The sequence below is a fragment of a genome, unplaced genomic scaffold, assembly GCF_019419815.1.
Source record: "Pyrus x bretschneideri cultivar Hongxiangsu unplaced genomic scaffold, Pyrus_bretschneideri_v1 Contig100, whole genome shotgun sequence".
Taxonomy (NCBI): Eukaryota; Viridiplantae; Streptophyta; class Magnoliopsida; order Rosales; family Rosaceae; genus Pyrus; species Pyrus x bretschneideri.
In genome coordinates, this window is record NW_025999392.1 from 594045 (window position 1) to 663813 (window position 69769).

Here is a 69769-nt window from a genome sequence, read left to right on the forward strand (position 1 = left end):
AAACGAACGTAAACACATAAACAGCAACTAAACATACTAAACATAGCAGAATGTATCTAACAAAGAGAAGAGTTTAGAGACGCAAATCTGGTTATAGAGTGTAAATTCCATCTTCTCCTTGGTAATTGCATTGAGGCTTGGATCTTTGTGATTCCACAGGCTTACTCTTGAACTGCGCTGCTCCATCGTTGATTTTCCTTTGTGCTACTCTTGAACTGGGCAGCAGGCTTCTTTTGGTCTCCCCCGAAGGTCTGAGCTTCATTCTCTTATCTGTTTCTTTGTTCAATCTCTCCAATTCGTATTGAAGAGGGTTAGAGGATAGCTCAGCAAAGCTAGGTAAGCAACCAGGGAATAGAGTCTAGATAGACTCCAAGTGCCGGCTGATTGCTTCTTTCACTTTGCCATGCAAGTAATAACAAAGACAAAGGAAAAGACAGGGAAAGAGCATGATATGAGATACCTTTGCTTTTGACCTTGATGATATGAGATACCTTTGCTTTTGAAGAAGCGGTGAATGAATCAGCACATGTATTTGTTGTGCTGCTTCCTCCTGGGTCATCTGTACTCCAGGCATCTGGTATCATCTTTGGGGAAGAAGAAAGAATTGAGTGTTTCGAAAGGCTTTGCTGGGAGTGCGCCCTCAGAGGTGAGGAAGAGTCGGGCATTTTCTTCAGGTTTGCCTTGCCATAAAAGATGAAAGTCGACAAATATAGGGATTTCCCAATAGCAAGTGGTGGTACTGTTCTTTTACCCTTGTCGACAAACGTTTTGATCCCGCAAATCCAGCTTTTTGAAATAGTGACGACTCTTCGATCTTTGAAGACGCCTCTTCGATTTCTGAGCAGGCGCTTTCTGAAAAGCAGAGAAAGCGTCGCCGAACTTTGCACTTGTCGGCTAAAGACGTGTAGTTGTGATGGTGGCCTCCACGTGTCGAACGCGTTTTCTGAAAAAGCCGAGGGAGCGTCGCCGAACTTTACGCCTCAAATTCCGGCTTTTGAATCGGTGGACGCGTTGCCTTGGCTTTTTATAGAGCTATCGATCACTGCCAACTTACACACTCTGAAGATTTCCCATTCTTGATACTCGTCTCCGGCCCTTTTGAAAATTTACTCCGTCCACCCCTTCTCTTTGAACACTTTTGAAAAATGGCAAACCCATCGAACCTTAGCTTAGAATTGAGTCTCCGCAGTGATACGGGCGTGCCGCGTCAAGGTAACGTATGGCGCCCTTCTTTCTTATCTTCTAACGGTCCTCTTACAGGTGAAGACTCCGTGATGCAGGACGCCACAACAGCTACGATAGTAGCTCGGAACCTCCTCACTCCCAGAGATAGTCAGCTGCTTTCAGGACGGTCCGATGAGTTGGCCGTTCAAGAGTCCCTGGCTCTCAGTGTTCAGTGCGCAGGCTCTGTGTCCAACATGGGCCAACGCCTCCTTGCTCGCTCCCGTCAGGTTGAATCTTTGATGGCGGAGGTGGAGAACCTGAAACAAGAGATCAAACAACTTAAGTACGAGAATAGAACTTTGCATGTGCTTGCCAATAACTATTCGTCGGGCATGAAGAGGAAGCTTGATGAGATGCAAGAATCTCAAGGTCGGATGCAAAGTGACCGTCAACGGCTTGCGTCTTTCTTCCAGGGGCACCTTTTTCCTGGGTCATCCAGCGTTCCGCCAAGTATTGGGGCCTGGAATGCTCTATATCCGATGCCTCCCGCTCCTATGCCTCTCGCTCCGATGCCTCTTGCTCCGATGCCTCTTGCTCCGATGCCTCCTACTTCGATGCCTCCTGCTTCGATGACTTCCGCTTCTAGAGTTTTGCCTCGTGGTGGGTCTTCACGCAAACAAAAACAAAAACAACCTTTGTGAAGCTCCATTTGTTAGATACATTTGTAATTTCTCGAAAATTAATGAAAAAGCTTTGTTTTATTCACTGTATTGGGTTGCCTCCCAAGTAGCGCTTTCTTTAACGTCTTGCAGCCGGACGAAGAACACAATCATGCCTTAATGGAACCCACGGCATGGAGTTGATCATTGAATGGATGATGATACTTGAAATGTTCCGGCAATGGTTGAATTTCAAGAGTGGGTGCCCTAATCATTGACATCAACAACATATTAGTCAAAAACGACTTTGGATTTTGAGTTGGTGGCTTACCTACATGCTCCAATAAGAACTTAAGTACATCCTCCACGAAATGCTTCTCAAAACATTCAAGAATTGGATCTTTGTATGGAGTGGAATAGAGATCTGTCCTAAGATCCATGTAAACTCTTTCACCAAATTGGATTTGAGTAGGTGCCTGCAATGAAGAATGTAACACACGATTAATTGAAGTGGGAATTGGAATTTGAGTTGGTGGCTTACCTATGGGCTGCAATATTGGCTCTAAAGTCGCAGCACATTCAACAAATGCACAAGGGATGTTTTCATTCAGATTAGACATTCTGAAGGTTGTGGCTGTGTGATCCACTCCAATTTCCTCCTTGATGAATTCAAGATGCTCCTCAACCACTTTTTCCTCGTGAATTGTTGGAAAGGTGTCCAAGATGTCTTTCTTCCCCTCATCTTTCATGGATTGCATGAACCTGCCAGGGAAGGGTGCATTTGGGGGAACAAAGTTAGAAATAATTAAATTTGGAACAACCTTACTTGAATGGGGTGGTGTAGGAATATTGGGAGGTTGCGGCAAGGGTTGTTCTTCCCTTGCCGTGCCTTGTGCATCCTCCTCCTCTTCGAGCAGTAGCAATTCATCCATGGGCTCAGCTTCAACCATTTGTTCTTGAATTTGTTCCATGCATTCTGCATTCTGCCTAAATTGACTGTTCCACTCAGCCAACTTTTTTGCTTGATAGAAATCCTCAATTGGTCGCCAAAATGCGTCTTGTTGAAATGGTTGAGCTTCCCTGCCCTGCTCCACAGAATTCAGTTGTTGAATAACTTCCTTATAATAATTTGATATACCTGAATTTGGATGTGAAGATTGAGGGGAAGGCTGTGGTGGTGCATATGAATCCTCATATGGTTGCCAATATGTTTCTTGGTGAGTCTCCTTAGCTTGATTTTGTGAACCCTGCACCAAAGAGTTTAATTCATTAAGAATTTGATTATAATCTATTGACGAATTTGAGTTTGGTTGGGCATATTGAATATGAGGTGGCTCCCAATATCTTTCTTGTTGAACATTTTGAGGTTCCCACCACATAGAAGTTGAATGATCACTCCAATCCGAATTGTAAGTATTGGAAAACACGTTATTCCTTGATTGAAGATCAACTATATCAACGTTTTGCATTTGAGACCTTTCCATGAGCTGTGACAAAAGATAAGCATTATCAAGTGCCATGTTGTGCTTCTAAAATCAACAAAATAAAACTAAAAATATATACACACAAACGAAAATAAAACAATCCAAGAGATTAGCAAAGTTGCTAATCCCCGGCAACGGCGCCAAAATTTGATGCGAGAATTATACGCGCACAAATTAAACCCTCTTTTTGTCAATTGTAGTGAAGTGTGTAAGTAGGGATCGTTCTGGACCGGGGATTAGGAGGGATTGTTAATCACTTGGATTTTGACTCAAAAACGTAAAAACAATATAAAACACTAAACTAGACTCAAAGAATGTGAAACTAAACGTTAAAACATTAAGACAAACCAAAAGACTCAAAATTCTTTAAAAACACAAACTAAATTGATTTCTAACTAATTTGACAATAAAGTAAAGGGGGGATTGTGTTTGGACGAGATTAAATTAAATGGACAAATTGTAATTAAAGGCAAAACGTAAATATGAATGAGATGAAAATATGGATGATGGAATAGCCAAGGGGTTCATCTCCACACATGTTATACTTGCATACAAAATTGATTCCCAGTTGGTCTTTCGATAAATTATGAAACTCAACACCCCGGGTTAATTAGGTCCGCTTAAATTAACCGTCAAGTTTTCCTAATGTTATTGAATTGGATGACATCATTCGACAACCCAAAGCATTCCTCACAAGTTCCCTACATGAATTGCATAATAGAGATACAAGCAAGAATCATTAAGCATCATGAAAACTATAAGTGTTGACGAGGCATTCGTTACTATGATTGCATGAAACTTATGCCAAGAATTTGTTTAACGCGATTGTTTATAAGCAACCTCCACTACTTGTGAATATAAGTTCATAACGATTAGGTGAAATTCACTTATATTCTAGCGTCAAATTCATGCATGAAAATTAAGCGCGCATTCTTAATAAACATACATAAATAAGTTATCAATCAAACAGTTAAACAAATTGAATCCACAACTTATGAAATTCCAACGAAAGTTAATCAATTCATATTGCAAATATAAACATAGTTTCGAATCACCCCCTAGCTAAAGGGGGTTTAGTTCTTCATAACCTTGAAATCAAAGAAACACCTAAACATTCCAACAACTCAAACTTGAATTGTATGAACGTTTAGGCACTCTTCTCTTCCATTCCTCATACGTACAAAACAAAGAGAATTGAATTTAAACTTTGAAATCAAAGAAACACCTAAACATTCCAACAACTCAAACTTGAATTGTATGAACGTTTAGGCCCTCTTATCTTCCTCTTTATTGTAGCATAAGGTCTAGGGATAGTTGGTTGGGGGGATGGAAGTGTGGAATGGAGTGGGGAGTGATGGAAATGGAAGATGGTTTTTGGATTCTAAGGGAGAGAAACTCACGGCTAGGGAGAAAGAATGGATGTGTTTGTGTATGAAAATGAGATGTGGAGTGAATGAATGGAAGTGTGGGATGAATTGAATGCAATGATGAAAGAATAAGTGCATGTGTGTGTTTTGTGTTGGAATGAATGTGGATGCATGATGAAGAGTTAATAAATAATGCATGTAGGGTTAGGAAATAAAATCATAACTTAAAGGGGGGATGATTAAAGGGTGTGTGAATGCATGTGTTGAATTGGTGGTTCAATGATGAAAGAATAAGTGCATGTGTGTGTGAATGGTGGTAGCTAGGGTGAATTATGATAAATGCATGTGGAATAAAGATGGAGAAGGTGGTGAAATGATGAAGTAGGAAGGTGGAAATGCATGTGAGATGTTCTTTGGAGAAAGGTGGATGAATGTGCATGTGAATTAAGTTGTGAAAGCATGTGGAATGTTTTAAATGGTTGAAATGTGTAGATGATTATGAGTATGATAAGTGATAAGTGTATGGTTATGATAAGTGATAAATGAATGATATGTGGTGATAAATGAATGATATGATAAATGAATGATATGTTAAGTAATAAATGAATGATATGTGGTGAGTGATAAGTGAATGGTTTGATAATTGATAAATGAATGATATGCTAAGTGATAAATGAATGATATGTTAAGTGATAAATGAATGATATGTTAAGTGATGATAAGTAATGATAGGTGGTTATGATAGTTTGGTCTTTAATTTCGTCCATTCCTTTTGCTCCAAATATAAGCTATCCAATCCAAGTCCGATTTTTGCTCCAAAATGCTCCAAAAGGCATCATTTTGCATACCTTGCCCTTAGAACCTGAAAACACACAAAAGAAGCATAAAGGACTAAAATAACTAGAGAAACATAACGTAAATGCACGAGAACAAGCCTTTTAAGTCGCATGAATATGCTCCTATCAATTCCCTTGAAGAATCAACAAGCACTTGTGCCGATTCCTTCAAGACTTTGTTGCAAGCTTAAAACTTATAACGACTTTCCATTCAAGATCAAGTCGTCAAGACCCTTAAATCAACAAAATCTCACATCAACATCACCTTTGTAGCAAGTCATACGCAAACCTAAAGGTGAAGACTATCCACGTATCGTTTCAAGCTCAAAACTTGAAGCAATCATTCAATTGTTAGTCCGAGATCAAGTCATCACAATCCTTGAATCAACAACCTACGCATCTACATCAAATTTGAAGGATGAATCAAAGGAAAATTGTAAACAGAGATTGTAACCCTACAAATTCATCAATACAAATCTACTTTGTACAAGTGTTCTCATTTCATTTGTTACAAAATTTTCGTGTTTACAACTATCTAGGAGGAAATCTAGAATAAGATACCCAATCTTTCTAGAATATTAATTATGTTGCCTAATACCTAACATAACCTAATTTGACTTTAATTAGGGCTTCCTTGCTTAGGAGACAAGTAATATCTTCGATAAACTTAGGCCTAGTCTGTCTGCCTACGGTTGTCTGACTTTACTTGGTATTCTGACTTCGTTTAACTAAGGTTGGTTGAAGTCTAACTAAGGGTACTCCAAATTTGACTAGGCCTACTTCGAATCTAACTAGAGTGACTCCGAATTTAACTAGGGCTACTCCAATTAGACTAAGGCTACTCCGAGTTTCACTAAGGCTAGTCCTCTCTAACTATAAAAGTAACTTGTTCCGATCCACATCAATCCTCTCAAATTATTCACCTAAATATCACGTGGTATGGGCATTTCATTCTTTCTTGCCATCTAAGATAATACATGTCTTGGGTCTAGACAATCATGGTCCCACAATTTCCCCCTAACTATGCTTCTGAGAATGTGTTCTACTTCGAAGATGGATAGCTACCAACGGACCATGAGTGGATTATCTCAAAATAACTTTTTTGGGTTGGTCTTTGAACTGTTTACGTGATTCAGAGCTAACAAAATTTGGCTAGTCTAGATTGTTGTGTCTTTAAAGATTTAATCTTCTTAGGATAGAATCCTCGTTCTAGTCTGGGAGAATCTTAGAAGATATCAAAAAATATATATTGTACCCTCTTAGGAGTTTCGATTACTTGCGGCGCACGCCAATTCCTAGATTGTAAGAACTACAAGACTTAAAGGATCTGATTGTGTCCATATCCAGATCAAACTGCGCATCTTACAAAACAAGCATGGTCATTCTAGCGAAACTGCTCAAACTTCGCTTATTGCCCCATAATAGGGTGACGGTGGCACCTCTGCTCTGTTTGATCCAGCTCTACCCGGAGCGATTGAGTCCATGATTGGACTTTTAAGGTAAGTGTATTCAAATCACCCTTATTCCAGCCCTAGAAAATCATGGTCTCATAATCGCCCTTACTTATGTATCTAAAAGGCAACCTATTCTCTTTGAGGATGAATAGTTATCCAAAGACCATGCCTTTTGGAGTAGGCTGGAATACGTACTATTTAGTCTTCTTTCTTCTTGTGGTGATCTGATGCTTGCAGAGTATGTAATGATGAAACTTTGTGTTTGTTGGGTGTGTGCATGAAAAACAAGAAATTACCTTTGATTCTCTTCACTGATGTTTAACCATTAGATTTGTTGATCCCAAAAGAAATTAGTTCGTGTTTAGCTAGAATATATTACTAAGCATATTTTACGTCATTAAGCCTATTAGAGTAAAACACTTCGAAATTTGCATCCTTGGCCTTCTAATCCGTCTATCTTTCTGAAGTAAGATAATTTAGAAATAAGAAATATTGAGGCAAAACGTGACTAAACTTGTAAGCCCGGGATAAAGCTCAAAAGCCCTCCTCGGTGACGTTGATTCAGAAAAATGTCACCTCCCAAACTTAGTATTTATAAAGATTCCCATCACAATATTCGAAGTACCACCTTACTTCGGTACCAGGTATTAAATATTAAACCCATGAAAAACCTTTTGCCCCAGACTTACGATAATGGATTAACAGGATTAAGGATGGGAAAGTGTCAGATCGTATCCAAAATGGCCTCCAAATTTAAATGTCAGTCTAACATGTTTGAGCTATCTTTACTTGTTTCCTTTTGTTCTTTCACCTTTCTGCCATTCTAGGTCAAAGGATTTCAATGGTGCCACATATAACCAAGAAGAGAACTCATTCTTAGTCTGAATTGGTTTAATACGAATTGTTTTAATAATCCATGTGGAGAACGACCTTACTAAAGTCATCTATACTACAATAACCTTGTTACTCTTGCAAGTATTATAGGTGTTTTAACCTTTTTTTGTGTGTGGTAAAAATCCTATCACCCTTTCGCAAAACGATAACAAATAGTCAGATTGTGTTCTTTGTTTTATGGTTAAGTGATTTAAACTTTTCAAAGCAATAAGATACTAGAACATAATACATAAAGGTATTAGAACCCCCCCCCCCCTTTTTGGTGTTCTTCCGGGAAAATCTGGGCCTTGCTATAAGACTCTTCCTCACATCATATAGAGTTAGGGTTCGTGATTCTTCAATCCATCATGAAGTAATTGTGAGTCTGTGACCGTCGTCCTTGTTTTTGTTGTCGCTTACGGATAGGATTTTTACCATCAAATCAACTTTGATTTGGTCCAAAAAAAAAAAACAGGTCTCTTTTTAAAGCTTAAGACGTCCTCAACAAATCTTTAGAAGGAACCTTCCTTGAAATATGTCATCTTGATCTTCAAATTACCCAAAACGTTTAGAAATGTCAATCTGAAAAAGCTGTGTGATGGCCTTCTTTTCTTCGCCATGATCAAATGACTTGAAATTAAATTATAAAATTTTGACTCAATTATCGTGTAAGACTCACAATTCCACTCTAACTAAAATTACTCCAAAAGTCCTCCTTGGATGCCTTTTTGCCCAAGGTAGATTCACATGTCGATAGAGTGATTTGGACGAGGGAATATAAATTCACTCTCAATGAAAGCACCAATTGTTGAAACCAAATTCACACACATCTGCAGACGGAGGCAAGAACCAAGTTGAAATTACCTATGATCACCGGCGAGGAGAATGAGGTTGATTGGGGGTATGGTTGAATCCAGAAAGGACTGCCTACATATCTTTGGGAGGGAGAATCAAACCACGGGTGTAGCTCTATGAAAGAATGGAGTAAACCATCCTTGGCGAATAGCCTATGGTGAGGCATTGAGAGATGAGTTCTCCATGGACGTGTCTATGAGTAGAAGGCGGCATAAGGGCTTACATTAGGCATGGATACAATAAGTGTGTATGTATCTGAGAAAAAGATAAGTAAGGGGAGATGTATTTGTCTATGGTAGTCTTGTAGAGAATAAAGTGATCATACCTCGATAAATACGTAGGCTAGTGTGTTTATATGGATCGAGTCCTTGTAGGGAAAGTAATCTCCATCAAATTGAGAGACTATCTAGGAGGAATAGGATAAGATACCTAATCTTTCTAGAATCTTAATTATGTTGCCTAATCCCCTAACATATCTTAATTTGACTTTAATTAGGGTTTCCTTACTTGGAAGACAAGTAATATCTTCAATGAGCTTAGGCCTAGTCTATCTAGCTACGACTGACTGACTTCACTTGTTATTCTGACTTCATCTTACTAAGGCTAGTCTGAGTCTAACTAGGGTTACTCTAAATCTGACTAAGGCTACTCCGAATTTGACTAGGGCTACTCTAAATATGACGAGGGTTACTTCGAGTCTGACTAAGGTTAGTCCTCTTTGACTATAAAAGTAACCTATTTTTATCCACATCAAGCCTCTCAGCTTATTCACCTAAATATCACGTGCTATGGGCATTTAGGTCTTTCTTGCCACCTAAGATACCACATGTCTTAGGTCCAAATAATCATGATCCCACACCTCATCTCCATTACCATCTCAACCTCATTATCTCCGTCACAATCTCATAATATTCATCAACACATGTAACACCGTCCCCACTCGTTTTTGGTGTTTCTCTTTGAGTTTGTTGATGGATTCTTGTGGGGAAGATGAGTTTTAAGCTTAAGCTTGGAATGATCATGGGACAAGCTCAAAACGTGAATTAAATGCGCTCAACCCTAAACCAAACTAACTCGATTCTCTTATTCAATTCAGATTTTAGTATTGGTTACATTCCTTGCAAAGGCTTGTAACTGGACTGGTTTAGAGCTTACACCTTCACATTGTAGTCAAATTCGATTCTCTAATCTAACAAATCTATCGTTTAACCAAAAAAAAAATAGAAATTAATCAGATGATATAATAGAGCTTGTTGTGGTAAATCACTTAAGAATTAACAACACCCAAATTGGGTACAATTCATATTATTGGGCCGAATTCTGGGCCCAATTAGTTGCTGTGTAAAATTTCCAAAGTCGGTGAAAAATAACGGTCGTATTCGTATGTCGCCGAGGTCTCTCGCTCCATCTTCCTCCTCTGTTCTTCATCTTCTTCCCCACTTTCCCTACAAAATCGACTGCAAAAGCTTCAAACTTTCCCTCCGAGGAAAATCCCACTCCCATTCTCATGGCTTCAGGTGTCGTATTAATCTCTCGAAGCTTCAATTTTGTCACTTTCTATTGGATTCTTCAGCCTTCGAATTTTCGCGCCGTTTTCTGCAAATGATATGCTTCTTTGTAGGCGGGAAAGATGATTTATATGTTGAATATTTTAACTGAAGTGTAGAAATTTTGAGGTTTCGCGTTCTGGGTAGTGATTAATTTCGAATATGCATTGTGTTATGCGTTCTTCGAAATCGAATTGGAGGTGGAATTCGTTTGCCACTTATTTGGTTGTTGAGGAATTGGGAAATTGAAGGACTTTACGAGTGTTTAGGAGTTTAATTTTGCTTAAATTTTGCAGAATATTGAATTTGACATGTAAACAAAGTTTGATTTGACCAAGTAATATTTGAGCTGATTTAGCTGATGTCAATGAATGGTTATCTCTTGCAGATTTTGCTCTTAAAGTTCCAGCTGAACTTGAGTCGGCTTTGCAGTTGAACACGGCTCAGAACTATATAACCAAGAGGCCGTGGCTTGGTAATTACTGGCGTCCATTACTTTCACCCCGGTTTTGGTATAAATTTAGTTATGTATATGGATTTTCTATGATATCTTATTATTCTCTGGTTTTCTGTTTCAGATCGTTATGGAATCAATGTGAGATCCGTTGCACCAATTGGAAGTTCGAGTAGAAAAGTACAAGATGATTCATCTATTTTACACCGTTGCTTGCCGGATGAGCTGCTCTTTGAGGTATCATCCGTGGATGAATAGCTAGTCAAAATTTTGATCAAGTCTTTAATATAAAAACATTGGTAGCAATGATGAAATTCCAGTATTTGTTTACATTCTTCATCCATTATCTTCAGTTTGGTTTTGAGAAATTTTTTTGATGGAATGATAAAAGATGTAGGAATTTTTACATCCTTGAGGTAACTGAAGAATCTCTGATTTGAACTAACTATTCTGAGCATGACTGAGCGATGTTTCAAATTATCTTTTCCCTATAGATATTGAATATATATATATAACCTGGATCTGGTACCAAATTGGTACAATCGTTCTAAGAAAATTAAGCAAGAAGTAAATGCAATTAAGAAATCAAAGATAAAAGTGCTTTCATACTTCCCATAGCTTTCAAAGAGGCTCAACTTACAGATATAAATTAGAATGAAATGGAATCCCTAATGAGGTGCTCCGCACCCTACTGTAACGATTGGGAAAAGAAAAGAAAAACAATATGCCAGCTCGATAATAGGTATCATATAAGGGTCTAAATGTAATTGTGCGATATATATATATATATATATATAATTGTTTTACGTTGAAGTATAAATTCTTGGTACTGATGCGTGCTTATTTAAAGAGTATTTTATATGTTTTGTGGATTCTGAATCGTTGTGGGTATAACTGGAATTGGAGATTGAGCATGCGTGGTAACATGTTGACATTCCTTATTTTGGTTATAAAGTGAGAATATTTACATGCAGGTTTTTGCATGAATGACTCCATATGACTTGGGAAGGGCAGCTTGTGTTTGTTGAAAATGGAGATAAACTATCCGTAACCCTGTGTTTTGGCGTAATGCATGCTTAAGGCTTGGCAGGTATAATGCTGTTGGTTTTAAAGTTTGTCCAGTTTAAATGTTGCACCATGTATCTATTGGATTCTAAACTGGGACATTTTTTTCTTAAGCTCTCTGGAGTGGTGGAAAACCATGAGTACGACACTTCAAGGAGTAAAATATGGCTTCTAAGACCAAGGGTTCGCACTGATGGTAAGATGCACTTGTTTCCTGCCTCCCTTTCTTCTTTGCTTAAAATTTCATCATAATCTGTATTTAGATCTAGACCATGTACCCAATGATGCTATTTCTTCAACGTGAGATTCCTCTCAATAGGATTTATCTGTTTTTCACATCTCAGGTCTGTATGTTAGCAGGAATACCTATATCCGTACCGGAATCGCAGAATGGGAGTTCACTTGGTATGCATAGTTTGTTTTTAGGTTTACCATTTATCAGAGGCCTATTAGTATTAGACCTGTGGCTTACAATGCTACAAAGTTAAATTGGGAGTTTTCACTTTCTCATTCCAAATACCCCAACTCCACTCACTGGTAAAGGCATGACTTTGATCCTAGCCTAGGTCCTTGAAAATGATTCCCATTGGGGATGCGTATATGTCATTCTAGTACTTGAAGCCTAGTTGAGACTACGGAAGTGTAACTGCCTTAATGTTATCATGCGTCGATAGGGAAATCGTATAGTCAAACAAAAAGTAGTTGCAAAGTAGTCTTTTTGTGTAATTATTTCCAGCAGTTTTGAATCATTGTTTTGCTTTTGCAGGTGTGCTATTACTGTTACATGAGATTGTTTCCTTCTGGCCGATTTCTCTACAAGGTTGGAATATCTGAAGATTTTCTTAACTGATTTTTTAAATAACGATAATTATATGGATCTGATTGGCCCTAATTTGTTCTCTTCTCTGCACTATCAGAATTCATCTCAAAAACTCAAGGATGTAGCGAAGTACATGAACTTCCGTGGAGCCAGGGCAGACTATGTTTTCAGTGCCCATTACACTTTGTCAGATGATAAGGTCAGGTTATGTTTCTTCAGATCAGTTAAAGTATTTTTTAAGTTTTGGATTTAATTCAATTCGATCGGTTATTGATTTAGTGGAGTGTTTACTGAGCACAAATATTCGACTACTCTACCTTGTTTAGTTTGCATCTTAAATTTTTTTTCTTCTCTCTTTCGTTGTAGGTTGAAGCTGCAGTTCTGTATCCAGGAATGCATCCTACACTCCTACTGTGTTGAGAATCCGACTGAGGCATTGCAACAGCTTGCATGGTCGCAATATCCTTTGTGAAGATTCTAAGCTAATATTATGAACACGGAGGACTGTCTATTACGCCACTTATGATTTACGTGATAGGAAAATGCAAGCTGGTAGTTCAGTGCTGAGTGATCAAATATTCTGACGCGGACATCCAACAATTATTTGCTCAAGTTAGAATGTGATTTAAAGTCAGTTACACCTCTAATCTGAGTTGTGAAGAAGAGAAATTAAGCTAACGAAGGCATGTTTTTCGTATTAAATAACGTCTGCAAGATTCTGTTTTTGCAGTCCTTGTGGGAAGATAAGACTTTGAAATGGGGCGGAGAGGGAGTCATTTGTTTTAGGCGTAGTTTCTAATTGGAATGTCATTGGTGCTTCTCTGCTTCTCGTATAGGTTAAGAGGAACAATAACAGGGGCAAACAATAGGATGGATTTGCTTTCACTTGTTACAAGTGCTGTAAACAATAATGAGGTTAGCGGCCCTGATGAGGATATCCTTGGGGTGGTTGAAGGGTGGCAGGATGATGAGATTCACAACCCAGATGTGCCGGCTGTCTCGCACAAGAGGGGTCTAACACCTTTTTTCTTTGCCCACTTTGAGGAGGTACATGTATTTCTTCCTTTCCCTTTACTTTCACCAACCGAGTCCCTCTTCATGTAAAGGCTTCTGTGAATAATTGTTGCAGTTCAACGTTTGGTGTTTCCTTACGATAGTTGAGTCTATTTTCTTCTTGTCCGATCAAGAAAAGTTTATATGATTCACCTGCTGAAACCGAGGAAAGGTCAACAAGATATGTTGTGATTTCTCACTTGTTCTGCCAAATGTTTCGTGTTTGCTTTCTTTGTGGTGTAGGTAGAAGCATCGTTTCTGAATCTGCCGGCGGAGAAGATGGATTATTTTGTACCAGGCTGATACCGTAACAAGAGAGTCTCCGCTATGTAAATACATTGTATAGTCATAAGCTTAAATGTTGAATTGAAGCCACGACGGCATCAAACATGTTCCCAGTGCGTGCTCTTGTTTTTGCTTCTGGATTTCACTGTCTTGCTGGAATTTTATGTACCAAAATATAAAGTTACGTGGAATGTGAGTTGTAATCTTGATTTCACTTCTGGCGTTCACTTGTGAGTTTTAAAATCTGGAAGCACTTACAGTTAATTGAATGTTGAACATTTGGTATGTGCTTTTGTGATGGTTAATTGAACCACAGCATGAAGAGTATAGGGTGTCAATTTGAGAAACTAAGAGGTAGTAAAATAACTCTGCAATACCAATCAAACCGCATTCACAATCACCTGAACACCCACCAATCACAATCCTCACAAAAATCCCTTAATCCTCTCCGCCGTGTACCTGAAAACGAGCACCAAGGCATTCCCAACCCTCCACTTAAGCAGCTTATGCTCTTCTTCAAGGCAGTGAACCACATGGCCCAAGTGTCATTTTAATTCTATATGGTTTTTAAGTTTTGGTTATTTTTCCAAATTTCTCAAGACTCTACACACGGTTGGCACGTGATTGACGCCTTTTTATTAATTTTGGTAACTGGCACATGAGTAACACTTGTTGAAAAGAAAATAACTTCTTTGGCCTACGTTGTATACAATGATATAAATGATATTTACCAAGTGTGGCTTTAATGCTACTTATCATTAAATGTTACGAGTGTTTTAATTGTTAATTTTGATTTCCACAATTGTTTAGTTCTTCTATTTGTAGTCTCAGTCATTCATTTTTTGGATCATTCAATGCTACGTAGTATTGATAAAAATCGATATTTATACTAACAAGTGGGGATTTGAACTAACCTACCCATGCAATAGTAATGTTATATTAAAATTTCCATCTACGAAAGCTGAACCTTAAAACAATGTTATAAAAATCCCCGCCTAGTGGAGCCTTGGCCCCATCTAGGTACTAGGCGGCTAGTCACTGCCCCGATTAATGCCTAAGTGTTTGAAAATTAAAAAAATGCCTTATACTCGCTTGGGCATTTGCCTAGCCTGACTAAACCCGCCTAGGTTGCAACTCTCACTTAGACAGAAAATCAGAAAACTTTCATTTTGCATTTTAATTATTCAACAAAATGTAAAAGACTTGTTGAATACACTCATTATATCTGCTTGTTTCCCATGTTTTCAATGTCCTAATACTTTATAATTTAAATGTTATTTTATTTTGTAATTTATGTATCCCAAAATAATTATTTGTGTTTATTAAGTATAGACAGAGACTTATTTATACAATATATAATAACTTTATTTAAATCCACCTAGACCGCACCTAGGAGTTAGGCCCTAACCTGTTACCCGGTTAGTGTCTAGCGTCTTTTAAAACCTTGTTTAAAAACGTCCTACTTATAAGTGAAAGACAAATATTTTCTTTTTGTTAACGGCAATGAATAGGAACTTGAAATTCTTTTTGTTAAGGTGGGGTAGTTGAGATATCAACTGAAATATTTTAGATACGCCACGAATACATTGCATTCGATACTAATTTCTGCAACCGTGTGCTATTAGTCTCGGACGAAATGCATTTGATGCACACAAAAACTCGTGCAGTCAAAAGATTAAGTAAGATCCCGACGAACAAGATATCGCTAAATGACTCACCCACTCTATGGGTTTAGGATCCCAAATTTGATATGCAAGCCTCAATGAGTTTCTACAACCTGCGGAACATGCGCAGACTAATAATTTTACAGTCGAGACACACGACAAAATCGACCACCTTCATCTCAGTATAGGGGATGGATCATTGACTGCATCCAATGCTGCAAGAATACTATATACCGGAGCATAGTAGAAATTTTGCCAAGGATCTTTGACCAAACAACTAACGTGTAGAAATACACAGCTTCTTGCCTCATTCAATCAGCCACTTACGAAGGCAAATATTGAAAAGCACCAGACGTCTTATGCAGGGTGAAGTTTTCATTAACTAATCTGTTCTTATTTGGGGAAGGAGAAAAATAACATTCGAAACAATTGTTTCTTCATAACTACAAGCATGGTGCGGTTTAAACTTTAAATAATATACTTACAACGAAAAATTAACCAAGTTTTATAGTGATAGCACCATCATAAAGAAATCAAAACAATACGACCTTCAAATGATCTAGAGAAACAACTTACTTGACTCCCTTAATCTGCGCGAGATTGCCCTGATCGGGATGAGAGGATGATCCCCACGATGAGACCATACAAGGCAAGAGCTTCAGCAAAGATAAGGATAAGAATCATACCAACAAAGAGCTTGGGCTGCTGTGCATTAGCTCTGAGATTAATCCAAAACGAACAATTGGTTAAATATCAAACCAACGTGTTATGTCTTCGATAGAAGAGTGCAAGTAGTGCCCTATTTACCTATGTACAATCTCATGTGGAAGAAAGCATACGAAATTCAATCAAGTGCAAAAACAACTGAACCAAAAAGGAATGGAGCTTTTGATTCCACCAAATCCAAACAATGACCCACATTTTAAGAAAAAACAACCAGGAGATTCTTGATCAAGTGTTTCAAATCCCCGCTGGTGACGTTGCTATAGTTTTGAGTTTTTTGACACTAGGATTATAATTCAAACTATAGCAATCACATCGCATAAACCCTGGTTATCAAAGGATGAAAGCCTGTAACTAGCCAATCTTACACTTAATCGGAAACACAAAAATAAAAGGCACAAATGACACTCATATGTAACCCAAACTGCTTTCACCTATTTCCTTGGACCTGAATGTGACAAGGTTGAATCTTATCAAAGCATATACCCGTTAACCAATACCTAATAGGAAATGTAATTCTACATCAGTACAGAATATCTGCATTCCACATTAGCCATACAACTAAAAACCAACATTGTTAAACTACTGGCAATTTGGCATACAAACGATATATCATATATCCCCGTCCCCTTATAAAGTATTGTATCTCGGTTAATAGCTTATTGTTGGAAACACATAAGAACTTTGATTACAAATCCAAATGCTTCCCGAGTGGCAGGTATTCATCTAGCAGGTCTCATCGAGACGTTTAGCTTATTTCACCCAAACGCTGTCAACAACGGTTTCACTATTCAAAAGCTCTATTGCCACTCCAAATTAATTCTCAAATGTCATTCATGTCCACTGTTCTAAAAATCCCCACCTAGGCGCTAGGTGGTTGGCCACTACCCCGATTAATCCCTAGGCCTTTGAAAATCAATAAAGGGCGCCTAGCCTGCCTAGGTGTCTGTCTAGCATGCGTAGACCTACCTATGTCACGACTCTGACTTATAGAAAATAGATAACTTTCATTCTGCATTTATTTTTTCAATACAATATAGAAACTTAGTTGAATACTCAAATAAACACTCATTATATGTTTATTCCTATGTTTTCAATATGTTTTAATACTTTATAATTTATATATCATTTTATTTTGTAATTTATGTATCCCAATGCAATTATGTATTTTTTTTTAAATATAAATAGGCGCTTCTTTATATGATATATAATAAATTTACTTAAATCCGTCTAGGCGCTAGGCGCTAGCCCGCCGCCCAACTGTCGCCTAACGCCTTTTAGAACCTTACATATCAATGTGATGATTGTCAATAGGATACTAATTCACAGCTCTGTTACATCTACATATAAATTACAACATCTTCCTACACAATCATACAAGTTCTAAGTAATAAGACCAACAAAACAAATGGGTTTTGGTCAAATTCAGCTAAAACTACGAAATTATTATGAATTAAGAGGCAGGAGTTAGAGGTGTTACCGGACACCGGCGTCACCGACAATCCCAATCGCCATTCCGGCAGAGAGTCCGGCCAGACCGCAAGCAAGGCCAGATGACAAGTGAGCATACCCATCAAACAGATAATAAGATTTGGCCTTCGGGTTAATCCCAGTACTAATAATAACAGCTATAATAAGCCCATAGATCCCGAGCACTCCCGCCATAACCACCGGAACGATCGATTTCATCACAAGCTCCGGCCGCATCACTCCCATGGAGGCCACGCCCACGCCGCTCTTGGCCGTACCATAGGCGGCGCCCATGCCTGCGAAATCATGAAAATTAAGAATCGAAAGATCAGAATTTGAGAAAATTGAACGAAATTGAAAAACTTTGAGGGAAAAAAAGAGATTGAAAAGCGAGGGGGAAAGGAGTTTTACAGGAGAAGATGAGGGCTGCGGCGGCGCCGAGGAAGCCGAAGAAGGGAGCGGTTTCGTCGCCGCTGAAGGTAGAAGAAGCCATGTGTCGCTGTGTGTGTGAGTGGGGGTGTATGGTTGCGGGGATTGGGGGGCGTGAGCGAATCTGGGGGTTTGGATGAAGACGAAGAAGCTCTGTTTTTAGTAGTTCAATAATGAATCGAATTCTTCTTTGGGGATTTGAGAGAGACAGAGACAGAGACAGAGAGATTTGAAACGGGGAGGACGGTTGATTTTGATTTGGGTGGCTTGCCGTTCGCGGTAAATTATCGTTGCAAATTTGTAACTAATTCAAAGTCAGGATAAAATGGGAGGTCTGGTTCGAGGGTCTGAGTTGGTGCGTCTGTTTTACTCTGATTACTGACAGAGTGAAATTCCTGATTCTAGGTGGGGGTATTCGATGGAATTTTAAGAATTTAATTCTTTTAACGAATCTAGAGATATTTAATTGGAATTTTAAGTGATTTTCTAAAATTCAATGCTTATTCAATTAGGATTTTAAGATAGTTTATTAAAATTCTTAGAAATTCGGATATATTCAATTAGAATTTTAAAGAAGTTTATAACATTCCAGATGTATTCAATTAGAATTTGAATTTAAAGAATTTAGAAAAGTTGAGGAATTTGAGGGAATTTGAGAGATTTTATAGTGTATTTTAAGCATTCACAAATCTTACCTCTCCCCATGAGATTTTAAGGGAATTGAATCAAAATTTTACATGGAATCTCTATAAATCAGTTAAACTCCATAAAAATTCATGGATTTATAAATCTATTAAGGGGTGTATTCAATTGGGAATTTGAGAGATTTTAATGGATTTATAAATCCATGAATTTTTACAGGAGTTTAACTAATTTATAGAGATTCTATGTAAAATTTTGATTCAATTCCCTCGAAATCTCATGGGAAGATGTGATATTTGTAGATGCTTAAAATACACTACAAAATCTCTCCAATTCCCTCTAATTCCTTAACTTTTCCAAATTCTTTAAATTCTAATTCTAATTGAATACACCTGGAATGTTATAAACTTCTTTAAAATTCTAATTGAACACACCTGGATTTTTAAAAATTTTAATAAACTATCTTAAAATCCTGATTGAATACACTTAAATTCATTAAAAGAATTAAAATCTCTCAAAATCCCAATTGAATACACCCCTATAAAATATCTCAAATTCCCATTGAATACACCCCCCTTAGTTTATCTATACTAAAAAGTGGTGGATAACTGCGACTTGCCATCAGTTATTCCCTTTAAAATAAAAATAATAATAAATAATAATAAATAATAATAATAATAATAATAGTAGGGAGATCTAATTTTTAAATCAAATTAACATATTGACGGACACTTAATAAATAATCAAATCACCTACAATCACATCATTTGACTTAAAAATTTTAGTCTCTCTAACATTATCATTCAAAAATAGTTGAATTCCATTAATATTTTGAAAATTTTAATAGCGAAGGCCACACAACCTATGCGTGAGAAATATAATTTTTTTTAAATATTGTTTTTCAATTTTTTATAGAAGGAATTATTTGTTTTTAACGGAGTTGGTAGGCATTCGGAAAAAAGGGGTTGGCAGTTAAGAGGGGGGAGAGAGAGAGAGAGAGAGAGAGAGAGAGAGAGAGAGAGAGAGAGAGAGAGAGAGAGAGAGAGAGAGAGAGAGAGAGAGAGAGAGAGAAGGAATTATTTGTTTTTATCGGGCTTGGTAGGCATTTGGAAAAAAAGGGTTGGCAGTTAAGTGGAGAGAGGGAGAGGGAGAGAGAGAGAGAGAGAGTTTAAAGGGTAAGACGGTCTCCTCAAATTTTAATTTTTTTATTTTAATACAACAATATATTTTACATTTAGGAAAAAAAGGGAGTTTGGTTGGAGAGAGAGAGAGAGAGAGAGTTTAGAGGGTAAGACGGTCTCCTCAAATTTTAATTTTTTATTTTTAATACAATAATATATTTTACATTTAGGAAAAAAGAGGGAGTTCGACTAAACCACATAATGTGACATCCCACATCACCCAGGAGAGTGATCCTTATATGTATATTCTCATCCCTACTTAGCACGAGGCCTTTTGGGAGCTCACTGACTTCGAGTTCCATGGGAACTCCGAAGTTAAGCGAGTAGCGTGCGAAAGCATTCCCAGGATGGGTGACCCATCGGGAAGTTCTCGTGTGAGTTCCCAGAAACAAAACCGTGAGGGCGTGGTCGGGGCCCAAAGCGGACAATATCGTGCTACGGTGGTGGAGCGGGCCCGGGAAGTGGTCCCCCCCGGGCGAGGATGTGACACATAACGGGCAATCTAATTTGGTATCGAATTCGTCGTCCACGAGATTCGAATCTAAGACCCCTCATTTACAAATAAAGAGGAATACCACCAAAACATCATACTGAATGGCAGGAATTGTAAGATAAATTTTAAATTTGAGGCACATATTGTCAAATTTAAATTATTATTTTATTACATTATTTTATAGTTGTAATTAGTGTTTTAAAACAAAAGATATGAATATAAATTATGAAAAAGAATTTATTAATTACCAAAAATATATTTGAAGTTGCTGTCAAATTTGATATCAATTTCCTCTGATGCCATTTCATGTCATGCCACATAGGAAATAACATTTCGTTTGAAAAACAATAGTGATGTCTTTTTTAACCGCTATTGTTGATGTGGACTTTGGGTGACATGATTGTGTGATAGGAGCATATTTATGCTACTTAACTATGTTGTTTCTTTGCATTTAGTTAGTTAACTACTACTTATTATAGTCTTTTAAGCTATTTTCGTATGTTTTTAGGTCCTAATGGCAAAAGGAGCAAGAAAGTGCATTTTGGAGCTATTTGGAGCAATATTGAGCATGGATTGGATAGCTTAACTATGGAGCAAAGTGGATTGACGAAATTGAAGTCAAGAGAGGCTAGGAAAGGCTACAAATATGGAGAAAGAAAATCAAATACAAAGAAGATAAGGAAAGAGCAAGAAATAAGGAACATTATCCAACCTTATCTTATCCTATCCTAACTAAACTTATCCTATCCTATCTTATTTTATCCAAATCAGTTTGTGCCTTAAATCTAGCTATTTAGAAGAGATTAGTTATATATTTAGGAAAGAGCAAAAAATTGTTGGCTTTATATATAAAGATTATTTATCTTTACCATTTCATTTTCAAACATTATCAGATAAATCCTGGTAATATTTTTAATCATATATCATTTAATCTTATTATCATGGGGCTTTGTTTGTTAAGTTGTTTTTGTTTTTAATCCATTTCATGTCCGTTGTTTTCTGCTTTAATAATTATTAATAATGTCCTGTCATGTCCCACTATAGATAGTTCCATTTGGGTGGATATGGACACCTTTACTTCCCCAGCAAGATTGATAATTCATCACATCAAAGAAAATGTTACTTTCATGTGGCAGTGGAAACTTTCTACTACTTTAAAATACCTTTTTGAGTTTTTTATTTTTATTTTTTATTATTTTTATGTGGAATTAATCGTTAGATCAAATTTCAATAGTCAAGATCCACTGATTTAATAGATTAGGAGGAAGGGAGGATCCCTTTCCCTTATTACCTTTCATGCATTACATCTTTGTGCAAGCTTAATTCATCTCAATTGTTGATAGTGATTTGCCATCTATCCATAGTTGGGAGGGTCCCTTTATATGACCTTCAAGGCTTCGGATTTGGCTTTGTATTTGTTGACTCGAAAAATTACAAAACTTACGTGGCGCGCAGGCCGAGTAACTAATAAGCTAACTACGTGCTTCGGTTGAATGCGAGCAGGCCAACTCGTTGGCCGAGCTCGGCCAAGGAGTAAAATTCGTTGTTGTCGCGTTGAGCGCGTTGCTGACTTCTTTATCTTGCAACTGCGACCGAGGAAGGAACACTCTCGATCTTGGGTTCTAGAGCCTAAAGACAAGGCTGCTGCATCTCCGAAGTTCACAAATCGTCGGCACCCAATTCGGTCACCGTGACTATATTCGTAAGAGTATAAGCACGTCGAATCGACACCAGACTATACAGACACAAATATTCAAAGGTGATGTATGTCTTGATGGTGAACGTGGTTCGGCTGTCAGAATGCCGAACTCTAAAACTCACTTGTGAATATCCAATCATAAAATCACTCAGCGTCCGGTACAGCGAATGTCGTAACTCGTAACACCTTACTTCGCCGAGAGGGCTGATAAGATGACCCCTGCCAATAAAGATTCGAAAACCCTTCTCGGCCGAGACTTGGATAGGTAACCAGTCGGCCTCGACGCAGTGCTGTTTATCCAAACTAAAGGTGCTCCTCGGTCGGCTGATTCTACGACAACAGTGTTGTTTATCCAAACTGAAGGTGTGTCGGCGGAAAAAAGAAAAGGAAAAATCTCAAGATGTTTGAGAGGTTTTGCGCAGAGCAATTGTATGTTAAATTGAAGGTCCTTCTTTGTTGCATGATTTCTTGTATTTATAGCACCAACTCCTTGAGATCAAATTAAACCCCTATCTGGATTGGGAGTCCTTACTCTGTTCCAACTTTGCTTCAAACAACCCTACTTCCATTAGGACTTTGAACTCACCCCCCTTCGGGGCTTTATTCATTGCTGGTCGAGAATCCTAGTTGCACTAGGACTTCCTCGACCCTCTTTGCTTATCTGGACTACTCATTCTTGCGATAGGACTCGACTATCCCTGCTAAATGGCCCGGAATCATCAGGCAGCCCATAGCATTTTGACACAGCTTTGGGCTGAGCACAAACCTACACTCGGCTCAACAATATTATTTTGAGCCCAAATAGTATCATAATACAACCAATCAACTTAACACTCTACTTAATTACAAGTCCATTCTTGACGTCATAAAAGAACATTAAACACGAGCAAAACAAAATTTAATAACAAAGGTAATACAATTATTAGAAGGATAATAAAAAGGTTTAATATATAAAATTTTTGATTTTTGAGTTTTTCATGAAATATAACTTATTTAGAAGTGCTTTTAAAATTATTTAAGGAGCTTTTAGAGAAAGTGTTTTTGGGTTTCAAAAACACTTGAAGTGCATTCTGCAAGAAGTATTAGCTATTTATTTTAAGTGTTTTTTTCAAGATTTACTTGTATTTTTACTAAAAATTAATTCTAAAAATATTCTCATAAAAAAAATACTTTTAGATATTTTAAAAGTATTTTTATACGCATGGCTTTGAGGTCGATATTCCTTTAATATTCTATGAAAAATATAAACAGTGTTCGATATAGAAAGAAAGAAATCGACGAGACGACGTATTTGGAAGTTTGTGTATGAACTAGCATCCGAGGACCGCGTCAACAAACAATTCATCACTCAACAAGCAACACACAATGTCAATGGGTTCTCTGAGACTCTCAGACTCATGGTCTGACTGAGAGAGACAACCTCCAAAACTTCAAACCCAGCTGGTACTGCTGCTGGCGGAGCTCTGGAGAGAGAGAGAGACAGAAAGCTCAAAGCTCAAAACATGGCCGATTCCAAAGTGGAGACAATCTCCCGATTAGCCCAATGGAGGATCGAGAACTTCGGACCTTGCTCTTACAAAAAGTCCGACCCTTTCCGGCTCGGAATCTGGAATTGGTACTGCCCGCAATCCCCATTTTTTTACTTTGATTCATCTGTTTATGTGGGTTATGAAATTTGATGATCTTTCTTGGTTGGGAAATTAGGCATTTTTCGATAGAGAAGAATCGGTACCTCTACATTCGTCTGTTTCCAGAGCCGTCGCGGGTGTCGAAAGAACAGCCTCCCCTTGCTCGCTTTGTTCTCAGAGTCTCTAGCCCCGGCCCCGGCCGTAAGCCTTACATCTCTCCTGGTATTTCTCTTTCTCTTGCACTTTCAATTCAAATTCTTGAACTTTTTGGGGTGGTTTGTGATTGATTGGTGACGATGATTGCTGTGGATTTGTCACCTTTGGGAATGTGGTTAAATTGGATTTTATTAGGGTTGCTTGGGTGCCCATCAGCCCAAAATTGTGTAAAATGCAACTTCAAATGCTAAAGGGTGTTTCTCTTTCAATCGAAGGGGTAATTCTTAGCCGAATATAGATCAATCTCTTCCATTGTTCATATGGGTTTGATATGGTTTCTATACTTTTTTGGAAGTTAGTATATGAGTGATTGAAATGTTCGTAAGTTGGCAATAGCTGAGTCGAGTTATTGGAAGTAGTACATAATTAGACTACAGAGGAAATGAAAACAAAATCGATACTGTAGTAGTGCTTAGCGAAATGGTTGTTTTTGTTGTTTTCTTAGATATGTTTTGTGTGAATTCTCCAGTGATATATTGAGGCAGAACTGATAGAGGATCTTCACATGTCCCTTGTCAAATATATCATATACCTGTGTTTCAGTGTGCTCGTCAAAACATGGTATAAATTAATATGTAACTAGACACAACAAATTCAGACAGCAAAATTCCCCTCGCCCACCGGAACTCTGGAAAATTTAAATGTCATCAGAAATATTTACCTCACATATATTTGTTTTAGAAATCTCCTTTTTTATGGCCTTTTCTTTTCCTTTTAATCCAGAATGCATTAAGCAGTAATTCTGTTCCTGTGATGTTGTTCTGCCTCTTGTTACAGTTCATGAAAGACTGCTTCGTACAAGTGAAGACTTTGTCTGGCCTGTTGATTCCACCTTCCTTGGTCGCTTCATCATTGATGTTGAGTTTCTCGACTTGAAGATGTGCCCTTTAAATGTAAGTTCCATAGCATAATTATCTGTGTGTTAGTTTCTTTATAAAATTTGTTGTATCACACCAAATGAATTTCCATTATTGTTGGTTATCTCCTCACTGGTGGACCATGGGAGGCAAACCATCATTTAACTGTGGAAACAATTATTCTGTTTTTAGCTTGTTTTACCCAGATTAACTAACATGTAGCTCAGTACCGGTGTCTGGAGGACATGATTTCTTGCAATTGTATTTTAGTTCAACTATGTATGTATACATCCCTTAAGAGTGGTAAGTTATTTTATGAAATCAGGGCGGGGAAGCTAGTCCTGTATGGCCTGCTGATGGATTGATGCAATCCGTGTCAACCCAAAGCACTCTCCGGTGCCTCTCTCGCATGCTTTATGAGGGCATCCATGCTGATGTTACTATCAACACTGCTGATGGCAGTTTAAGAGCTCACAAAGCAATTCTTTCTGCAACTTCTCCCGTGTTCCAAAGCATGTTCAGTCACGACCTTAAGGAAAAAGAGTCCTCCATAATCCACATAGTAGACATGTCCCTGGAATCTTGCATGGCTCTTCTAAGTTACCTCTATGGAACCATTAAACAAGAAGATTTCTGGAAGCACCGGTTGGCACTTCTAGGTGCGGCAAACAAGTATGACATTGCAGACTTAAAAGATGCTTGTGAGGAAAGCCTTTTGGAAGATATTAACTCGACGAATGTCCTTGAGAGGCTCCAAGACGCCTGGTTGTACCAGCTGAATAAGCTTAAGAAAGGATGCTTGATGTACTTGTTTGATTTTGGAAAAATATATGACGTGAGAGAAGAAGTAAGTAACTTTTTCAGGCATGCAGACCGAGAATTGATGACGGAAATGTTTCAGGAGGTGCTTACTGTTTGGAAGCCTGTGTAGGTTACCATGGTATTCTTAGTGTCATGCAATCAGGTGAAAGATACATGTATATACATTTGTGAGTCCTTTGGTTATATGCATATATGAGGATGTTGTGAGCTCATAAGAAAGTTGTTAGTTCGAAGTTTAGTTTTGGCTCTCAAGTGTTGTTTGAGTGAGATAATGTATGTTGTTGAAGCCAATCTTGAATCTTGTAATGAATCTGCGTATTTCTGTTTTGAAAGCTTTAAAAGCTAAGGGTTGTTAGATAACCATTTTATTTCTGCTTGATTGTGGCCACGGTGAAATTTCCCATGGCCTCTCAGGGGCCAAAATGGGTGGATAATTGTGGTTTGCTACAGTTGTCTCCCTTTTTTATTTTAGAAAAAAAAAAGGAAAAAAAAATATTATATTATGATGAAATTGAGATCTATTATCAAAATAATCTATCCTTTAGGTTTTCATTCTATTGTATCGCCCCTCAAACATTCACTCAAATTGAATTTTGTCGTTGTCATTTTATATTTATATGATGTATTGTACATGTATGAACATTTTTAATGATATTTTATATTTATATGATGTATTGTGCCTGTATGAACATTTTTAATCATCAAACAATTTTCAACGTCTGATTATTTTTTCAAGAACAATTATTTACAAGATACATAAAGAATGAACGATTTCAATGAATGAACCACATTATGGAATGGCGAAGAAGGGAGTATGTGGGGACTTGGTATGTGTACGAAGAAGAGTGAAAAATTTTCGATGTTGATCTCTTAACTATATCCAGGACGTGTACAAGCAAATGAAATTATAAACATATTTAGTTGATGATTGTTGGAACCAAGTTTGCGCACGTCTATGAGCGGTGATTGAGCACAAAACCGAGTAAACCTGAGCAACCTGCAAAACAGTAAAACAACCGTAAGCAAACCTTAGACCAGAGGTGTGTCGGCCAAATGTTCTCCGACAGTCAAGTTAGTGAATGATTTGAGTCAAGCAATGGGCAAGAGAATTCAAGTGGGTAGATTGTTTTACCGTACATGAACTCTAGATGGGTGTATTTATACCTTGAGAGAGATTTTTTTTTTTTTTCAGGATAGAAACCTCGTTCTAAGCCAGGAGAATCTTAGAGGATATCTAGTAAGTAGATATTGTTTTACCATTTCTCCCTTACTATTAGTTTTCCATAGATTTCATCCAAATTAACGTTAACTCTTATCTCGTGCACACCACGTGACTCTCATTTGAGAATAAAAACGATACTTCGCTAGACCTTTAGAGATTCACACATATTTGCACAAGTCAACACTTTAGAAATCTAGGGTTTTCAATTATTTCAAAGAATGAAGTGATCAAACTACTCTCATACATTGTGCACATATTTTCATTTAACATAAATTTAGATGGAATTAATAAAAAACTAACAGCAGGAGAAATTGGTCAGAAAAATTAGTTCAAATCCATGATTTTCCAATTTAAAAAAGGGGAAACTTGATATAAGTCCAATTTTTTGAGCCAATAGTAGGAATAGTCCAATTTATTAAAATAAGTCCAATTTGTTATATTTAATTATTTAATTATCAATAGTTATCTGTTCAATGATAAGATTTATTATAAAAATCAAATTTCTTTCCAATTATCTCTTTGCTTATTTCTTTTTATTTATCTTTTTGTTATTTCTCGTTCTTCCTCCTACTTTAAACCCCATTTATAGATTTTATTTTTAATTTTTATAATCAACCTATATCACAGGTTAATTATATTTATCTACCTATATGACATATTCTTTTTTTATAATCAACCTGTCACAGATTAATGTGTCTTGCTTGTAGGTATGTTATGTTTTTTTCTACCTTTTAATTAGGTTTCATATCTCACGTATAGGTATTATATACATTCATATATTTGTTACTTGAGTTAGGGTAGAATGTTTTGCAGATAAATTTATGTTAGTATATTAGTTTTTTTGTTATAAGATATTAAATATATTCTTTTGGAGTTGGAAAATGCATAATATTAGAATATTTTAATTGATTTTTAATATTTTTAGAAAATAGAAAATGAGTATAAAAGAAATAAAACCATATAATTAGATAACTGGACTTACTCCTAAAAACACTTTACATTTTTTGACCTGGATCTAAAAGCCTCTTTAAAAATTTAGAGAAGTAAAAAATTAAGTGAAACTTTAGGGGGAAAATCGGCAATTCACACTTTTTTCTTTGCCAATTGGTAATGTTACTTAGAACCTGGGTAGCCCAGCAAACCGACTGGACTAAGTAAGTAACACATAAATTCACACAGTTCGATACTTTTTCCACGATCTCGATCAAATTACAGACCAAAAGAATTTTCCCAAAACTTTTAGAACGAACCCCTTCGGTACTTCCCCTTCCTCACAGTTTGTTTCTTTGAGCTCTCCAATGGCTTCCACCCTCTACCAATACTCAATCACTCAGCACAACCAAGTCCTACCAAACACCCACCACCTCCTATCCCGCGACTGTTTCATCTTCCGCTTCAACTTCACCCACCAACTCCAACTGTTCTTCCCCCAGGACCTGATTGTCCCACTCAATTCAATCCAACAATCGTTCCTTGTCCCCTTTCATGTGTTTTTCTCACAGACCCGAGAAACAATCCAGACCATTCTATCCGGGACTGGAGTTTCCATGGACTTTGTGGAGACTCTGGTGCCGGAAGTTTATGCTTTGGCTGTGGAGATTACCCGGGACTCTGAAAATACTGAGCCGATAGTAGTCCCGCTGGATTTGGATGTCCTTGCTGTGACCCCTTTTGATGACCGGGAACAGATTGAGAGGGCTATTGTGGAATCTGGGCGGGTTTATAATCCTGTCCCTGGCGCCAAGTCATTGGGTGCCGGACTAAAGACTGTGAACATTGAGAATTTGGGTGTGAGCAAGGAATGTAGCATCTGTTTGGAGGAGCTTTCGACCGGATTGGAGGTTGTGCTCATGCCCTGCAATCATCTGTATCATAAAGATTGCATTGTTGAATGGCTGAAGAGAAGTCACATGTGCCCCTATTGCCGCTTCAAGATGCCCACTTGATTGCATTGGATTGGATTGGATTGCGAAAGGTAAATTCTTGGACTTGAATTTGGGATATCTTGTATTGGATTGGATTAGTGATTGACGTGATTATATCAACCTGTTGGTGTTTCTCAGTTGCCACACCTGCTGGCTTGATCACATTGGCCTACGAGATTATGGTCGAAATCACGGTGTTTGATAGTTGATGGCAAGGTTCTTGTCTTGGTATGGCCGCTTCTCTCATAAATTTTGTGTGTTTGTGTGTTGATATGTGATCATTCATATAAATCCATAGCAATTGTTGATTTGTATATCACTTTTAACCAAAGGTCAATCCATGTTTCTAACCAACACGAAGGAACTAATGATTTAATTGATTGCGTTGAGCCATTCAGCTTTCTGCTATGTTACCGACGATGGAGGGAGTCTTATGGAAAGTTTCCGGTGTTGTGCTTGGTACTGAAGTGCAGGGGACTTGATGCATTAGCTAGCTGCTATGAGTATCGGAGCTAGGTGCACGAAGGCTAAATAGATAAATTTCGGCGTTGATAGTTTTAAGGTAAATAGAAAATGCAGCAGAAGTTGATATGCAATGTGTAATGTAAGAGTAGTTTCTTGAGTCTTGGCAAAGACGAATGTCATTGTATTCGTTATCGACAACGCTAAAAGATTTTTGTACTCTTTACCATGAACGAACGCGTTGCTTACGTTACAAATCAAAGGCATTTAAGGAGAAAAAGGAAAAAGATATTAACACTGTACACAAAAAAGAAAGCAAAAAAACAAAAAAAAAAAAAGTAGTGCACAGCTTCTTCTCTTCAATTGTACAAGGGTGTTTCTATGCAGATACTATTTTCTTCTTTGCCTCAGATCAGTTAAAAGTTCCCGCCGCGTCGCTCTTGGATTGGTTTATTTGAGCCAAGGAGTACCAAACTGCAAGGGCTTGTCAGCCAGTTACTGGATGATCATGTTATTTGCAAGTTTGTGCCGGAGGAGACCATTCAAGCAAGCAGGTTGGTTCCAGAGTTTTTCATCGCAAAGAGGGATTTGTTGTTTTGGATTCGGGTTTAAGTTGATTTGGTGAAGGGTAGTTGTTTATCTCCTCGTTCCAAGGCGTCTCTCCATTGCCTGTACCTCACTCCTAGCTTGTCATAGGTCACCGGCGAATTCCAGACATTTGCCCCGTTGTTCATTCGCTCTTGTTGACCTAGGACGAGCCTTAGATCCTCATTCAAAACCTGTGGATTGAACACAACAAATTTTGTAAGCAGGAATGCGAGAAAAAATGGTTATGTGAAAAGTAAAGTATGTCGCAAACAATTTTGTTTACCTGTTGGGCAAAATGCCTCCACATAAAGTTCATGAAGGGAACGTGCTTCAGCACGGGCGCAAAATCCAGTGACATTCTGTATAATAATCTTGTTTTACCTCTCGAAGAAGGTAAGCATACATGGAGTTGATGAAGATGTGTGGAACACTGTTTAGTACTCTGTCCTTGCAGTTTTCCCGGTTTTGAGATCCCGATGGTTGAATTTACCATACAAGGTGGTCGAAATTCCATATCTATAGGATAAGGGTCCCAATATCCTTGGAGGCCAGACGCAGGCGTCAAGAATTTCACGAAGCTGAAAATTCAGATCATTCACCACATTAAATCCTGATGGAAAGGATTTGTTGTGAAACAACGCGCTACAACAGAAGCAATTCCACACTGATGGATAGATCTTCGATTCTTCAAAAAAGAAAAAAGAAACAAACCTAGGAACACTCCATCCCTTCGCGAAGGTGGACGTGTGAGTGAAAGGAGCATGAGCGAGATCTAAAAGGTTATCAAGAAGCAGCCCATGTTCCACTGGGAGTTCTATGACGAGCTGCCAAGAACAGTAGAAAAATGTTACAACACTCGTCCATGTATAGAAACAATCACTAAACCTTGTTTTAGAAGAGCTAAAAGGATAGGAATTTTATCTGCAGCATACCTCGGCATGGATTTGAAATCCTGCAGGAGGTTGTAAAGAAGGAAGAGTGGATGACGGAGGATCAGCACCGGGCCAAATCCACAACATTCCATCTTTCTCGAAACATGGCAATGACTTAATCTTCACCTTGTGTAATCGCGTAGATGGCATTTTTTCACATGTTCCATCGGTTGAATACTCCCACCCTGAAATTTATCCATCACAATGTTGTCAAAATGTTGAGTCCTATAATCTTAAAATGTCCATTGTCGTACTTTATGACCTAACTATAGCGCAAATGGCAATGCCCTTTAAAGATGTCACTAACCATGGTAAGGGCACGTGATACGGCCCTCATTTACTGAGCCGAGGTCAAGAGGGCAAGCTCTGTGCGCACAAGTATTCTGCACACATCCAGGTTTCCCATCTTTTCCACGAAAGAGAACCCATGGTTCCTCAAAACAATCAAGTGGAACCTGAAAAAAGAAAATCGATGAGACTTTTACTATAAGACATGCTAGAAAACAAGTTCTTCAAAAGATTAACTCCGCAGAAGAAGTGTAACCGATAGATAATATCAAACTCCATAATGTTCAAACTATAATATAGCAACGAAAACCTATGCCGCTGAACTAACTATGTTTTTTGTTGTTGTTGTTAATGCTAATGTAGCTAATGCACAAATAATGAATGACAAATTCGAAGAACTAGCCTACCATGGTATCATCTTTCAGGTCAGTGGTGAAGGCAACAGGATACCAAAAATTCTTCAATCGGGGATGGTAGGATTGAACTGGACCTGAAACGTTCAAGCATTTTCGAGGAGGCTTCCTTTTTACAGAATCTAGAGATTGCGTAGAAGTGCTGGGAGAAGGGGATGCTTCCTCGGAAGATATAGTTGCTCTATCTTGTAACAGCTTATCATTCACTAATTCTTCCATGTAAGCCAATTTATCCAACGCTGTGGAAACCCTTGCTTCCGATATATGAACCTGTTGTAATTCAATTTCAATAGTAGTATCTGATCAGCTGAATAGTCTAGAACTAGTTAATCTTCGTAAGTGCTACTCAATTTTCAAGGCGGATAAATGGAAGGCAATTTCAAGTTATTTGCAAGTTACAAGGTTTTATATCTTCAGGTGTTAAAAAATTATGTACCTGTCTATGAGCCTTTCCTAGTTCTTCTTGCAACTCCGCGAGCTCCTTTTTGACAGTACCTATAGACTTATATTCTCGGGCTAGAGGATTTAGAACGTCCACAACCTGAGCAGCCATACTCGAGTGTAAGAATCCCAACGGAAATTTCAAAAGCTAAAAAGATAATTACTAACTAAACAATAGTTTCCCCCCATGAATCAATGCTCAATGCGCATCACTAGAATTTTTCAAGATTTTGAGATTCGAACTTGATATATCGTCTAGAATCCAGATAGAAGTTACTCATCTAGCACTCTGACCTTTTCATGGAGGAGCATGATTGCAAGCACATCTTGTCGAGCTCGCCAATCACAATACTGTATATCAAATCTAGCAACTTCCAAGGCCTGGTTTGCATCCAGAAACTTGCCTTTAGATTGTGGAAATTTCGACCTTGGATCCTCCACATCAAAGAGTGTGCTCCAAGCATTCTTCTTCTCTATCTCTGACTGCTCTCCGAATACAGCAAATACTCGAAATCCTCCTTTCACACCCTGAAATTTAACAAACCCAACCACCTAAGCCACCACATGATAATTTGGTCTATATTCATTAGATAAAGATCATAAGCACTAGTTTCAATCGACAACTCAATTAACCAACAAACCAACTAAATTCCCCTTCAAAATTAGCTTGTGCCCACTTAAATAAAGGTGAAACCTATCCAAATTTGTATACCTTTAAGCACTAATCAAACACACTAGATTATGGGCTTGTTTGGAAATGCTTATCTAGAAAACACTTATCCACATAAGCAGTTTGAACTTTGAAGAACGACCGAAACTTCAAATAAAAACCCTAAAAGTCGCTTTTGCAATACATGAACACTTTTAATCTGTCATACCAAACATTATCATAAGCGCTTTTGATTATCTAAAACCGCTTTCGAAAAAAGGCCCCTAACATGCATTATTCCACATTTCAACGTACAAGTCTCTCAGATTTGATAAGTGGAGTATGAATTCGTACCTTCCTGGTGCTAAGCTTGGTTGTTCTGCAAAAAGATATTGGCAGAGATAGAGCTGCAGCTGTGGCTACAATGGTCATGGCGTTTGAAGCTGACAGACTCATGGCATAGATTGAGAGAGAGAGAGAGAGAGAGAGAGAGAGAGAGAAACGTAAGAGACATTGGTGTCACAAATTTATTGTTGGAAAGTTTTGTTGATAAGTGGCTACTGTAGCCCGCGATCTCAGTTCTCCTCCCACGATACGCCACGTGGATGCAGTCGGATCACACGTGGCAAGCTTTAGTTCCACATGCTATTTGCTTGTGTCGAGGAGTATCTGGCAGAAGTGGGGCCCATATATCTTGCCAGCTCGGATGACCAAGATTTCTTGATCTACCCACCCCGTTTAGTGTATTTAGGCACTTCGATTTTTCAAGTGGGTTGGGTTTCGAAGTGGGTGGGTGCTTCAACTCTAATTTTATTTTATTTTTCTATAAAATGATAAATTTGTTAGATTAGTTACCAATGAACTTCAAACCCACATCATCATGTAAAGGCTTAAGTCATTTCCATCACTGTAGTAAAGGGTCACATGCTAATTTTTTGAATGTGGGAGGTTCCAGGTTCGATGCTCTTCTGCTTAACTGTGGCCACGGCTCACGGATATAATAAAATTCCCCATAATTGTACCTAAAATGAGTAAATAATCGAAACTTGCCCTCAGATGTCCCCTTTAAAAAAAAAAAAATGATAAATTGATTGGCAAAGGGTGATTGTTTGTGATCAAAGATGTTGATGGTTGTGAATTGTGATGAGTGCTTAGTGTGTAGCATCTTATTTCCAAGTCAATTAAAAATTTGAAAAGAGAGAGTATGTGCTTTGACATGCTTAATGGGTTGGGCTCAACTTCGCGGTCGGGCCGATATAGGGTTAACTTTGGGCGGGGCATTTGCTCGCTGAAATGGTTTGATCGTTGTTATGCGTCGTGGGATGGGATGCAAAAGGATAATGTTTGTCTCTTTTATGGGGAGACTTACTTGTCCTCCCACTTGCGACTAACAAACTTTTACCATCCCACCATTATAATTGAAATTGTTCATTCATTTTATTGTCATTTTATTGTCAGTGGGATGTTACTATCAACACTGCTGATGGCAGTTTAAGAGCTCACAAAGCAATTCTTTCTGCAACTTCTCCCGTGTTCCAAAGCATGTTCAGTCACGACCTTAAGGAAAAAGAGTCCTCCATAATCCACATAGTAGACATGTCCCTGGAATCTTGCATGGCTCTTCTAAGTTACCTCTATGGAACCATTAAACAAGAAGATTTCTGGAAGCACCGGTTGGCACTTCTAGGTGCGGCAAACAAGTACGACATTGCATACTTAAAAGATGCTTGTGAGGAAAGCCTTTTGGAAGATATTAACTCGACGAACGTCCTTGAGAGGCTGCAAGACGCCTGGTTGTACCAGCTGAATAAGCTTAAGAAAGGATGCTTGATGTACTTGTTTGATTTTGGAAAAATATATGACGTGAGAGAAGAAGTAAGTAACTTTTTCAGGCATGCAGACCGAGAATTGATGACGGAAATGTTTCAGGAGGTGCTTACTGTTTGGAAGCCTGTGTAGGTTACCATGGTATTCTTAGTGTCATGCAATCAGGTGAAAGATACATGTATATACATTTGTGAGTCCTTTGGTTATATGCATATATGAGGATGTTGTGAGCTCATAAGAGAGTTGTTAGTTCGAAGTTTAGTTTTGGCTCTCAAGTGTTGTTTGAGTGAGATAATGTATGTTGTTGAAGCCAATCTTGAATCTTGTAATGAATCTGCGCATTTTTGTTTTGAAAGCTTTAAAAGCTAAGGGTTGTTGGATAACCATTTTATTTCTGCTTGATTGTGGCCACGGTGAAATTTCCTATGGCCTCTCAGGGGCCAAAATGGATGGATAATTGTGGTTTGTTACAGTTGTCTCCCTTTTTTATTTTAGAAAAAAAAAAAAGAAGGAAAAAAAAATTATATTATGATGAAATTGAGATCTATTATCAAAATAATCTATCCTTTAGGTTTTCATTCTATTGTATCGCCCCTCAAACATTCACTCAAATTGAATTTTGTCGTTGTCTTTTTATATTTATATGATGTATTGTGCCTGTATGAACATTTTTAATCATCAAACAATTTTCAACGTCTGATTATTTTTTCAAGAACAATTATTTACAAGATACATAAAGAATGAACGATTTCAATGAATGAACCACATTATAGAATGGCGAAGAAGGGAGTATGTGGGGACTTGGTATGTGTACGATGAAGAGTGAAAAATTTTCGATGTTGATCTCTTAACTATATCCAGAACGTGTACAAGCAAATGAAATTATAAACATATTTAGTTGATGATTGTTGGAACCAAATTTGTGCACGTCTATGAGCGGTGATTGAGCACAAAACCGAGTAAACCTGAGCAACCTGCAAAACAGTAAAACAACCGTAAGCAAACCTTAGACCAAAGGTATGCCAGCCAAATGCTCTCCGCACTAGTCCGATACTGTGTTTGGAATTTATACTGTGTTTGGTATTTATACTGTGTTTGGTATTTATACTCGCAACATAAGCACTAGTTTCAATCGACAACTCAATTAACCAACAAACCAACTAAATTCCCCTTCAAAATTAGCTTGTGGCCACTTAAATAAAGGTGAAACCTATCCAAATTTGTATACTTTTAAGCACTTATCAAACACACTAGATTATGGGCTTGTTTGGAAATGCTTATCTAGAAAACACTTATCCACATAAGCAGTTTGAACTTTGAAGAACGACCGAAACTTCAAATAAAAACCCTAAAAGTCGCTTTTGCAATACATGAACACTTTTAATCTGTCATACCAAACATTATCATAAGCGCTTTTGATTATCTAAAACCGCTTTCGAAAAAAACCCCTAACATGCATTATTCCACATTTCAACGTACAAGTCTCTCAGATTTGATAAGTGGAGTATGAATTCGTACCTTCCTGGTGCTAAGCTTGGTTGTTCTGCAAAAAGATATTGGCAGAGATAGAGCTGCAGCTGTGGCTACAATGGTCATGGCGTTTGAAGCTGACAGACTCATGGCATAGATTGAGAGAGAGAGAGAGAGAGAGAGAGAGAGAGAGAGAAACGTAAGAGACATTGGTGTCACAAATTTATTGTTGGAAGGTTTTGTTGATAAGTGGCTACTGTAGCCCGCGATCTCAGTTCTCCTCCCACGATACGCCACGTGGATGCAGTCGGATCACACGTGGCAAGCTTTAGTTCCACATACTATTTGCTTGTGTCGAGGAGTATCTGGCAGAAGTGGGGCCCATATATCTTGCCAGCTCGGATGACCAAGATTTCTTGATCTACCCACCCCGTTTAGTGTATTTAGGCACTTCGATTTTTCAAGTGGGTTGGGTTTCGAAGTGGGTGGGTGCTTCAACTCTAATTTTATTTTATTTTTCTATAAAATGATAAATTTGTTAGATTAGTTACCAATGAACTTCAAACCCACATCATCATGTAAAGGCTTAAGTCATTTCCATCACTGTAGTAAAGGGTCACATGCTAATTTTTTGAATGTGGGAGGTTCCAGGTTCGATGCTCTTCTGCTTAACTGTGGCCACGGCTCACGGATATAGTAAAATTCCCCATAATTGTACCTAAAATGAGTAAATAATCGAAACTTGCCCTCAGATGTCCCCTTTAAAAAAAAAAAAAAGATAAATTGATTGGCAAAGGGTGATTGTTTGTGATCAAAGATGTTGATGGTTGTGAATTGTGATGAGTGCTTAGTGTGTAGCATCTTATTTCCAAGTCAATTAAAAATTTGAAAAGAGAGAGTATGTGCTTTGACATGCTTAATGGGTTGGGCTCAACTTCGCGGTCAGGCCGATATAGCGTTAACTTTGGGCCGGGCATTTGCTCGCTGAAATGGTTTGATCGTTGTTATGCGTCGTGGGATGGGATGCAAAAGGATAATGTTTGTCTCTTTTATGGGGAGACTTACTTGTCCTCCCACTTGCGACTAACAAACTTTTACCGTCCCACCATTATAATTGAAATTGTTCATTCATTTTATTGTCATTTAAAGATCAGACATGCAAAAAATTATCTAATTTTGAGTTCATTCAACCATTCATATGCATAAAACAAATAGACAGTCACAAGTTGCTATATGGTACGAAAATTGTTGATTGGGTTTTACACATATGAATAACTAAATGATCTCCATTGAATGATTTTTCTACAAATATGATCTTTAGACGATGATAAAGAGAATGAACAGTTCCAATTTTAATTAATACAATAAAGGTTCGTTAATCATAAGTAAAGGGCAAAGTAAGTCTGGCCATGGGGGAACAAGCATTAACCAATGAGAAAAGTGTTACAATTCGTGTTGTTTGTTCTTTAGATACTAAAAGCTCTTAAGAGAAAATTTGGTAGAAAATATTTTTAGTGCTTTTTACATAAGCACATTCTATGCGCTTTTTTGGGAATTACTTCTAGGAAGTCTATGAATTTGGTTTGGTTTTGGCTAAAGTTGGATCGATTTTGTTTGGTTTGGAGAATAGAGGAGAAGATAAAAAGATTGCAAGAGAAGCAAAGACGAAGACAAAAAAGAGAGGAAGAGGTGAAGAGAGAAGGTGGTTAACGGAGAGAGGAGGATGAGATAGAGTAAGTAGGCAACTCAAGGTGAAGGACAAATTTGCATCCACCTTATGGGTGTGCTTCTTGTTCACTCATATGTGAATAACGTACTTTTAATTGTATAAATTTCAAAATTCAGGCTTATTTGCTTAAATCATTAATTAATAGGAACTTGATAAGTTATCTTTATGCATAGAACAAATTGATAAGTATAGTAACAATTTACATTCTTATGATGAAGTATCATTAGTTTGACACATATGGATGATAATCATCAAAGTGATTGATATTCTACTGAGACATTCCTTAAATGATGAATAAGAAATAGAGAAACTCTTACATTGACATTGGTATGATTATCAGAGTTAATTGGACAAGAAAGTGCAAACTGTGCAACTATGGTTGAATGTAATATTGCTACAAAATAAAAATAATGTTAGAATAGTGTTTTTTACACATTATTTTTATTTCTCACACTCTTTCTCAATTCGATCCTTTGATTAAATAAATTTAAAAAAATCAGTGTCTTAAAATTAACAAGGGTATATAAAAATAAAAATGATTGTGTAAATAATCCTGTCCAAAACAAAATAAATGAAACAATATCTAAACTGACAGTCACAGCCCAGTGCCCAACATTAGATTGCTAGTAAAAGAAGCAAGCAACCTCCAATCAGATAGACAATCAGCCAAACATTTCTCAAGTTCTTTTCATTAATTTTTTTTTCAACTACTACGAGTACGAACAACCTCTAAAATATCTTTGCCATCCTATTTTAACTTTTAATGGAGTTACTGTAGAGAGAAAGTAAAGCAAGGGGAGAGAGAGTATAATGAGCAGAACAACGAGAGGTCTGAAAGAGGACAAGGTGGGACCTTTCTTCTTAGCCACTTTGTTGCTTTGGTTTGTCTCAGTCCTGTTCGAAATACTCTTCCACCGGCAGTTAGAGCTGCTCGCCATTGTTGCCGGCTGCTTCTTTTACCAATTGGCCAACTGGGTTGTTCGCAGTTTCGTCTCTTGTGACCCTCTCTTTGTCAACACCTCCGTTTCTCTCCTCCATTCCTCCATAACTTCCGCTTCAGTTCTCTTTCTTTAACTCTTGCGTAAAATGTCTGATGGGTTATAGAGTATGCTTCGTAGTTTAACAAAAGATGGAATCTTTGTACTGAAATTAACATTTGAACTTTGTTAACTCAAAACCCAGTTCATCACTAGCAGGTTAGCAGGTTGTAACTTGGTATCAAGATTGCCTATGTGCCTAGATTTATGTCGTCTTATGATTGAGGCTGGTTTGGAAGCCATTGTTTCTTTGATTAGATTGGATATGACTGGGGTCTCTGAGCACAGAGAGGCTTCGCTACAACCTCGAGATGCCATTATGGCCTTCTGGTCCCCCGGACCTATGACATTGTATCACTGGCCCAAAGGCCATAGTGGCAGCATGAGAGACTTCACTACAACCCTGAAATGCCACCATGGCTTTCTGGTCCCCTGGACCAATGGCATTGTGTCATTGGTCCGAAGGCCATGGTGGCAACCCAGGGTGTAAAGAAACTATTCCCTGTAATATTTGTAAAAGTAGAATTTTATAGTATGAATACTTAACTACAATGTTATAGATTTTTGGGCAACAGACGAAATAGGTGCCTGCATATAGGATAAAGATAAGAACTTGCAATAGCTAAATTGAAGAACATTTTGCGTTGAAGTTCCAAAATCAAGGTACTTAGCTTTCGACATTTGTATAATCAATTAAATTTTCAAGTCCCCTACAATACATTTCCAAACGAGTTTTTTAACTTCTTTCTATAACTAGCGTGAGTGTATCTTTCTTCATTCCTATTATATTGGACGTTAAGATAAGGCCTCGTTTGGCAGCTCGAACTGTACTGATTATTTCTATTGAATAGGATAAATAGTCACCGGATAGTACTGACTAAATTAGTTGGGCGTTTGGTGTAGTATCGGACTAATGATCGTATTATTTATACTGTGTTTGGTATTATACCGAATAAGAGGAATTAAACTTAAAAAAAAAAAAAATTAAAAAAAAAAAAAAACTGAAATCATCTCTTTTGTTCCCAATCTCTCCGCCGCACCCCTTCCCTCCCTTTCTATCCCTTCTTCTTCTTCCCTGTTTGCTCCCTTAAACTAAACCTCACCACAAACGCAGCAACACGAAACCCAGCAAAACCCACCTTTCAGCCCAACAAAAGTAGAAAGGTTATGACCCAAAGGAGGCGGATGTGTTCTTTAGCAATTGAAAATTTATAAAATTAATTGCAAAAATTTGAGAGAAAAACAACAATTACATTCAATCTAATTGAAAAAAAAAAAAAAAAGTTGGAAGAAAAATAGGAGGGCAGAATAAAGAGAGAAAAAGAAAAATTGCAAGAAAAATAGGAGGAGGGCGGAACAGGGAGGAGGAAGAAGAATCTCAGATTCAGAAATGGAGGAAGAACCTTGGATTCAGAGGAGAGAGCAAGTGATGTGAGAGGAATAGAGCGAGCTGGTTTGCGGTGATCAAAGAAGGAGGAGGAGGAGGAGAAGTTGCAGGAAGGTTGAACAGAGGAGGAGGAAGAGAAGAAGTTGCAGGAGGGCAGAACAGAGAAGTAGGAGGATGAGAAGTTGCAGGAGGGTTGAACAGAGGAGGAGGAAGAGAAGAAGTTGCAGGAGGGTAGAACAGAGAAGGAGGAGGAGGAGAAGAACCTTAAGCGTGTTTATTTTTGCAGTGGTATTCATTTTGGTTAATCAGTGTTTAAGAAATGGTTCGGTTGGAATGTTTGAGCACTCGGAGTTGGTTGGACATACTTGGCCATGGGCATACCCAGCTTTGTGCTTCTCATGCGGTTACTTTGCATATGATCAGTGCGATATGCTGCATTATGGGTTATATAGTGGTTGGATCCCTTCCATCTTGATGCATCATTTGGTTCTCCTCATTTACCTTACTCTTGCTTTGTATCAGAATGTCACCATCAATTCTTACTCTCATTTGCAAGGTATGTTGAACTATCCTCTTAATGTTGGAGAGTTGACTTTTGTAATTAGTTTAGTTACCTTCTTTTTGAGTCCTTATAATCAGATTGTAATTAGGTTATTTGATGTTTATTTCTTTCCTTGTAAATCACTCTTGTACATTATATATTTTCCTCCTTGGTGAGAAAAATGATATCGAAAAATTAAGCCCCAAAGATAAGCTCTAATTAGCATGGCATCAGAGCAGAGATCCTAGGATTTCTGCTCTGTCCTGTTCCCTTAAGCAAACTCGGCCTTCCCATGAAAAACCTACCACCACTCCATGGTGGAAACAATTTCATCCTAATCGATCCTACCCCTATACTAAACACTACAACCCTAACTGACCCTACCATGAATCCTCCTGTTTCGAGTTCTTCTGACATGCCTCTGGAGTCCTCAGGTAACTATGGTTATGCTTTTAATATGAATAATTGTGATACTCAGTCTGATTGGATTATTGACTCTGATGCCACAGATCATATGACCTATGACCCCACTAATTTATCTTGTGATACTGTTCCACTTCGACGAAATATTACTAATGCTAATGGTGTCACCTCACCGGTAACTAGTGCTGACATTGTACACCTCACGCCTACCCTCTCTTTGCTGCATACACTACTTGTACCTTCATTAAAGCATAAATTAATGTCTCCTAGCCAAGCTACTAAGCAATTGAATTGTTGTGTACTATTGTATCCGAAGTTTTGTCTTATTCAGGATATTCTCACGAAGGAGATAATTAGTCGTGGTACTAAAGAGATAATTGGTCAGGATATTCTCACGGGGGATCTCTATTTTGTGGACGATGTCAGTACAAGACGGGTCAATCTCGCCCAAAGAGCCGTTGATCACAAACAGCGTCAGATATGGTTATGGCATCACCGTTTGGGTCATCCGTCTTTCAGTTATTTATAGCATATGTTTCCGGATTTATTTGTTGGTTGTTCGGTTTCAGACTTTAAATGTGACACTTGCGTACTTGCCAAGAGTCACTGTGTCTCTTATTCATTGAATTCTAATAAAAGTGATATTCCTTTTGGTCTTGTTCATTTGGATGTTTGCGGACCATCTCCGATTACTACTTCATCTAGTATTAGGTGGTTTGTAACGTTCATAGATGATTGCACACGAATGACATGGTTATACCTTCTTAAGCATAAAAGTGATGTGTTGCTGGCATTTAAGACATTCCACACCATGGTTTAGCCACAGTTTTCTACTAAAATCTAGATTTTGCGTTCTGATAATGGTGGTGAATATGTTAATAATGATTTTACACATTATTTAACTAATCACGGAATCCTCCACAAGACTACTTGTCCTCAGACTCCTCAACAGAATGGGGTGGCTGAGCGCAAAAATTGCCATATATTAGAAACAGCTCGATCGCTATTGATTGGGATAGATGTTCCCCGCGCATCTTGGGATGTTGCTCTTCAGACTGCCACTTACCTTATCAACCGTATGCTATCCAAAGTATTGAATTTTCTGACTACCTTTGCAAGTTCTTGCTACATTCGTGCCTCTACCGTCCGTTTTGGTGCTCCCACCACGAGTTTTTGGATGTGTTGCCTTTGTTCATCTACATAAAAATCAACGGACAAAACTTGACCCATATGTTTTCCGGTGTGTTTTCATGGGGTATGGATTACATCAGAAAGGGTATCGTTGCTACCACCCTCCTTCATGTCGGATGTATACTACTATGATGTTATTTTTTTTTAGTCTGAGATGTATTACTCTTCGGCTTCTTCCAACCCTCCTCTTCAGGGGGAGACATTGCATGACGAGCAGGTTTGGACCATGGCTGCTGCTACCACTGATCTTCCGTTGCCACTATTAGCCGAGCCCGCATTGGCTACACTGCCAGCCCAGCCAATAGAAGCAGCATCGTTGCCCACAGAACTAGCGGCAGACACTGCAGTGCCGTGCTCACCCACGGCAACAGTGCTGCCACTTGCCGATCTTGAGACTTTTACTGATACCACTCCCCCTCGTCTCAAAATATTGTACCACCAGATGACCATACTCCAGAGAATATTCTTAAGGTAAGATCTACTATCCCTATTGATGTATCCGATGTTCTGAATTATCAATTACCTTTCAGGCATAACCAGGGAAAGCCACCCAATCGATATTCACCGGAAACAACGAAAGGCTCTATATATCCCATTGCTAACTATGTGTCATCACATAAATTATCAGAACCAGGCAAAGCTTTTGTACAAAAAATATCCAATGATAGCATACCAAGTTCATTGAAGGAGGCACTATCTGATGATCGATGGACCAAGGTAATGGAGGAAGAAATGGATGCATTTCAGAAAAATCAAACATGGGATTTAGTTCTACTACCCCAAGGAAAGAAGAGAGTGGGATGTCGATGGGTGTACACCATCAAGTACAAAGCTAATGGGTCAATTGAACGATACAAAGCACGATTGGTGGCCAAAGGATACACTCAGACGTATGGTGTCGATTATATAGAAACATTTGCACCGGTAGCAAACATTAATACGGTAAAAGTGTTACTTTCGTTGACGGCTAACTTGGATTGGCCATTACAGCAATTTGATGTGAAAAATGCTTTCTTACATGGTAATCTTAAAGAAGAAGTGTATATGGATATTCCACCTGGTTATGCATCGGTTTCACAACCCAGACTGGTGTGTAAGTTGAATAAGGTATTGTATGGATTGAAACAATCACCTCGAGCATGGTTTGGTAGGTTCCGGACGACTATGAGGAAGTTGGATTCAGGCAGAGCAATTCCGATCATACACTTTTCTTGAAACGTCGAAAGGGTAAATTGACGGCACTTATTATTTATGTGGATGATATGATTGTTACAGGTGATGATAAAGAGGAAATCTCAAGCCTGAAAGATTACTTAGCAACTGAGTTCGAGATGAAAGATCTTGGTGGATTGAAATATTTCTTAGGTATAGAAGTAGCTTGATCTAAACAGGGTATATTTCTATCTCAAAGAAAATATGTTCTTGACTTGTTAGCTGAAACCAGAATGCTTGATTGTAAACCGACCGACACCTCTATAGTCCAAAATCACCATCTAGTCGTGCACCTTGATCATGTTCCCACTAACAGAGATCGTTATCAAAGGTTAGTTGGGAGGTTAATTTATTTATCTCACACCAAGCCTGATATTGCATGCGCAGTAAGTGTTGTTAGTCAATTTATGCATTTTTCAAGTGAGGCACATATGGGTGCAGTTGAACGCATCCTACGATACCTGAAGTCCCCACCAAGTAGAGGTATCATGTTTTCCAAGAATGATCATTGCCGAATAGAGGGTTACACCGATGCAGATTGGGCAGGCAACGTTACTGATCGTCAGTCCACATCTGGTTACTTTACATTTGTGGGAGGAAACTTAGTGACTTGGCGGAGTAAGAAACAGAAAGTGGTTGTTTTATCAAGTGCAAAGGCAGAATACAGGGGTATGGCAAAAGGAGTATGTGAACTATTATGGCTTCAGAGGTTACTTGGTGAACTTGGGTATCCTTCGAATTCAGCCTCAGATTTATTTTGTGATAATAAAGCAGCTATTGATATCTCACATAACCCAATTCAACATGATTGCACAAAACACGTGGAAGTTGACAGACACTTCATTAAGGAGAAGTTGGATGAGAATTTTATTCAATTCCCGTTCGTAAAGTCAGAGGATCAATTAGCGGATATCTTAACTAAACCTATTGCAAGTCAAGCGTTCTACAACTCTTTTGTCAAGTTGGGTATGAACGACATTTATGCACCAACTTGAGGGGGAGTGTTGGTGAGTTGACTTTTGTAATTAGTTTCGTTACCTTTTTTTTTGAGTCCTTATAATCAGATTGTAATTAGGTTATTTGATGTTTATTTCTTTCCTTGTAAATCACTCTTGTACATTATATATTTTCCTCCTTGGTGAGAAGAATGATATCAGAAAATTAAGCCCCAAAGATAAGCTCTAATTAGCACTTAAAAGCTTTCTTTTCCTTAGGCTTTCCTTTTCTTCTTCAGATAATATTTCTTAGTGTAAAGAAAATTCATCCAAAGTGTAAACTGCTCGGTTGAACTGTGAGCCAATTGGACCCAGAGACGATTTGAATCCATCGTTGTGTCCTCATGCGAAAGTACTGTTATGTTGTGATCATTTCATAACATATTGCATAATGGTAGGAGATAACGAAAATGTCAGCAACCTCTTTTTTTTTTTTTTTTTTTTTTTTTGTCTCCTAATTTTGTTTGAACGAGGGTTGGAAAGTCTTGTTTAATTTATTTCTCATTGAGGTGCTCAGCTTTACTGGGTTTCTAAGTTATTTTCCCTTGTAAATGAATTGTCTTGATTATTCCTTCGCTAAGATTTATCTAGTTAAAGTAACTACAACCTCGAAATGAAATATTTCGATGTTGAAATAATAATATGTAAAACATGGTAACTTCAAATAAATGCTAAGAATCTAAAATCTTAAGAGGGATTTAGACTCATAACGTGAATTCTACACAACATGAAACTGGTTCTGATATTTCTGTTGCTATCGACAGCTGCTTTCTATCTTTCTACAGGTGAGGAAAGCATGGCGGATGGCTGGCATTCGTGACGCTAGAAGCAAAATTATAAGGGCAGAGTGGGTTCTTAATTGGGTAACCTTCAATTTCGCAAGGACGGCAGCTCACCTTCTCATTACAGCCAAGCTCTTCTGCGATGCTCCAAAATTCGGAAAAGGGTATAGAGCTGCCGCTTGCGCTGTTTGGGATGTTCGGAATGAACTTTCTGAATGCTTCTCTTGGCATTGACCTCTTCCATGCCTTCAAGAGAGAGGAATTCTCAACATGCTAATGCTCATCATGAATGACAAGGCCGAAACAAAGAGTTGAAAATAATTTTGGCTTCTGTTGTTTAATTTAATTGATTTTGCACATGAAATCATCGTCGTTTCTTTGAGAAAATAAACAATGTAAATTATGTGATTATACGAAAAATATGGTTTGTTTCCATCTAAGTTTTATTTTTTTTATTATTATTTTTTATGTTTTGGTATCAAATCATTTAGTTTACTTGGGTCCTAAGAGATGAAACAAAAAAAATCAGGACAAATTAAAAAGAGGTCCTACCGGGAGTCGAACCCAGGTCGCTGGATTCAAAGTCCAGAGTGCTAACCACTACACCATAGAACCCAATTTGCTTGATTGTTACACCAGATGAAATAAAAAGGTAAGCTAACCCACTTAAATATGAACACTTTAGGGCCAATCTGTGTCGTTTGGCGCTGCTAGAGGTGGATGAGAATTCTCTCCGATACTCTTTGTGAGGATCAGACATTATACCCGTTTATCGTACATTGTACAGCTAATTTTTGTTAGGTACTATTTGTATTTAATTTTAAATTAAAAAATTCATAATGATTTTTGGAAGCACGATATACAATTAATGGATAAGATGTGAGGATTCGGATGGGATCCACATCAGTTAGAAGTGTGGTTCAATTAACAAAGGTCAATCATGCTACGCTTAACATTTGAACACAAAATTTAAAGAGGAAAACTAATGAAAATGACTTGAAAATTTTGAGTTTTAATGATAGGGACAAAATAAAGGGTAAACTGAATGGTACCAAGATTGATTTTTTAGTGTAAAAATGTAATTTTTCGTTAAGATAAGCAGTACCAGGAGATTTTCATTAAAGGTTTCAATTTAAAATTCAAATGCATTCACGATAGGTATCATTTATTCGACCAGTGTTCACCACGGGGCGGTGGCGCAGTTGGCTAGCGCGTAGGTCTCATAGCTTCTGAGTGATCCTGAGGTCGAGAGTTCGAGCCTCTCTCGCCCCAAAAACTTTTCATTTTTCACTTTTTGGGGTAAAATTTCTCTCTTTGCACCACTGTTTACCATCCTGGAGGAGTTTCCATTTTTGTAGCTGTGTGGCCGTTGAGTCGCGGCATTCCATTACCATAACAACTCGACTCGGTTCCTTAATTTGCTCATTTTTACATAATCTCACAAGAACGCATCTGATATGCCCCAAAAAGGATAAAATTATAAGAGCTGAGAATCTCTTGCAAATAAACTGAAGCACTAACTTCCCTGCTGTAATACAAACCCCACAAACCAATTACGTTTCTTGTTTTATCTACTAAAGTATTAATCTCGCCTAAATTTCTAGTCGTATCCCACTCTTGGTTCGGGAGAAGAACTTCGCAAACCCATTTCGATTCTTCTCAGAGCTGACATGAGTCGACAACACAGTGGATGAGGTTGATGCAGACGAAGATGGTGGGGAGTTGTCCTCATTTCTATTTGTTGAAGGACCACAACTCTCATCGGCTGGTCTTGATACAGAATCTCGTTTAGGTGAAAATGTCACATTGGAATGCAACTTCCACCGTTCATCAGCTTGAGGAATCTGCGGCGCAACACCAGTGAACCCTGGGAGGCTTTCGGAGTCTATCAGGAAATCTTCTAGTGTCGCTAGAGATTTGAGTTGATTTCCTAGCGATGCTATTGTCTTCTGGCACTCAGCAAGCTTTCCAGCTGCTACAGCTAGGTCTTCCTGGAAAATTAGTCACCACAACATTAAATTACGGCATATTCATTTGTTTTAACTAGGTAAATGGTTTGAATAATCGAATACCACAAGACATAGTCCTTGATCACCAACCTGCTTTCTCTTCAATTCACTGTTCGAGCAAGCAGTTTTCTGAAGCTTGAATTCTTCGTTTTTTCTTGATAGCTCCTCCTCTAAATCCTGACATCTGATGGCAATTTCTGTTGACAAAGCCCTCTCCCTTTGAACCTCTGCTTCCAAAGAATCAACCTTAGCAGACATGGTCCACGCCTCTGCTTCCATGCTAATGAGCTGAGACTCAATAGTCTGCCTTGATTCATTTGCAATACTTAGCTCCTTTTGTAACTCCTCCAACTTCATTTCTGCTTCTTTAAGCTGAAACTCTGCTGCCACATAACATTCTTGACTTTTGGCTAAAGCGGTTTTTATTTTAGCTTTCTCTACTTCCAAATTTTCTCTCTCAACTTCCTTCTTTTCTAACATGTCTTCTAATTCGGCTGCCCGATGACTCATAGCTTCAATTTCAGCATTCTCTACCTCTAACTTTTCTTTCTCTACTTCAAGCTTTTCTAACTTGTCCTCAAGTTCAGCCATCCGATGACTCATGGCTTCAAGTTCAGCTCTCAAGGCACGTTCTTCATTATTGGTTTGATTAACTATGGCTTCGGATTCCAGATAACTAGCTTCATTCTCAGTCTGTGGCAACGAAGCAAGTCGTTCCATCTCTAGGAAATCGTCCATGAGATCAACATCAATGGAAGGGGCAGGCAAATTTCTGTTTACAGCCTTTTCATTCTTGAACTGATCAAGCTCAGCAACCAGGGCCGAAGCCCAACAGTCAGAGAAAGTCAGGTCACGCTTGTTTGCCTCTGAGCCATTCATCTTTTGAGAATCTATCTCCATCATGTTTAGCCGCTCTCCACTGTCCGATTGACTATCCATGCAAGACTCCACGTACATTGAAGAAGCAGCACTGGACTTGTGATCAATGACAGTAGGTATTTTACTACCCAAAGCTTTTAGCCTCCGGCACTCGGATTCAAGCCTTGCAACCTTTTTTATACTCTCTAAATGTTGCTTACTGGCTGTTTCAGCTGCTTGAGTACTCAAGTCCCTTTCAATTGTCATGATTTCCAACTCCTCTGCTTGAGTCAGTAGCTCATGCTTTAGGGCCGAGTTTTCTTTTTCTAAAGATTGCAGCTTATGAGAAAGATGAGGATCGACAAAAGCAGAAGCTTCAGATCTATTCACTTCTGCTTTTCTCTGTAGCTCAATAATCTGACTTTCAAGCTTCAACTTGGTGGACTCCCAGTCACGGGTTTTCTTCAGCACAGCTTCCTGTATGGTTTGTTCCTGCTCCTCTCTCGCTTGTCTAAGCTGTCTAACGCATTCCTTGAGGGCCCCATCTAGATGGCTTACACGATCTTCCAAAGTCGAGTTTTGCTGAACTGTAACTTCAAGTTCTGACTTAAAAACCGCAGCCTCATTTTCAGCCTTTTCCCAGCCTATAATAACATAAAAAACAGAATGGTTTAAGATAGAAAAACATGACAATTATATAAAATCCTTGGAAAACAAAACTATAGATCATGGTTGAGATTTGATAAACGTATTGTTCTCTTCTATTTGGAAAGATTATCCATTGCCGTTAGGAATTTCACAAATCTTTAAAATTCATCGCCATCATTATGTAGATAAAATATCTGTGTAAAGAGAAATTAGCAGAATTACCATGTTATATAACTATTACCTGCGACAGCTTCTTCAGCAACTTTGGCATGCTGCTTCACCAAGTCTTCTTTGGCGCTAACATTCACAAGAGCAGCTGATAATCTCTCCGTTAGACTCTTCAGACTATAATTAACATGGTCAGCACTGGATGCTGCTTTTGATGTGACTTCAGGTGATTGAGCATCATGATTCGGAGATGCCTTTTGTGCCTCCTGCTAGAATGATAACATAAGATATTTGACCACAGTTAAACATGCATAAAATCATAGTTTGGATTGCACAAACAACAAAAGCGCCTAATTGAGAGCGTTGTAAATGCACCAAAAGGCTTATCGTAAGAACAAGAAAGGAAATATTGCCGGTCTCTTAGAGTGATATGAAACAGTCTGAAAACTCAAGGGCTTATTTTTAGCTATGCTCTTGGAACTCCATTTTAATCTCACTTTGCCCCCGGTAACTCAAAAGTCACCACTTTACTCCCTGAAACTCAAAATTCGTTCCACTTTGACTTGTGGACTCTCTCTCTTAACAGATCTAAGGCAATGTGGAGCAAATTTTGAGTTTTATAGAGACAACTTTCAAGTTTCAAGGGAAAAAATGGAATCAAAATCAAGTTCCAGGAGGCAAAGTAAAGAGAACTTTGAGTTTCAGGGAGTTGAGTGGCGACTTTTGAGTTACAGGGAGCAAAGTGAGATTAAATTAAAGTTCTAGGGGGCGGAGCTAATAATAAGCCATCCTATAATTGGCTAAATCAAAGTGGCTGCTATTAGTTTGTATACATGTGGTCACACTAGAAGCTACCATTTATCTTCCTTTGGAGCCTGCAAGGTGTCCTGTAATACTAGTAATTATTCAGTTTTTAGCCACCATAGGAGGGGTCAGTGTAGGTAATAAATCCGAAAGTAGGACCCATAAATTATAAACTACACCCTCTATTCTCCAATATGATGCCTCAAACCTAGTCAACTAGACCAAAACTTCGATTTTTTAATTCCCCTACTTGAGATAACAATTTCAAAAATTTTCTACCACACTTCACAACTACCACACGCCCTGTGTACTCAACCAAGCCTGTTTGGGTTACAAATTTAAAAGTTCATCAGCCGAACTTTGTTTTCTAAGCGGTTGTTAACAAAATGGAACTTCAAGAGTACCAAAATTTTATACGTTATAAAACTCAGTTGGCATCAAGTATCTGCCACTTAAGCTAAGACATGGCATGCATACCATATCAAGGCAACGAAGACAACAAACAAGCAAGAGGGAGGTATATAGGTCATAAGCCTTTCTACGACACCAACTAGCTAGATATGATAACGGTATCTCAAACAGGAAATGCAACCTAATTGTTTGGTTACACGGGCAGGCAGAAAGTCCTTCTGCAGGGCTACAAAGAATATGAAACACAAATTCCAAATCAGAACAACCTAATCTATCTAATAGTTGTTTTGAAGGCAATTGATTAGCATAGGTGCATATTACTATGTTTTGGATATATGTTTCAGAAATGAGAACAATATGTAGGATAGTAAACTAAAGCAATCAGTGTGCGGATAAGCAACGGTAGTTATGGTACATTATTTGTCTCCTCACATCATTAAGAGTCTATCCAGACAACAAAGAAATGGACAGAAAACTTCCACTGTAAATGCAATCTTCAACTTTTGAAGGACATAAAAATTCATCAATAAAGCAAGGCTTTAAAGGGGTAGGGAGCAAAGCCGTTTATGTGAAATTGAGGACAATATACGTTAGTTACTTAGTTAAATGCCAAAAGAACAATGTGTACAAGCTTTGCAGAAGTAAAGTTGAACTCAAATATTGTGGTAATCAGGGTTCAGCTACCCACCTGTTCATCGGAGTACCTCTCCGAGTTCGAAGATACTGAACCTGAACTATCAGTTTCTCCAGAGCTCTTCTCCAAAGGCTTCTTCTTCCACAACCACTTGCGCTCCATCTACTGTTACTGTTCAATTCTCAACTCCTCAACTAGCACTTCACAATGTGTTCATCTACAACACACAATTACAAGTTTACAGACGTGTCATTGAAAAACCACCACGAATCCTCTTCAAAGTTGCAGAAAACAAAACAAGAAAGCAAAAAATAGATAGCCGACACCCAAATCTTTATCAACTTTTGCTGCACAACTGAACTCCAACCAATACAGCCAAGCCTTTCAAAATCAGAAGGCAATATTCTTTCCACCAAATCCAAAGCATTTGAGTAAAAAAGAATGACTTCGCTTATCGCATTCTCTCAGCTTTGCTTCAAATCCACTCCAAAAACCATCTAACCCAAACAAAATATTATCACTTTATATAAGAATCAAAACAAAATGGATCTCTGCAAACTCGCTCGCTCTGAAGACTCAACGATTTGCAACTCCAGCAGCATCACATCCAACTCAATCAATTGCTTTTGAAATAGTGAAAATATCATGAAATTGTGCGATCACTGAAGACCCAATTGCTGAAATCGCAAAAGAAGAACAGCCCAATTCATGAAATCACGAAATAAGAACAACCCAGTTCTTGAAATTACAAACCAGAAAACCCAATTGATAAATTGATGAAGTTTTGCAGAAAATCCAGTTTCAGAAGCCAAAGTACGGATGAATGGAACAGTGCTTGCACCAGAAAAAGCAGCAAAAAATTTGAAAAAACAAAAGTGGCCAACACAGAAGCTCCAATTGAAGAGCAACCCAAAAACTCGAATTCAAATAATAATCAAGATTTTAATGGACTAAAATTCAACTAAGAAAGATTAAAAGGAAGAAGACCCAGATCAAAATACCTTTGACTGGAGACCACAGCAACCTCAAGAGTTAGTTGGAAGCCAGCCAGCCAACCAGCCAGTAATAAAGTAAATGTAAAGATTCAAACTTCAAAACTTGAGACTGAAGATTTTACAGGCCAGCAATTAAAAATGATAGAGAGCAATAAATAAACAAGAAAGGCTGCAAAAATCTCTGTAGAATGTCAGATGAACAACCAAAAGCAGAAGCATAGATAATGTGGATTGGGTTGGGTTTGCATTTCTTGTTTTCTACTTTACCTTTTTGGGTACTCTCAGTAGTATTATTATATTAGTAAACAAGTGTAGAGCATGTGCTTCTTTGTGGATATCAAGCTCTGAGAAGGTCGAGAGAGAAGAGAGGGGGAATTGGATCCCTCCAGAAACCTCAAAATTCCACTTTTTGTTTTTCTACAGCTTTTTCCTTTTTTTATTCAAATTTCAAAGAGAGTTACTCTCATTTGTAACTGAGAGCCTTATTCGATTTTCGTAAAAAAAAAAATTAAATAATATTATAACTAGCTTATTGTGAGGTTTAGTCTACATTATCTCACTTAATGTAGATAATTTCGTTTCTTAATAAAAACAAAATATCTAAAGGGAAATTTTGTGTACCATTTTTCTTTTGGACTTTGAAATGGAGCTGAGCCCTTATTCCCGCCTATAATGGCGATTCATCACTTTGTAATTTTGTAGCAAACGTAGCTCACTAGCAAGTTTTATTTTTCCAGACTCAGTTTAACTAAATTAGCTAAAGCAGCGTATTTCGTGTTTGGCACATAGATACGGTTAATTTAGTATAGTAATTCTATTATTTGACAAATTTTTTTTTTTTTTAAGTTTTCTAAATTATTGTTTCAATGGCAATTAAACTATTTTTTGTTTATGCAATAATTTATGTTGCAGAGAAGATGGTCCTAATTCTCATAAAGAGGATCCTCATTCGTTTTTCAAAACTCTTTTATATTGTTTTGTATTGGTCGGTGGGCCACAGGCACAGTGAAGGAATCTTTATCATGAAACCGGGCCCTACATCTTCTCCCATTTCATGATCCAATGGTGGAGAAAAAACTTTGGGGGAATTTTCTCTTTTTGGGAAATGATTTTTTTTCTTTCTTATCAAAATTCACGGGTGCTTGTTACTTCGATTGTGTTTGGTACACTAAAAGGAATTCATGAAAATTAACTTCCCATGTCTTTTCCTTGAGAAAGGAAAATGCAAAATTCCTTTTCAATGTTTACTAACGATGCAAAATTAAGCAGGAAATACCATTTTATGGGATATAATGATCATTTTATGTTAGGATATACTTGTTATAAACAGATAGCAGTTAACTGGTGTTTTTTTTGGTTTCCCAAGGGGAAGGAAAGTGAGGACGGAGGGCTTCACTTTCCCTTCTATTTTCTCAGGACTCAGAAAATCATTTCCCAGGCCTTACCAAATATGAAAAAGACAACACTTTTCCATTTTCAAGCTCTCTTTCCCACATACCAAACGTAGACTTCAGGATTATGTAAAATAAAGGCCAAATCTCACTTTTAAATCATGTAATTTAGTTGAAGTTTAATTGGTGATTGTAATTTTAATTTCTCAATTTTAGTCCTTGTAGTTTATCAAACGATAAAGTTCAAGAACACATCACATTTTTCCTTCATTTAGTTAATGAAGAAGGCATGTGACACTCAAATGATCGAGCATTTTAGTAATTTTAAGACAAGTCATGACTCTTTCACTCCTAAAAAGCAATTCATATTTGTGATAATGGTGCCATTTTTCTTTTTTTAAGTTTACTACTTTAAAATATTTAATAATTCGTTTAAAAGAATGTTGATTATTTTTAATAGGTTCTTAGTCATCAAGTAGTCTAATTGGTATACTAAATTTGGGGTTCAGATAAATCTACACCATCGAATTTGAGATTTGTAAAATGTTTGCAGTTGTACAAATTGCTCCACCTTTTTAAAGGATAGTAACTTATATGGAACTAATTTATTGTCACTTAGCATCCCGACTCAATCATATATTTTACTTATAGAAAAACTTGCACATAAAAATGCATTATTAAACAAGGAACGCCAAATGAAGGTAAACATTTCTATGTAAGTCATTATCTTTTTAGAGAGAATACGTTCTTAGATGTTCTCCCCAACTCACATGGGTTCTACGCACGGGCTACACACGACTTGGCTTTGTCAAATCTCAATCTTTCATTCCTTTACCCGAAAACAAGCGGTTTTGATTAGATTTGAAGAGATTGGCTGCAATAAAGAATGAATCACTATATAACTATCTTTAGAAGAAATTGCATTCTTTGTTGCAACCCTTTGCTTGAAATCTTATCAGAGCCGCTCGTTTTTAGTTAAAAGAATGAAAGGATGAGATTCAACTAAGCCAAGTCGCGCGCAGCCCGCGCATAGAACCCAAGTACGCAGGGGTGAAAATCTGGTAAATACGCAGGGGAGAAAATCTGGTAAACCTAGCACTATCTCCCCCTCTAAGCACCACCATGATTTATTTACTTGATTAACTGCCTATAGTGTTTCACTACCAACATTTGATTAGCATAAACGCAACAGACAGTTAATCAAGCCCAAAAGTATTTTTCTTCTTCATCTGTTTTGTTTCTGGATAGTTTATCAAGTTAATTATTTATACCACTATAAATAAAACCCAGCCTGTGGATTTCACTATTCAAGTTTCGTATTTCATAGTTACGAATTTAATTTAATTTTCGTTAAGTTTTGATTTTTAGTTGACTAGCTACAGAGTTTGATATTTTAGTAATTAGTCATTAAAAATCTGTAGATATGTTAGGATCTCTTTTAGTATATTTGGATAAGTTCGATTCTACGAACGCGTGGGCGGAAACCGTTCATGAAACAGAGTTTTAACAAAGGAATTATGAGCGAATAAAGTTGAGGGCAAATTAGTAAATTGGGCTTTATAGCATCTGAAGATTGTGGAAGGGGGAAAAATCCTGTTTTAGAAACATGGGTTTGCAGCTGACCCGTTTGCTGCGCGCGATACAGGTTCTTGACACATTTCATGCAATAATTTTCAGCGCAGATTCCGGCAAAATTTGACGACGATGAACCGGGCACCCACCCCCACTAATCGGTTCAGTGCTTCTCTAACTTCATTTTCCACCCAAACTTGAGTAAGCTTGTGCGCTGTTTCGAGACGGATGAGGCACGCCGTTTTGCCAAGCATCACGGTCGGTGATCTCCCAACTTCGACCAGTCCGACATCAGGCACCACTTGTAATCAACTCATCTCAACCCTAACAACAAAACCCAGCTAGGTTTCAAGCCCTTGAAGCTCCAATAACGACAATTCGATATTCGACGGTTTTGAGTTTTCTAGCTATACCTCACCATTTTCAAGCCTTTTTCGATGGAACCAACTATCGCAGGTCTAAAACTTACTCGAGGCTTCAATTTGATGTAAAACGAGTCTCGGCGGTGGTTAGATTCCGGCGGCCTATGGCCAGAGTCGACTTTGTCTCCCTAGACTAATTTTGATGCCCTTTGACATCCGTTTAATGTATTCCATTGTTTGAACTTAGTTTCGTTAAGGCCCGCCACTTGAATTTTATGGTAGGTGCAGATCTAATCGTTGGATCGTCATGAAGTTAGAGTACATTGTTATTTGATTAATGTGATACTATTAGGACTTTACAGATCAGAAATCTGACGTATAGATCTTCCAGATTAGATTACTAAGGTAGTTGACTATATCATTGACCACGTTGACCAAGGGTTGACTTTTAGTCAAAATGTTTTGAATCATTCTTCAATATTGAAATTAACATTACTAAATATCCAATAGAGCCTAGTGGACCTATCTTTGTTAGTGAGCCGTCCTAAGGGATGTATGCTTCAGTTAGCGTGCAAGTGGCACCTTAACGAGATTTATGTGACGTGTGCTTCTGTTGAACCTAAAAACTACCAAGCCTACGTGGCGCGCATGCCGAGTAAATAATAAGCTAACTACGTCCTTCATTTGTGTGCTGGGCGTGCCAACTCGTTCGCCGAGCTCGGCCGAGAAGTAAAATGTGTTGATGTCGCGTTGAGCGTACTGCCGACTTCTTGATCTTGCGACTGCGGGCGAGGAAGGAACATGTATCAGTTTTCGAGTTCTAGAGCCTGAAGATAAGGCTGCTAGTTCTGCGAAGTTCAAGATCAAATTCGGCTTTCAATGTACCAAATGTAGTAACCTGTAACACCTCACTTCGTCGAGAAGGCTAATGAGATGACCTTTGCCAATAAGGATTCGAAAATCCCTCTCGACTGAGACTTGGATAAACAATCAGTTGGCCTCAACGCAGTGCTGTTTATCCAAACTGAAGGTGCTCCGTGGATGGCTAATTCTACAACAACAGTGTTGTTTATCCAAATTGAAAGTGTCACCGGTTGCTTTCACAGTGCTGTTTATCCAAACTGAAGATGTGTTAGCAGAAAAATAAAAATCTCAAGGTTGTTGAGAGGTTTCGCATAGAGCGAGAGTTTGTGCAAGGCAGTTTGTGTGTTAAATTAGAGGGGGCACTTGAATGTTGTTCGTGGCACTGTATTTATAGAAGCAAATGTTATGTGGCGCGGCTTCACACTAGTGTAGGATTTGATTTTAATTCAAACTCTTCAGCTCGGGTCCTAGTCAAAGACTTCTCAAGGTAAGCAACAACCTATCTTTTAAATGCCATCATTATCTCCTTATTTCATGCAAATAATTAGATTGCAACAGCCTATCTGATGACCTCCACAGTGCTGGAACCAAGGCATGCAAATAATCAGCATGCAAGTTTATCCCCTAGCCATGCATTCCCGCAGGACTCGGCAATAAAGGGGGCACTGCCTCTAGTAATTCGAATGAAAGTTTTAACTCTTAATCTTTCCACCATATCTGTCCAGTGCAATTATGCATTTTCAAAAAACCGACTCGATCACAAATTCTAGCCCTCCACGTCTATGCATGTGCCAACTAGAGAATTGCATATGAATTGCAATTCTTTTCCTGACCATTGGTTATAATATAATCATTCTTCTTTAATATTATCCCATGCAGAGAAACCCATTTCCAAACAAACGCTAGGATATTGATCATATTCAGTCTAGATCAATTGATATATTATTAAAAGATAATATCATGGTTAAAACCACAATATAGCCTTCGATAATAATTATCTTAACTATTCTGCCATCCAACGGTTGAGAGCTATGTTCATCAACGACCTTGATTGCACGAGCCGATAGTGTAAAATCAGGTCCAAACATTACCCCCCAATTTCCTTAAGCTTCGGCTCATAAGCCGAATGGTTAAGGAAATTAGAGCAGTTAAAGAATCCCCCATATCACTGAAAATGAAGTGATTCGGTGAAGCAGATGACTCTCCTATGCACTCAACGACCGTCAGTTCGAAAAAACTAAAACCAGTAATCGTACATTCCCTAACCATTGAGCACCTCCGAGTGACACCTAGAAATATATGGTCGAGGAAACATTACCATCCATCGCCGAATAAAAATTCACTCGGCAAAATGTTGTTCTGGATTCAGTCGAATGCAATCCATCTAAATGCTCAATGACCACCAATAATTAAGGATTGAAACAATAAGACTTGGTCGTATGTGAGATTCGGTCGAGCTATATGGCCGAGGACAATAAAATCGAAAAATCACTGTAGATATTAACCACCAAATGCCCTCTTTGTCCTATTGAATGCCCATTACAAGGTGAATACGCTAGGCCACGTGGAGACCTACTACAACATGGGTGGCATTCTATTTAATGTAGAAAAGGAGAGAGCTGCTGTAACTCTCAACTGCTGAGGTCAAGAAAAAATTTGGAGGTCGAGAAAAATTTAGGCCAAGGTTGGGAAACAAACCATTCTTAGCAGCTTCTTGGTAGCTCGACCTAGCACCGATCGAAGTCAATAATTGGAGCAAAGAATGGCCTACGTCTACTAATAATGTTTGCCCCCCCTACTTTCTTATGCATCAGCCTGAAAGGCCGAATGGTTAAGAAAATAATTTATTCATCCTTTCATTATTTATTTATTTATTTTTAGCAAACGGAAATAAAAGTGGCCAAACCATGAGGAGAAGGCCAACGATGCTTTATTCTGAGGCGAGATCTTTTTGTATTAAAATTTTCGATTTGATTTCGCTTTTGGCTGAATAAAGAATCACTTCCAAATACTTTTGACTTGGCGAAATATTTTTATTCTCAACCGCCGAATGCATTGAACAATTATGAAGCCCCCTGGGCATAATAATTTCGTCAATTTCGGCTTTTAACTCGAACAACTTAGCCGAACGGGATTTCTCCATATCGGCTTTATCACCGATAATCATATCGATTGGCGTGGTTTTTTCGACAGGCCTATGTCTCCGATGACCATATCAATTGATGTGGTTTTTTCATCTAAAGCTGTGTATCGGTCCTGTTCGTCATTGGAACACTCATCTGACGAATCATTTTTTAAGTTGATTTTTGGCTCAGAAACTTGAACTTTTTCTTCTATGCCTACCACACTTTCAGTTTCGACCGAGACAACAGGTGGCCTAGGTATTTCTTCAGCCGTCTTGACAATTTTCTTCGGCCAAATTTTGATTGTGGCCGAAGTGAAAAATTACCCCCTGGCCTTTAGATTTAACCATTTTTCAAAGGGAGTTAATTGGTAGTCAGAAACGTAAGGAAAACGTTCTTTATTTAGCCAGACATTAAATCGAGCCCTATCTTCAATTAACCATTGATCTTGTAAGTTGTGATGAACTTTCACCTTTGTCATTTGAGAGAAAGATTTTTGCCTTTCTTCACATGCTTTAAGGATCTGTTCCACATCAAGTTGAACTAGGAATTCGTCCAATCGGCTAAGTGGAGCTAAATTGGAATCTTGATATATCATATGAACTTCATAGTTTTAGCACTGTCAAAGACTCGTCAGCTAGGGTCCCAGTCAAAGACTTCTCAAGGTAAGCAACAACCTATCTTTTAGATGCCATCATTATCTCCTTATTTCATGCAAATAATTAGCATGCAACAGCCTATCTGATGACCTCATGGTGCTGGAACCAAGGCTTGCAAATAATCAATATGCAAGTTTATCCCCTAGCCATGCATTCCTGCAGGACTCGGCAATAAAGGGGGCACTGCCACTAGTAATTCGAATGCAAGTTTAACTCTTAATCTTTCCACCAAATCTGTACAGTGCAATCATGCATTTTCAAAAAACCGACTCGATCACATATTCCAGCCCTCCACATCTATGCATGTGCCGACTAGAGAATTGCAATTCTTTTCCTGACCATTGGTTATAATATAACCATTCTTCTTTAATATTATCCTATGCAGAGAAACCCATTTCCAAACAAACGCCAGGATATTGATCATATTCAGTCTAGATCAATTGATATATTATTAAAAGATAATATCATGGTTAAAACCACAATATATCATTTGATAATAATTATCTTAACTATTCTGCCATCCAACTGTTAAGAGCTATGTTCATCAACGGCCTTGATTGCACGAGCTGATAGTGTAAAATCGAGTCCAAACAACTTCTAAATGACAGTAATGACAACGTGCAACTACTAGCATGAAGAGATGGGTCAAGGACCATATTAGAACTATTTCATAAAACTTGTACGTCTATGTGATTTAAGATTTGTTAGTCATGTGGAATCAATAATTTGTATGCTTACAATTGTGATTCATGTTGAATTAATGTATTATGTATGATGCATGGTGTATGATGTATGATGTGTGATGATATAATTGAACTATGTAGCAGTGTGCTATATGGGTAGTCCTACTTGGTTAATCTGCATTGAGGGTCCACACCATTTGATGCATGCGTATGGTCTTGCTTGGTTAACAGGCATTGGGTGCCCATACACATTATAGGGGTAACATTGTTTGGTTAATCCACATTGGGGAAACATACGCACTCTAGGGATGATTCTGTTGAGTTGGTCCATTACATCAGGTTCTTGTGCATAGAAGTTGGTCAAGTTTAGCTTGTGGTTTTAACATAGAGTTACAATGTTGGATAATTGGATTTCAAGTAGAGAAATATGGCAAACTTTATAAAGTTGGCTTTATTAAATTAGTGAAGTGATATTTGATCTTGTTCATTGATCAGTGTAGTTAAATATTAATATTGTGCATCCTTAATTCATGGAATCGATTATTTGTTGTGATTGCGGAATTGTGCTTAAAACATTGTGATATATATAAATGACAAAATGACAAATCCTGGTTGGCAAATGGTTTTGTCATGTAGATTGGAATCTAGTGATTCATGTTAGTCGAGTTCTATAGAGTGATTCTGGAACTCTATGCTTTTTTGCTATAAAGTACTATAAGAAATGTCAGAGTTTATCATACGGCGAGTCTAACACAGAGATTAGATGCAACCATGAGAAATGCTAGAATGTACTACAAATGACTTGATCTCATCTTAGGGTATGTAGGCAGTCTAACACAAAGGTTTTTGGTCATGCTTTGAAGGCGAGGGCTGATAGATGAATAGATACATGGTGACATCACGTGTTGATTCTGGACGTATCTCGGGATCGGGGCGCAACACTAAACACTAGTTTGATTTTTTTCTTTAACGATATAGAATTTTAGTTCAGAATAAAAGAATTTCTCATATTTCAAAGTGATTATCACACTCCATTTTTTCTCCTACAAATCCTCTCTAATTATGGCTATTGAACTAAATAAATTAAAGAAAAATTGAAGAACAACAATAAACATCTTCTTATAGATAAAGCCAACAAGCCCAATGAATAAGTTTTTTTGGTGTCACAAGCTTCACCAAAAAAAAAAAAAAAGAATTGGACAAAAATGCCCCTCAAATCAAAACTTCAAAAGCAACCCAAAATAATGCATCAAAAGTGGTAGGGGTATTTTTGTCATTTTAACAGTGATTTTGAATAATTAATTTTTTTTGTACAATTTTTTTTTTTTAGTACCTAACAATAGACTAGCAATAATGTGATTCAATCAGCTGTTTATTAAATAATATTTTCTCTATTCTTAATGTAAATTATATATAGGCTGATTTTATTATGTGAATTTAGCTGCTTTAATTGGTTTATGAGGGGTTTCTTTTAGCATGATCTAAGATTATTTATTTACCTTTTCTTATATATAAAGCCAACAAGCCCAATGAATAGTGTTTTTTGGTGTCACAAGCTTCACCAAAATAAATGGACAAAAATGTCCCTCAAACAAAAAACTTCAAAAGCAACCCAAAATAATGCATCAAATGTGGCAGAGGTATTTTCGTCATTTTAACAGTGTTTTTTTAATAATTAATTTTTTGTATAGTTTTTTTTAATTAGTACCTCACAATAAGTTAGCAATAATGTGATTCAATCAACAATTCATTAAATATTATTTTCTTTATTTTTGATGTAAATTCTATAGAGACCGATTTTATTATGTGGATTCAGCTGCTTTAATTAGTTTATAAGGAGTTTCTTCTAGTATGATCTAAGATGATTCATTTTGTGACATCCCACATCACCCAGGGGTGTGATCCTTAAATGTATATTCTCATCCCTACCTAGCACAAGGCCTTTTGGGAGCTCACTGGCTTCGGGTTCCGTAGGAGCTCTGAAGTTAAGCGAGAAGGGGGCTAGAGCAATCCCATGATGGGTGACCCACTGGGAAGTTGCTTGTGAGTTCCCAGAAAGCCTTGTGCTAGGTAGGGATGAGAATATACATTTAAGGATCACATCCCTGGGTGATGTGGGATGTCACACATTTACTTCAAATATTTGACTTTCCTTTTGTCAATTTCCCGCATATAAATACATTTAAAATGTGTAAGTCACGTGTAACTCGCCATGATTCAAAAAATACCTTTTGCACGTCCATGCATGAAGGCTAGTAAGAAATAGTTTCTCAACTAAAGAAATGAATGGTTGGATACTTTATTTTTATTTAATTTTTAATTTTTTAGTGGAAAATATAAATTTCTAGCAAGGAGAGTAGAGAAGGAAGATAGAAAATCAAAGGATCATCACCCAAAAAGTGTTACTCATGTATTGTAGTTTGATAATCGAAACTATCTATATTTTCAATATATTATAATTAACAAGCCAATTTTGTTAATCCACAAACAAATTTACTTATATCTCAGTGACTCATTTCCACATTGAGCTGAAGACAAGTACTCCAAACACCTATTTGATTGACTAAAAACAGTTGCACACATAAAAGCCCAATAAGAGAAGCGCCCTGCCAACAAGTTATGGTACCATCTGCCAAACATTCAATCATGAAATCTAGACCTGTCAATTTCTAACATGATCTGTTAACATGATACATAAATAAAACGAAAATAATGGATTTCGGGTTAATACGATAACTAATCGGGTCGTTATCGAATCACATGTTAAGAACCTGTTAATAACGGGTCATTAACATGTTTACATGAGAGTGACACGCGAGTAACCCGTTTTGACACGTTAAGAAAAAAGTTATTTTGATTATTTTAATTTTTTAAACTACTAAAAAAAAACTTACTATAAAATACAATAGCCATAGTCTATATGTATTTATTGTATATTAAAATTTGTATTGTTGCATTATTATTCTATATAAATTTAAAAATTTTAAGTTTTCTTTATTTTTAAAGAAAACTAATGAAATGGCTTAAAAACTTTAAGTTTTAACGATAAGGACAAAATAAAGGGTAAAGTGAATAGTACTGGAAGTTTTTCGTTAAAGTTCCCTTATTTTTATAGTATACTATAGGCAATGAGGGAGATTAAAAAATTATAAAACAAATTAAAAATATAATACATCAAGTAATTTAAACTTAAAAATTTTAAGTTTTTTTTTTTTAATAGTATACTATAGGCAAAGAGTGAGATTAAAAAAATTATAAAACATATTAAAAATAAAAATATCAAGTAATTTAAAACTACCAAATACATTAAAAAATATATAATAATTAATTTACAAGTGCCAAAAATGTGAAAAAAAAATATGCAAACGCTCGTGATCGTATTCTGACACACCCCGACCGAGATCAGGGCATGCTGGCCGTCACGTGGAAGTGACGTAGCCATGTGCACAGTGCGGAAGTTAAAAGAAGTAATATAAAAGTACAATAATTTAAAAACTAGCGTACATAATGTGATAAAATAAGTGCTAGCGTAAGTAAGACACTGAATTCAGAGCATAAAGACTACAGCAGTCCACAGAAAATGATACGACAGTAGTACACCCGAAGGTGACCCTACACTGGTGAGTGTCTGTCAGAAATGCCGAGACACCCTCTGGGAAAACCACCAAACCCGCTAAGCTACTAGAACCTGGAGGGGTGCAAAACAAAAGCGTGAGTGGGCAAAAACAAAGCTCTTTGAAAACCATTTCATAAAATATATATTCTAACCCCTCGCCGTAAAACCTGTATACTTCCCAGAAAATAAACATATATACGTATGTAAGATATGCCAATTGTACTCAAGGGTATGCCAATCATGCTCAAGAATGTGCCATGTCAAAGCCTCATAATGGTATGCAAGTGCTCAGGTATAAATCACATCAATAACATAACACTGGCAACCGGAGTCACCTAAAGTGACCTGTACGGCTGAATCTAGAGCTCAAATCTCAATCTCAATAACTAAACCTGCCCACGAGTCGGAACCACCTAAAGTGGTCTGTACGACAGGCCTGGGTGTAATACATATAAACGCTTTAGTGCTACGATCACGTGAAGGCTGTGCGAATAATCGCGGGTCACCTACGAGTCGGAACCACCTAAAGTGGTCTGTACGACAAGACTGTGCACCTAACTTGGATTCAAGCTGAGCGTGTGGTGCGGGAGGTGAACAACACGTGAAGGACTGTGCCCTACTCTGGGCGGGAGCACTAACACCGGGGGTGCAGGTTATGAGCTCTCTAAGCACCTCTAATCACTATTTAATGCAAAGGTTAAATAACGCTTACCTGGCACTTACCTGCGCCTCCACAGCACCAAATATAAATATGTATATGTATGCCACTACTAATGCATATGATAATGCATAAACAATAATGATATGGTGCATGGCATAAAACAAATAACCTTTTTTGAACAATTTCTGGGAATATAAATGTATATAGGTAAATACGGAAAACCAAAAGCCCACTCACTGGTATGTGGAAGGGTCGTAGCCCCCCTGCCTCGAGTGTGCACGCTCGTCCTCGGGATAGGAATCACCTATATGCGAATTAACTAAAAAAACGTTAATTTTAAAGCACATAACCTTCCGTTCAAAATAACTTCTCATACATTGCTCAAAATGGACAAATGAATATACCAACGTGCTCTACACAACCTCAGGATCACAACCATATTTTTAGAAAAATTTTCCTCCGCCGCACGCGCCGGCCAAGGCACGGCCACACGCGCAGGCACGTGTGGCGCACACAGACGGCGTCAACTGACTCCGTTAGGAATATTCCGTCAAAACTGACAGATTCCGCTAACGGCGTCAGGAATATTCCGTCAGAATTCTGACGGAATATTCCGTCACCTTCTCCGGCGAGACTCCGGCGCCGTCGCCGGAAAACCTGCAAATCGAGTTTTCTCGCTCGTTTCTCAACCGTTTTTCATGATTCTTGCACCAAATTAAAGCTCTAAGCTAGTAGAACACGATCCTACAAGTTTTAAGGCCTAAAAACTACTAAATCATACCTGTCCACAAACTCCAAAACCGGCCAAGCTCGAACCCAACGATCCCGACGTCCAATTCCGTCCAACGATGCACTCCCAAGCTCCTTGGGACCTCACCAACACATCTACAAGCTTCAAAAGTCCAAAAACTAACTAGATTAATCTTGCATGAACAGTGACCAAAACGGGCCTTGTGAAATCGACGTGAAAACGTCGAAGTTCTTACCTGATATTGGTATGATCTTGCTCCCCACGACCTCACGATCTCAACTGTGCCCTTAGTTCCTTCGATCTGTGGTGAAATAGTGTAGTTGTGTGTGTGTCCGTACGAGTTTGAAGAAAGAAGAAGAAGGATAGAGGACTCGGGGGAGAGAGAGAGACAGGGAAAAGGACAGGGAAAGGTGGAGTGTGTGGCTGCGTGTGTGTGGTTCCAAACATGCCAACCAGGCACACAAACAACCAATAACGTAAAAGAACTAGCTAGGGGGCAAAGTGGTCATTTCACATGCACGTTTTAGATAATTTCGGGACGGGATGTCACATATTCTCTACCCTTTGAGGATGGGTACATCGTCGTTTGAATTTTTAAAACCATACAAAACCTCATTAATAGTATTTTTAAGGGAGTTCAAAATAAACCAATATTATTTCCCTTGGTGATTGATGAAAATTGAAGGGTTTTATTGTCAAAAACATGTAAGGTTTCCTCAACCTTGAAATGCAACTCCTTTTATTTTGCATATCCTTGAACATTTGGTATTTTGTTGTAATGTACTAATATTTTTTCATTAGACTCTTATTTTTGGGAATGTAATACTTAAAAGACAAATGTTGTTTTTATGTTTTGAAGTAATATTCATATGACAATGTGATATACATATAAAAATTTAGTATTATGTTTTCAATTTTTTTGGGGTCAAATTATGTTTTTCATTTCATTATTTATTGATTTAAATGTATTTTTCTTAACGGGTAATGGGTCAGGTTACATTACCTAATAATATTAACGGGTCGATTTCGAGTCAGGGTCATATTACCCATTTACTTTAACGGGTGTTACACAACACAACCTGTTAAGATATCAGGTATGTCACGAAAATGACACAGACACATAATACATGACACAAATGCTAGGTCTAATGAAATCTTTATAATTCAATTAACTCATGTAAATTCAAGCATGTAATCAAGCATAAGATAAGCAAGTAAACTGATCAAGTTCAAAGATTTAAAATAAATTGATAACACTATGAAGAAAATTCACTAAGAACAAAACTGAATATACAATTCAGTCAAGCTTAGGGCTAGTTTGGCATTGCTGAAATTATTTTAAAAGCAGTTTTTTTTTAAAAAGTTGGGGCTAAAATTGTGTTTGGTAAATGAAAAAAAAAAAGTGTTTATTGTCAAAATCATGGGTCCAAAACAGCAGAAAGCAGAAGTAGCTATACCTCTGCTTCTGAAAACAACACTTTTTTTTTTTTTTTTTCCACAGCACAGCAATCCCAAACTAGCCATTAAGCACTTACATTTAAGTGATTCTTTGCTTAGCTGAATCAACTCCAGTCGATCAAGTTAACAATGAAACTCGATTGAATCAATGCCTAGGAAGAGCCTAACCACGATAACTAAACGAATCTAACTCAGAACAATATTTGCGACGCGAAATCTTCTTTAAGAGACACCTTGACGAGGGAGGGTACATTCAACAAAATAGTTCCACTCCTTCGTAGTCCTCTTCCATGGTAGATAAGGAACAAACCACTTGCAAAGAACGGAGATGTGTATCGCCATAAATACAAAGGTGTTCAAGAAGTTCGCAATGCGATATAACCTGCCCAACCGGTTCTCTACTTATATTTACATACTTCAAAGAAAGACTGTATATAGAATAGACAATTTCATTAGTGTCGAGAAAAAAAATACCCGAGATGGGCGTATCCGCCGAGTCGATATATTCATATACCTATTTGATTATAGGCACAATGAGCTATAGGCTCATATACCTATTTGGTTATAGGCACAATAAGCTATAGGCTTCCAATTGCATGAATATTAGCTTTATATTCATATATATGGGGCTACATGTCTCCCACTCATATATATGGGGCTACAAAGCCAATAGCCGACACAATTCGCTAAATGTTTTTAAATTGACTAGCAATAAAGAACAAATGATTGTTCTTTTGCCATAAATGTAAAAGAAGACTAATGAAATTGATTTGAAAACTTTGAGTTTTAATCAAAAAGATAAAAAGGTGTTGTAAATGAATATTATCAGGAATGACTTTTTAGAGTAAAAATACCATTTTCATTAAAAGTGAACAATACCAAGAGTGTTTCGTTAAAACTCCCTAAATGTAATTGTAGAAATAAAAGGAAAAACTAATTAAGGTAAAAAGGCATACTAAAAGAGAGATCAAAAGTTTAAAATTTACAAATTAAATTCATTTTAATCCAATTATGCCGATTGATTACATGACGGGATGAGTTTGAATTTTGTCAATGACTAATCTGATATTTAATGTAACAAAATTTGTCGTTTGACGAAATTTTTTTTTCATTTTTTTATGCCGCTTGATTATACGTCGTGCACGCACAGTGCCAAGGAAAAAAAAATCAAAATGAAGATGAATGGCAGACATATACCAGTAAATGTATATATGGTTTTTCAAAGAATATGCGCATAAACAAATGCGGAATTTCAAAGGATACATCACACAGGATTTTATCGATGCGGAATTACATTGCCCATATCACTCTTCTGCCTTCCAAGAGTAATTAAACAAGTAAACTTGCAAACTGATAATCTTATTGAAATTATATATTTAAACAATGACTAACTCATACGCGATAATAATCAAAAGTAAAATAATATAAAATTTTGATTTCACATGTTGACTTTGTATAGATTTCCTATTATTCCGGGATCCCTTTAATCTTGGGTTTCCTAGTTTAGGAGATATTGTCTAGTAATTATTCTTTCCTGTTTACAGTAGGATTGTATATGATTATATATACCTCTAAATGAGAAGAATAAAATATATATTCAAAGCATTATCTTCTTGGCACCAGAGCCAGGTCGTAAAAAAGGAAAGAAAAACTTCGAACCCTAATTGGGTTTGTGTTGCCAGTGCTGTGCCCATCACCATTGCTGCGCCTCTCGTCTCCAACACACAGTGAGTGACTTGTTGTCATTGCTGTTCTTTGTTTTTTGCCCTAACTACAACGAGCGACGTGTGTCGTTGCTACTTCAATATTGTTCTAGGTTCATGTGGTGCTACCAAAGTCTGCCAGATTCCGACGACCGTTTTTTGTTCCAAACTCCTACCTTTGATGTTGCACAGATTACCATTCTTAGTGGAAGATGTCTGCTGAGGATAACAAGGTGGTTCTCGCTGCTAGCCCAGTTATGGTGTAGTCGGATAATTTAAACTTTAACATTGGGATGTTTTTGGATGAGAAGAACTATGAGTTATAGGCTCCTTTTATTCAAATTCATATTGCTGGAAGGAAGAAGATGGGATATCTTCGTGGGTCCATCAAGGCACCCAAGTAGGATGATCCTAAATATGATGATTGGCCCTCTGAAGATTAGAGAATTAAGAGTTGGCTTTTGTCAGCGATGAAGCTGGAAATTATGAAACACTACATTCGATTGTCAACTTTGAAAGAAATCTGGGATTCTTTCAAGACTGCTTATTTTGATGAGAATGATGAGGCCATAATTTATTCATTGAATCAAAAGGCTTCACGTCTTAGGCAGAATAAATGGTCTTTGGCTAACTACTTTGGAGAGCTGACAGAGATCTTTCAAGAATTGGACCACTTTAACAAAGTGGTCATGGTGTGTGACAAAGATGTCCAGATATTTCAGAAAACAATTGAGCGACAAAGGGTGTATTTATTTCTTGGAGGACTTGATGATGTGTTTGATCAGGTTCGTGGAGAATATTGCTCAAAGATCCACCACTCGGACTTCAGGCTACTTATGCGTATGTTCGGCATGAAGCGGATCGCAAGGAAGCCATGAAAACGGAGGACCAACATTTTGAAATAGTAACAATGGTTGTCAAGGCCCGAGCTCCCTCCAACCGAATTGACTGAGGTGGGTTCGAGAGTAAGTTCGGACAACCACGAATCGGCCAAGCAAATCATGATTGTTTTTTTAGGTAAATGTCCACATTGTGGTATGACGGGACATTCCAAGAGTAGGTGCTTTGAGTTGATTGGGTATCCCAAAAATTAGGATAAGACACGGGATCCTTGCTTCAACAAACCTCAAGCCTCTGCTGTAGAAACCAAGGATGATTCAGCAACTATAGCAAGCCAAGCATCGGCTCTAATTGCCGCAGCAAGTACCGAAGGTAAGGCACTTAATGTTTCCACTTCTGTTATGAATAATATATGGATAATTGATTCCAGAGCTACTGAACATATGACTTGTGATTCTAGATAGGTTTCATCACTAAACAACTCCAACTATACCGAGGTTAATATCGTTAATGGTGATGCCGCCCCAGTTCTTGGGGAGGGCACTGTTTCTCTTTTTGATACCATGAAACTTGATACTATCCTTGTGGTTCCCTCCTTAAATTATAATTTATTGTCAGTGGCCCAAATAACCCTTACCTTACTTTGTTTGGTTGTTTTTTGACCTTATTTTTGTGTATTTAAGGACATCCAGACGCAAAAGACGATTGGTTATGGTATTAGACAAGGGAAACTGTATTTCCTCGAGTTGAATTCCAGTAGCTTGGGGTTGCTCACTCAAGCATTGTCAGTGAATGGGACTCTAACAAAGACTAATAAAGAGGCCGACATGTAATACCCTGAAAATTTAAATATATGAATATGTGGAGAAAAATCGAAACTAAATTGATATATGGTTATGTAAAATTGAATTGAGAACTTTTAAAAGTTTTGTTTCCGGAAATTATTATAATTTACGTAGTAAAATTTATCGTTAAATGAAAAAGACAAAAATGCCCTAGTTGGTTAACGTAATTATACGAGGACATATTTATCCTCGTATATTTATTGTATTTCTTGAAATAGTTGGATAGAGCTCGAACCTACGAAAGCGTAGGCGAAAACTGTTTGTGAATCAGAGTTGAAACGAAGAAATTAAAGGTTAAAAGAAAAAAACAAAAAAACAAAAAGGGACTGGAAGTTGCCAAATGGCAGCGTGAGAGAGGAGGGAAAGGAGAAAAGAAGGGGAGGGGGCTACCCAATCAGGAACGGAAGAAGGGAGGGGAAAGGAGAAAAAAAGGAGGAGGGGAACCCGAACCCCCTTCGAC

At 37.7% G+C, this 69769-nt stretch overlaps 7 protein-coding genes, 1 long non-coding RNA gene, 2 other non-coding genes and 1 pseudogene across 17 annotated transcripts; 7 read left to right on the plus strand and 4 right to left on the minus strand.

Moving 5' to 3' along the window:
* Positions 1-9922: 9922 nt before the first annotated feature.
* Positions 9923-14121, plus strand: LOC125470483 (annotated as a pseudogene).
* Positions 14122-16035: 1914 nt separating this feature from the next.
* LOC103940309 (V-type proton ATPase 16 kDa proteolipid subunit) lies at positions 16036-18423 on the minus strand. Its single transcript, XM_009350398.3, has 3 exons — positions 18185-18423; positions 17784-18069; positions 16036-16298 (listed from the first exon to the last, which is right to left on the minus strand). Exons 1-3 carry the CDS (start codon positions 18264-18266, stop codon positions 16166-16168), a joined length of 501 nt encoding a protein of 166 aa, XP_009348673.1. The 5' UTR covers positions 18267-18423; the 3' UTR covers positions 16036-16165.
* Positions 18424-23488: 5065 nt separating this feature from the next.
* Positions 23489-26112, plus strand: LOC103940308 (BTB/POZ domain-containing protein At1g21780). The gene is made up of 4 exons (XM_009350397.3): positions 23489-23832; positions 23922-24067; positions 24839-24954; positions 25244-26112. Exons 1-4 carry the CDS (start codon positions 23720-23722, stop codon positions 25847-25849), a joined length of 981 nt encoding a protein of 326 aa, XP_009348672.1. The 5' UTR covers positions 23489-23719; the 3' UTR covers positions 25850-26112.
* Positions 26113-28260: 2148 nt separating this feature from the next.
* Positions 28261-28908, plus strand: LOC108866684 (probable E3 ubiquitin-protein ligase XERICO). The gene has a single exon (XM_018645754.2). It carries the CDS (start codon positions 28261-28263, stop codon positions 28906-28908), a length of 648 nt encoding a protein of 215 aa, XP_018501270.2.
* A 115-nt stretch (positions 28909-29023) lies between these two features.
* LOC103940305 lies at positions 29024-29575 on the plus strand. 2 transcript variants are annotated; one of them, XR_001952590.2, is made up of 2 exons: positions 29024-29115; positions 29286-29575. It is a non-coding gene; the product is annotated as an uncharacterized LOC103940305 (long non-coding RNA). The 2 variants fall into 2 exon arrangements; XR_007252774.1 differs by having other exon boundaries at positions 29030-29115; positions 29220-29575.
* LOC125467946 (chlorophyllide a oxygenase, chloroplastic-like) lies at positions 29513-36157 on the minus strand. Of its 2 annotated transcripts, none has more exons than XM_048569640.1 (9): positions 36006-36157; positions 32306-32539; positions 32007-32111; positions 31565-31840; positions 31177-31324; positions 30870-31054; positions 30649-30761; positions 30221-30515; positions 29513-30128 (listed from the first exon to the last, which is right to left on the minus strand). In XM_048569640.1, the coding sequence occupies exons 1-9, from the start codon at positions 36105-36107 to the stop codon at positions 29958-29960; spliced, it is 1629 nt and encodes a 542-aa protein (XP_048425597.1). In that variant the 5' UTR covers positions 36108-36157; the 3' UTR covers positions 29513-29957. The 2 variants fall into 2 exon arrangements, with proteins under 2 accessions (XP_048425597.1, XP_048425590.1); XM_048569633.1 differs by lacking the exon at positions 36006-36157 and adding an exon at positions 33015-33172.
* Positions 33865-34820, plus strand: LOC125470402 (BTB/POZ domain-containing protein At1g21780-like). Its single transcript, XM_048569367.1, has 2 exons — positions 33865-34002; positions 34119-34820. Exons 1-2 carry the CDS (start codon positions 33865-33867, stop codon positions 34617-34619), a joined length of 639 nt encoding a protein of 212 aa, XP_048425324.1. The 3' UTR covers positions 34620-34820.
* A 2339-nt stretch (positions 36158-38496) lies between the features above and the next one.
* LOC103940307 lies at positions 38497-45640 on the plus strand. Its single transcript, XM_048569385.1, is given in 6 exon segments — positions 38497-38745; position 39207; positions 40397-40646; positions 40648-40666; positions 45237-45413; positions 45415-45640. Coding segments are annotated over 6 exon segments (813 nt in total). The 3' UTR covers positions 45532-45640.
* Positions 45641-45797: 157 nt separating this feature from the next.
* Positions 45798-45869, minus strand: TRNAQ-UUG. Its single transcript has one exon. It is a non-coding gene; the product is annotated as a tRNA-Gln (tRNA).
* Positions 45870-46441: 572 nt separating this feature from the next.
* Positions 46442-46526, plus strand: TRNAM-CAU. Its single transcript is given in 2 exon segments — positions 46442-46479; positions 46491-46526. It is a non-coding gene; the product is annotated as a tRNA-Met (tRNA).
* A 186-nt stretch (positions 46527-46712) lies between these two features.
* LOC103940304 (filament-like plant protein) lies at positions 46713-52201 on the minus strand. Of its 6 annotated transcripts, none has more exons than XM_048569651.1 (6): positions 52049-52189; positions 51788-51890; positions 50841-51003; positions 49011-49206; positions 47354-48765; positions 46713-47245 (listed from the first exon to the last, which is right to left on the minus strand). In XM_048569651.1, exons 3-6 carry the CDS (start codon positions 50946-50948, stop codon positions 46847-46849), a joined length of 2115 nt encoding a protein of 704 aa, XP_048425608.1. In that variant the 5' UTR covers positions 50949-51003; positions 51788-51890; positions 52049-52189; the 3' UTR covers positions 46713-46846. The 6 variants fall into 6 exon arrangements, with proteins under 6 accessions (XP_048425608.1, XP_048425609.1, XP_048425612.1 ...); XM_048569652.1 differs by having other exon boundaries at positions 50841-51463; XM_048569655.1 differs by lacking the exon at positions 51788-51890 and having other exon boundaries at positions 52049-52201.
* Positions 52202-69769: the final 17568 nt, after the last annotated feature.

What these genes read in the sequence shown, in the direction of transcription:
- LOC103940309 (XM_009350398.3), bottom strand. Translation starts at nt 18,266, where the DNA reads ATGGCTTCTTCTACCTTCAGCGGCGACGAAACCGCTCCCTTCTTCGGC. An exon ending in CGCAGCCCTCATCTTCTCCT is followed by an intron (nt 18,070 to 18,184) that starts GTAAAACTCCTT and finishes ATGATTTCGCAG; the next exon opens with GCATGGGCGCCGCCTATGGT. An exon ending in GTCGGTGACGCCGGTGTCCG is followed by an intron (nt 16,299 to 17,783) that starts GTAACACCTCTA and finishes GATTAATCTCAG; the next exon opens with AGCTAATGCACAGCAGCCCA.
- LOC103940308 (XM_009350397.3), top strand. Translation starts at nt 23,720, where the DNA reads ATGGCCGATTCCAAAGTGGAGACAATCTCCCGATTAGCCCAATGGAGG. An exon ending in CGGCTCGGAATCTGGAATTG is followed by an intron (nt 23,833 to 23,921) that starts GTACTGCCCGCA and finishes TTGGGAAATTAG; the next exon opens with GCATTTTTCGATAGAGAAGA. An exon ending in TAAGCCTTACATCTCTCCTG is followed by an intron (nt 24,068 to 24,838) that starts GTATTTCTCTTT and finishes CTCTTGTTACAG; the next exon opens with TTCATGAAAGACTGCTTCGT.
- LOC108866684 (XM_018645754.2), top strand. Translation starts at nt 28,261, where the DNA reads ATGGCTTCCACCCTCTACCAATACTCAATCACTCAGCACAACCAAGTC.
- LOC125470402 (XM_048569367.1), top strand. Translation starts at nt 33,865, where the DNA reads ATGTGCTTTGACATGCTTAATGGGTTGGGCTCAACTTCGCGGTCGGGC. An exon ending in ATGGGATGCAAAAGGATAAT is followed by an intron (nt 34,003 to 34,118) that starts GTTTGTCTCTTT and finishes TTTTATTGTCAG; the next exon opens with TGGGATGTTACTATCAACAC.
- LOC125467946 (XM_048569640.1), bottom strand. Translation starts at nt 36,107, where the DNA reads ATGAGTCTGTCAGCTTCAAACGCCATGACCATTGTAGCCACAGCTGCA. An exon ending in TCATGCTCCTCCATGAAAAG is followed by an intron (nt 32,112 to 32,305) that starts GTCAGAGTGCTA and finishes ATGGCTGCTCAG; the next exon opens with GTTGTGGACGTTCTAAATCC. An exon ending in GGAGGCATTTTGCCCAACAG is followed by an intron (nt 30,129 to 30,220) that starts GTAAACAAAATT and finishes TTCAATCCACAG; the next exon opens with GTTTTGAATGAGGATCTAAG.
- LOC103940304 (XM_048569655.1), bottom strand. Translation starts at nt 50,948, where the DNA reads ATGGAGCGCAAGTGGTTGTGGAAGAAGAAGCCTTTGGAGAAGAGCTCT. An exon ending in AGAGGTACTCCGATGAACAG is followed by an intron (nt 49,207 to 50,840) that starts GTGGGTAGCTGA and finishes TTATCATTCTAG; the next exon opens with CAGGAGGCACAAAAGGCATC. An exon ending in TGCTGAAGAAGCTGTCGCAG is followed by an intron (nt 48,766 to 49,010) that starts GTAATAGTTATA and finishes ATGTTATTATAG; the next exon opens with GCTGGGAAAAGGCTGAAAAT.